Raw genomic sequence first — 72,089 nt, forward strand, 5'->3', positions numbered from 1 at the left:
TTCGTAGGTTATGAGTAAAATTATAGATAACAAGACAGGTAAATATTAAGTTTTCAAAATGAAACTTATAGTTGATGGCATTGACAATGTTGTTAAGAAAAAAAAAACAAATTCATAACTCGTTTTCTAACTTCATTAAAAATAGTTTCTTTTAAATGACTTTTTCTTTTATTTTTAATATAATTACTATTAATTTATGTTGAGTTTTACTAATGTTGTGAGCATTTGTGAGTCTCGAAATTTTTTTAGAAAGCACGGGATAGTCTCTAGTTTACGCTGCCCCCATCTGCCACCCGCTAAATTATTCCTCATATACAACACCTGTAAAATCGTCAAAATTCCGAAAATCGGGAGGTACGTTTATATGGGAGCTATACCTAAACATGGACCTATACTGAACATTTTTTGCAAGGAGGTATTTTGCTCACTCAGAACTCAAAATGCAAAATTACAGCCAAATCGGTTGGAAAATGTGGGTAAAATCGTCAAAATTTCGAAAATCGGGAGGTACGTTTATATGGGGGCTATACTTAAACGTAGACCGATATTGAACATTTTTTGCATGGGGGTATTTGCTTCACTCAGAACTCAAAATGCCAAATTAAAGCCAAATCAGTTGGAAATTTTCGCTAAAATTGTCAAAATACCGAAAATCTGACGGTACATTTGTATGGGGCTATACCTAACCGTGAACCTATATTGAATATTTTTGCATGGAGGTAGTTTATTCACTCAGAACTCAAAATGCAAAATATATCCAAATCGGTTGGTAGATTTGGCCAAAATTCGGGAGTTACCTTTCTATGTTAGCTATACCCAAATATGGACCTACATACATCCACTAAAAATGGTTTTCTATCTTTTTGGCTTGTTATAAAACTGCGTTTAAAATTTGGAGGCGGTTGCTCGATTAGAACTATTTTTGGCACTCTTTTCCATACAAGTGGGACCACTGTGCACCGGTTTTAGTCTGTAACCTAATATACACTTTGATACGGCAAACATATGCCTCATCGAAATATTGGTTTTACACCCCAAATATGTGTGGACAAAATCCGTTTCAGACAATTTGGAGTCGATTTAGCCATGTCCGTACGTCTGCCTGTATGGCTGGTGGATCGAACGATTGGGTCCAAACTTTGGTCTTCGTAAATTTTTTTCCAAACTTAGTTTAAAGTTAAAAAATGTTTGCTAAAATGGTGCGCACGATAACTCTCGAAGGCAATAACAAAATTGGTCATAACTTTCAATATGGTACGTCCGAGTACTCCTTCGTGTACCTTCCACACAAAATTTGAAAAAAATGGAGTTTAATAGCTCGTATCGTGTATGCGGCCCTAGTTACAACGGCACAATTTTTTCGGGGGCAAGTCCATACTTCCTGAGAAATTTGTCGAAAACTCACTTTACTTCTTTTCTTTAGGTCCGAGGCTGATGCTATATCTCTGTCGGCACAGCTGACAGGTACTTTCTTACTTGTTGGTTCATCACAACGTCTTGGCATGTAATGGAATTAAGTTTTCGAAGAGATAAAGTGGTATTCAGCATTCGTGTTAATATTTGTAGTTGATTTTCGCATGGCAGAGAACATAAATTACAGAGGTCAATCATATGTAGAAGACTTTCCATACAGGCCTTCTCTAGGGTATTTAACTTTCGTTACAACCGACCTTAACGCAATTTGTTCTTGTTTTTTTGCTGGCCCGGTGATATTTGGCTGACAGTTTGGTTTGGAGTTTAGTTTTTTAAGATGACGTTTTCTAGGCAACATACCAAACAACCAACGACCAAAGAGGGATTTAATATTGTTGGCAGCAACCGACACCAGTATTAGATGCAATTCGTTTTGGCAGCAAGCGACGGGTTGGCTGGCTGGTTGGTTGGCTCTGGCTGACTGTTACAAACTCAACTCCAATCGACGTTTATTACTGGAAATGGCATTTTGTTAACAATTTTTGCATATTGTTTGGTTTCTGCTGCCGGGGTGGCTGCTGATATTGCATTCACTTACCGGTTGAACCAAAAAAACGAAAAACAAATGACAACAAAACTAAAACCAACTAAAATATACAGAGCGTTTTTCTTTGTCGATCATCGTTTATTCTGTTACTACTGAAGGAAAAATGCAAATATATTTTGCAACTTGGTTGGTTGCATTTGTTTTTTGTTTTTCAATTTCATTTATATTTCCTTTTGCTCAAAAAGCGTAATGTATTTGTAATTTTCTCTCTTGTTGTTGTTTTTCTTGTTCCGATAAAAACATAACAATCCAGTTTATAGAATATTTGTACTTCGGTTGTTCAGTTTTTTTTTTGTTTTTTCCCTGCCGGCCGCATAGTTGAGGAAATTGTCGTTGCTGTTGTTCTGTTGTCATTCTCCCGCTAAATAGTTTTGCTCATATTGGATCACAAAATGTACAACGAACGTGCCGCATAGAAAAAACAGAAACGTATGTAAACTTGGTTCAAGTTTTTCCTGCTCTCCTTTTTTAGTTATTCGTTACAAGCGTCCATTATACCGCAGAGTTCGTTTTAATAAAATTCCATGTGATTAGTTGGGAAATGGAAGAGGAAAAATGGAGTGCTGAAAAAAACACAACAACAACACATCAGAAAAATGGAAAAAGAACAGCAAAACACAGCTCTGAGTGGTTGAAATTTCATTTAATGATTCAATTTCATTAAGAAGTGCAAAAAAACCCAACGATTGGAATATTTTTGTAGCAACATTTATAACCGTCTCAATGGACACATGTAATAGAGTGAGCTTAGCATACTAACCCAGCAAACATTTTTATACCTTCCATCCACCATACTATGTAGGGTATTATTAAATTTGTCATTCCGTTTGTACGTAATACATCAACATATTTGTATATACTCGTATGTATATTGCTGACCAGCATAACATTCTAAGTCGATATAAACATGTCCATCTGTCAGTCAAGATACTTACTTAGATGGCTTTTATACTAAACAGAACGTCTTGTTCCATAAGCCAAACTAACAATAGATTTCCAAATATTAGTCCATAATCTTTCAAAGAATTTTTCTCTCAAACACACCAAGTTCTGCATCATCTGTTTTCGAAAGTACCCATGCTTCAGATCATTCAGATAAGTACGCGTAGTATCACCGTCTGGTAGATGTAAGTTTGGTCTGACGAGAGGTGGTTTGGCTTTTGAACTGTTTACTTAGACCAAAATAGCACCTGTTGGGCAATATTATTCTTCTCTTGATTTCATAACAGATGTTGTTAGTTTTATTTATGGCAGTTAAGAGGTAGAAAAAGTCATTTACTACCTCACAATTGTAATTCTGAACATCAACAGTTGGTCCGAGTCTACTGGACATCTTGCGTGTTGATATCATAAATCTGAAAACACATCCAACGTTTGAGTAAAGTTTTGTGTTGGGCGTTGAGAAAAAAAAACAACAACAACAGGGCGACGCCGACACCAAAGTCCAGCGTTGATCTGTTTAACGGCATATATTTCAAATGAATTTGAATTTTTCGGCATCATGCCAAACAGTGTAAAAACGGCCAAAAACGACATTACATTACCCAAACGTTGGATGTGCTTTCATCTTCAATTTTGTATTATCGCCGTTGACTGCAAGACCCACTTTGGCAGACTCTTTTTCAATGTTCGCAGTGGCTGTTACGGATAGAGTTGATCGACATATTAATGCAATATCGTCTGCGTAGGCCAGTAACATTATATTCTAATTGTATATAGTCCTAATTTATGTCTATCGGTATATACATTCGCTTTTCGTATGACCTTTTCCAATAGAATGTTAAATAGGTCACACGATAGACTGTCACCTTGTCTAAAACATCGTTTTGTTTCAAAAGGTTCCGAGAGGTTCATTCCTATTTTAACAGCTGATCTTGTATTAGCCGATGTCATCTTTCACAATCGTATAAGTTTTGCAGGGATACCAAACTCAGACATGGCTTGGAACACGTTTGATCGAATTGAGCGGCCTTATAGTCAACGAAGGCGGCCTTATAGTCGACGAACTGGTGATATGTGTCGATCTGTCTTTCGTGGGTCTTCTCCAGTATTTGGCGCAGTGTGAAGATTTGGTCAATTGTCGATTTACCAGGTCTAAAACCGCATTGGTATGACCCGATTGAGTTATTGACCATGGGTTTTAAACGTTCACACAGTACGACCGACAGCACTTTGTATGCGATTGGTACCAGACTTATGCCTCTGTAGTTTGTACACACCGTCTTGTCTCCTTTCTTGTGTAAGGAACATAGGAAGCTGAGGTTCCAGTCGTAGGGTATGCTTTCTTCCTGGCAAATTTCGGCAATTAACTGATGCAAACTCTTTATCAGCATTTCGCCACCGATCTTGAACAGTTCTGCGGGCAGCCTATCAGCTCGTGCTGCTTTATTGGTTTTTAGCCGATTAATTCCTGTCATGACTTCGCTTTGCACCATACCCTTCAGTCTGGTGTTTTACAGTCTGGTAAAATTTTCGGACTTCATCCTGACTCCTGAACATATCGAGTTTCTTACGTTCAAGTTTTTCTTGCTCTCTCCTTTTTCTTCTGAAAATACGCTTCTCCTGTTCTCCCGATATTTTTCTTTCGCGTTTCGTGTAGCTACTGCATGCAGGGTTGCTCTGTATGCATCGTTCTTCTTTTAAGTAGCCTTACGTCACTCCTGATCGTACTATAGATTTTTAGGTGGTGGTTTTTGCTATCTGTTATGTTTGCAGCTTCTCGACATCCAGCTTCCGTCCTGCGTCAGATCGCACTTTTGCCGCAACAAGGAAATGGTCCGAATCGATGTTCCCATCTGGGGATATCCACGTGGCCTTGCGTATGTCGAGGTGTTGGAACCTGGTACTGCTCACTACCATGTTTTTGCCGCTGCAAAATCGATCAGCCTCATTCCGTTGCCGGATGTTACCTCATGAAGGCTGAACTTACCAACCGTGGGACCAACGATATTTTCCCTCCCAATTTTAGCATTAAAATCTTCCAGAACAATCTTAATCTCCTAGAACAATCTCAATGTCATGGCCAGGGCAGCGGTCATATGCTCTCTCAAGGCGCCCGTAGAATATATCCTTGGTCTGTTCATCTTTCTCTTCGGTCGGGGCATGGGCGCAGATGAGACTGATGTTAAAAAACTTTGCTTTTATACGGATTGTGGCAAATCTCTCATCAACTGGAGTGAAGCTGGAGTCGAGATTTTTAAGCCTCCGATTTACCATAAATCCAACACATGGCTCATACTTCGTTTCATGGCAGCTATAATAGAGTGCCTAATCGTTTATGATTTTTACGTCTGCCCGGTTCCATCGCACTTCCTGTTAGGCGATAATATCAGCTTTGTACTTACCAAGTACATCCGCCAGTGCGAAAACTGCACGTGCTCTGTACAGAGTCTTGACATTCTAGGTGCAGATTCGCAGATCACGGTCCTTAAAAAGTTTGCGGGGTTCGTCAACTTTAGAGGGGTTTGCTTTTCTTCTTTTTCTTTGTTTTTTTTTTTTTATAGTAGGCGGTGTTTGGACTGGGTGAGTTACTAGCCCAACGCCCAACCTAAGTTTTTAACGTTCCTTTGGTTGAACGCGCGGCACATGTTAGCTCACTACCATTAAAGGCAGCTACCCAGGTGACACCACGGGGAAGTCAGTGTCCACTTGAGATGAAAGAGGGACCAAGATAAATCCTGTGCTTTGCTATGTTAAAACCGGTCAAGACCGTTACTTGGTATCACTCATCCCCTATATCACCCTTAAATCAAGATACAGCTCCCAATTTTTAAGATAGGGTGATTGAAAAATGGCTAAATCCGTCCAGGTTTTGATATAGCCACCATATTTTGAAGATTTTAGGCTTATTATCACACCGAAATGGCTGCAATTTGGTATTAAGTTTTCGCTGAGGGGTATAAAATTTTCCTGCTTTAAATTGTCGGTATAGATCCAGATGGTCCTAAAAGAAGCGTACCTTCGATATTCGATATTTTGAGGTTGTGTCCTCAATAGCAATATAGCCTTCATATAGCCCGCATAGAACTGTCCCTCCCGATTTTTGGATTTTTGGTTGTGGGGTCAATATTCCGCCAAAATGACTGACATTTCGGTCCACGTCTTAATATGGCCCCCATAGAAGCATACCCCCGATATTCGATATTTTGCATGTTGTGGCATCGATATCCCACCGAAATCGCTAAAATTTGGTATTGGGTCTTCCTCAGGGGTATAAAACATCCCAGATGAGAATTGTCAGTATAGGTCTACGCCTTCATATAACCCCCATAGAAAGATGCTCTCTGATTTTCGGTATTTTGAAGGTTGTTGCCTCAATATCCCGCCGAAATAGATTAAATTTAGTATTTAGTCTTCGTTGGGGGTATAAAACATCCCAAAAGAGAATTGTCAGTATGGGTCCATGTCTTCGTATAGCCCTTATAAAACAGTACCTCCCGATCACACCGAAACGACTGAAATTAAGTATTTAGTTTTCGTAAGGGGTATAAAACATCCCAGAAGAGAATTATTGGTAAAGGTCAGCGTCTTCATATAGCTCCCATAGAAGCGTACCTTCCGAGGTTGTGGCCTCAATACCTCACCGAAATGTCTGAAAATTGGTATTTAGTCTTCTCTGGGGTATAAAATTTTCCACAAGAAGTTTTTCGGTAGATATTCTCGTCTTCATATAGCCCCAATAGAAGCGTACCACCCAATTTTCCGAATTTTGAAGGTTGTGGCCTCAATGTCCCTCTGAAATGGTTGAAATATGGTATTTAGTCTTCGTTGGGCTACAAAGCTTTCCACCTGAAATTTGTTGGTATAGTTCCATTACTTCATATAGCCTCCATAGAAGCATACCTTCCGATATTTGGTATTTTGATGGTGGTATCCTCAATATCCCTTCGAAATGGCTGAAATTTGGTATTTAGTCTTCGTTGTGTTTATAAAACTTTCTACCTGAAATTTATCGGTATAGGTCGAAGTCTTTAAATTGCCCTTAAATCTCACTGAAACTGCTGAAATTTTATATTTAGTCTTCGTTGGGAGTATAAAACTTTACACCAGAAATTTGTCGGCATAAGCCTACGTCTTCGTATAGCCCCCATGTTCCTATTTACCTCAATATAGAATGGAAACCCGGGACGGCGTTTGTAACACTTGCGTCTGCATATGTTTGCATTCACTCATTATCGTCAGAAAGGTATTACTTTCAAATGATCTGCGAGTAAAGTGAGGATACCATACCGTGTACCAGAGATCAGAAATCAGTTTCGAGGACCCAGTGACAAAATGTTAACACTTGCAATTTAAATATGAAAAAAAATTCTTAAAAGTGATAATATAGGAGGTCGGTGGAACAGCAGTATATGTGTCGTAATGCCCATGTGTCATTTACTCGGCTATGTCTAGAAGCCTCATAGGAAAATTCTATTTTATTTTCAGCCTCTCGTCCCAACCTATCACTTACCATCCTACCCAATTTCCCCAAAAATGTTCCTTGGGTTGTATTGGCAACAAATTTTATTTTGCATTTTGTTCTATGCTGTCGTTTTTTGTTTCACTTATTTTCTAGCATATGTTGCATGCTGGCAGGCGGATAACCATGGCTTGCCATCCCATCCACACCGCTACTTCACTCCTCAGTGGCTTTCAAACCTAACTAATTCAATACACATTTGGGTGTTTAGATGATTGTATGACTTGTCATATACATATAATACGTATGTATGCATACAAAAGCTAAGTTTTGCATGACTTTAGGACAGAACAAAGCCGCTGCTGACTGACAGAAGTAAGTAACACAGAAAAAATAGCATAGAGGAAAAATAAAGCAAACAATCCCCAAAGGCATTTTCATAACGGAAAAAACTGCAGTTGATGTAGTTTGAATCAGTTTTTTTGTTTTGCTGCAAAACTAATAGAAGTATTTATAACAGGCTTCAAAATGTAATGTACTTGAGGAAATCACTATGCCTCTATATGGGAATAACACTACCAACCATGTTATGGTGCTGTTGGGGAATGTCCTGGGCACAGTGATTTGTCATTTGAATATTAATAACATTTATTTTGCAGAAGTGACAAATGTTAGGAATTTGTTGTAAAATGCATACAAACTGCATTAATATAGGGTGTCAGAGTTTAGACAATAAGTCATTTTGCCAACATAATATGTAGGTTATGTTTTAATCCAAAATGCAAGACACCCATAGTTGAATTGGATATAACAACCTGATATAACTAATCCATTATATCTATTTTGGAGATATACAAAATTACATTCTGCAAATACTTTGTAACAAATACTTCCTCATTGACTATTTTGACTGCTAAAAGACAAATGCAAACTACAGAGCACAGAAATTATCCTATTTTTTAAAGGCTACTCTAAAAACGACGAAAATCAACAAATGCGTTCAACTTACTTACTTTTTTCAATATCAAGAAAGGGAAGAGTGTGCCCATCCTTCGCCCGAAGAGAAGGGCTAGCGGATCAAAGGCATATTCTGCGAGCGCCCAGAGAAAGCATATGATGGATGCGCTGGTCATAACATTATGATAAGATTTTAATTCTAAGCTTCTCCGCTATGCCAAGTCTTATTCCTAGGAGGAGTAGAATATCACTATGCAACATTTTTAAGGTGATCTTTTGCAAACAATTCGAACTGAGGATTTTTTGAAAGTACAGACCCAAACGACAAGAAACCCTAGTTGGGTTTTGTTGTGTCAGATCCAGCTCGGATTTTATGGCCCCATCTAAACATGGTTAAATATAGAGTTTTTAAAGAAATTCGGGGCTATATCTCCGAAATCAATGCGAATCTTCTTCTGACGTCCGAAGCAAATTTTTAGATAAGGACAAGAATAAAATATTTGGAGAAATAATGAACTCGAAAAATTACATTTATTGCCTCAAATTTCAAAATATATGCAAAAATTACACAATTTTTATACATTTACGGTGCGAAAACCGTTAATTTTTTCTGAATATTTTCTTTTTGAAAAATATTCCCCGGAATGTAATACACAACTCTTCAGATCATGTCATTGTTGTAAAATGCCTCTATGCCGTTGTTTTCAGTACATTTTTCAACGACGATTTAATAAAAATGCCAATAATGTAGTGAAATCCGAAATGCGAGAAAAAACTGTTGATGTGAACTGTGTTTGAAATACGTGTTGTAAAAGATATGATGCAAAATACCGCTTAAACAACATGAAGTAAGCATTTTAGAGTTTCAGAATGTTCTAAAGAATTGTTGAGAACTTTATTTGGAAGATTTTTCCAAAAGGTTACTTGGTTCAACTCCCAATATTTTAGCCGATACTGACCAGAATTTCAGCAATTATGTAAAATTTTTTATATTATATAGATTTTGATGCCCTAGATGGAGCTTTTCTTATGTAGAAAAAGATAAGTTCTACTAGTTTAGGGCTACAATATTGCTAAAGACAGCAAGACCAAATTCCTATTCGTTTCTGAGATAAAAGCCTGATAAATCCAAAAAAGTGTAGATTTAGCCCGGTTTAGATGAGGCCATAAAATCCGAACTGGATCTGACAGGACAAAACCCTACTAGGGTTTATGTTCTTTCAAAAAATGTATACTAGAAGTTGTTTGAATTTTCAGTGTTGCATAGTGTATGTAAACTGGGAAATAGGTTTAATACCCATGAGATCCTAATGTTTTAGACCAATTAAGAATATGAAACACCAAATTATGGAGAATTTGTAAAACCAAGTTACAGTAATTTCAGTAGGGAAATGTAGCAAAAGCTTTGAATATAACGTTAACGACATCTCAACGCAATGCATCATGTCGCTTAGATGACACCACCTACTCATAATCATATCCATTAATCGACCTCCCAATACTCGGTATTTTCAAGGTTTTAGCCGCATTACCCTACCGAGATGACTGACATTTGGTAGTTGGGGCTGCGAAACTTTCTTCCAGAAATATTTTAGTATAGGTACACGTTTTTATATAGACCCCTTAGAACGGTACTTCCTTATTTTTGTATTTTAAAGCTTTTGGCTCCATTATCTAAACGAAATGAGTGAAGGTATTTACTTCTTGAAAGGGGTATAAAATATTTCAGAAGAGAATTACACTGGTCAACACGACTTTTGTTTCAACAGAAGTTGTTGTTGTTTCTAAATGAAATCGGCGAGCTATTTTCAAATCTGGTCTCGGTTTTTCTCCATCAGCTCTTGTTCTTGTGATATAGCTCAAAATCGAGTTTTTACGAGTTTTACCCAGAATTTCGTTATTTCCGGATACAAACAAATATTTTTTGCGGGTTTTTCGACACTAATATATTAAGAAGATGTTATGCGCTCAATACAAAACATTTTTTGAAAAAATTATGGCGAATATATATCAAAAAATATAGAAAACATACGATAAATTTTGTAAAAATTGCATAATTTGAGTACTTTAAGCTGTAATTACGTCATCGGGGGAAGTCATAGGAGCTTCATATGGCATTCCGGATATGCTCAGGGTGTCTACTATATAGTCCTGTATTCAAATATTTAATATAAAGTTCATAGCTCCCACGATTCGCCCATAACCTAAAAATCGTCATGAAGACTGCCATTGAAAAGTAAATGGCATATTTGATAATGATATCACAGGTAAATGATTTCCCTTTAGCAGTCTTCATGACGATTTTTAGGTTATGGGCGAACCGTGGGCGCTATGAACTTTATATTATATATATTATATATTTGAAATGAGTGAAGGTATTTACACCTTAAAAGGGGTATAAAATATTTCAGAAGAGAATTACACTGGTCAACACGACTTTTGTTTCAACAGAAGTTGTTGTTGTTTCTAAATGAAATCGGCGAGCTATTTTCAAATCTGGTCTCGGTTTTTCTCCATCAGCTCTTGTTCTTGTGATATAGCTCAAAATCGAGTTTTACGAGTTTTACCCAGAATTTCGTTATTTCCGGATACAAACAAATATTTTTTGCGGGTTTTTCGACACTAATATATTAAGAATATGTTATACGCTCAATACAAAATATTTTTTGGAAAAATTATGGCGAATATATATCAAAAAATATAGAAAACATACGATAAATTTTGTAAAAATTGCATAATTTGAGTACTTTAAGCTGTAATTACGTCATCGGGGGAAGTCATAGGAGCTTCATATGGTATTCCGGATATGCTCAGGGTGTCTACTATATAGTCCTGTATTCAAATATTTAATATAAAGTTCATAGCACCCACGATTCGCCCATAACCTAAAAAATATTTGTTTTCTCCGAAAATAACGAAATTCTGGGTAAAACTCGTAAAAACCGATTTTGGGCTATATCTCAAGAACAAGAGCTGATGGAGAAAAACCGTGACCAAATTTGAAAATAGCTCGCCGATTTCATTTAGAAACAACAACAACTTCGGTTGAAACATTCAACTTTTTCAATTTTGTTGAGCAGTGTTATCAGTACCCCTGATTTTCCATATTTTCATGATTCTAGCTACATTATCACAATGAAATGGCGGATATTGGGTATTTAGTTCTGGTTGGGGCTACAACATTTTATTGACATCGGTTCACACTTGGTGAAGTCCCCAGATAATGGTATATCTCGATTTTTGCTATTTTGTGGATTTTAGCTAATTTTTACACAACAAAAGCTGTAATTCGACAATGAAGGTACCAAGAAGACAGAAAACTCCTATACCAAAAATTCGTGCAATATGTCCACATTTTGGTATACCCCCATATCACGCTTCCTCACGATTTTACCTACTTTGTGGACTCTAGATATGTATTTAAAAGTTGTACAAAAGACAAACAAAAAACATTTTTTTGACCTCCTACCCCAAAATGTTTTTCTTATATATGATATTTTATGGCGATCGGTTAAAGTTAACCCGTGCCACCTGAGCGATCTTTGTTTCCATTGTAATTTGTATGGGACCGAAGGTGAATTTTCACGCATTTATGGTCCAATCGATGAAAAAACTTTACCAGTTCATTGTTGTGGCTAAGAAACGAATCCAACAAAAATTTGTCAAAATCGGATCGGATAGCTCCAATATACATATTTGGTCGATTTTGGGTATTTTGGGACCGTGGTGCAATTGTATGCACGCCCGCTTTGCATGCTGAAGGTCGTGGGTTCGATTTCTAACATTTTAAACCCTGACAAAATACCCCTCAATAATTTTGGCGATATTTCTCAAGTATTTCGGCCATGTAAAACTTCTCTATAAGTGGTGTCTTAGGACACACCGTTCGGACTCGGCGATAAACAGTAGGTCCCATATCACTGATCTAAAATGAATCGGGGTGTATTCATTAATTTGAAAAAAAGTCTCCCTTGTCCCTTCTGGGATGTTTGTGGAACAATTATATATGGTAAATTTCAAATTTCCCTTACAATACCATTGAACAAAAAATTTAAAAAAAATTGTTGGCAAGCACACCCGCGATTTTTGGTACATGTGTTACGAAAAAATCGTGGTTTCAAATCTGTTCGCGTTCACAAAATTGGATGCTGCGCTCAAAAGTTATGAGGAGTTTTATTCTCTTATACAAAAAAAATATTTAAAAATTCCCTTTATGTTGTAATATGAAAATGTATATATAAATCGTTAACAGCATTTGATATCTATCCGTTAATACTAAAATATTTGCTAAATTTATTTTTATTTCGCGGAAAATCAACAAATAATGAAGAAATCTTGTAGTAAATTTTATTTATTCTAACTCAGAGTCCATAAAAATCTCTAAAAAGAAGTAATAAAGTGTCAGCCAATGTGAAGTGAAACTTTCACCTACGGACAGATCGAATGTTTTTAAGATCTCTTCAGAATTTTGTGACCATTTTTGGACATTTGAACTTGCCGACAAAAATGTGGATTAGGAATTAACTGCACTAAGACACAAATGTTGAACTTTTGTTGGGGAGGTACCGTTAGTGAGGACCGATATGGGCCATTTTAGAAGTTAAACTAAATTTTGACAAAATATTACGAGATCCAAAGTTTGGACCAAATTGGTTGCCCGATTCAAGTGATATCGTCTTAGCATTTTAGTGAAATTTATTATATTATTATATTATTATAATATTGAGGATAAGTACCGGAAGTTTTGGACCGGTATTGCCCCATGAAACTAAGTTTGCATATAATATGACGAAGACCAAATGTTGGACCAAATCGGTTGGACAGTTCCAGAGTTATCGTGCACTCCGTATCCACATATGGTGACATAGGTGTTTTTTACACCTTTCGGGCTGTTTTCTCATGGACTTGGCCCTGAAAAAAACTTTTACCGTCGTAATTGAAGCAGCGAATGCAAGTTGCTTCAACAAAAATCAAAGTGACTCGAGAGCAGGTCTTAAAGTGAATTTATCCAAAAATTTGTGTGGGAGGTACCCGAAGGAGTGGACAAATAAAGTCTATATTCGAACCTGAACTATATCTGGTAGATATATTAGGATACGTAAGGTATGGACCAAATCGGTGTCTCCCATCAAGACCCAGCAAAATAAAATGGAAGTAGTGCAATGTAGACTAGTTCTTTCACGGCATGTTTTTATGCAGTTCAAACGGAGTCGTGAAAAATGCACTCCATTCCTCAGATTTTAACCGCATTTGGATGCAATCCAAAGAATCACATCCATTTGTCACATTTTAACAACATCCGGAGGCAGTTCAACGGAGTCGTGAAAAAGGCACTCCAATTCCTCACAATTAAACAGCATCCGGATGCAGTGCAAATGGAGTCGTGAAAAAGGCACTCCGTTCACTACATTTTATTAGCAGTTGTTAGAGATCCCTACATGTACATAAATCAGTTTGTACATCTCTACAGGCAGCGGAATAGATTTCCAAAAAGAGATAATCGTGTTAACATTTCAAAACATTTGTTAATACAAACTAAATAATATTTAATTTGTGAACATTTTTCCGGTAACTCACGAGAAGAAAATTTCCCAATGGAGTGCTGTTGGAGTACATGTCGAAATCTTAACTGGTGATGGGAAGACAATATCAAACCCATTTAGCAGATGAAGCAAAAGCACTTAAGCTTGGATTAAATGAAGAGCGGAGGAAACACACGTGTTTGCGATTGAATTCAATAGAGAATTTTCATAATTTGTGTTAATTTAATAAAGTTATTAATATATTTGTTTTACACAAATAATAAATGCATTTTATTTTGTTATTCAAAACACGTGCTCTGGACTGCATCCTATTCTACCCCAAAGGGTCAGTTAAAATGCAGTGCCAAAGGTTCAGTTAAAATGCAATGCCAAAGGGTCAGTTAAAATGCGGTGCAATGGAGTGCCTCTTTCCGGGGTCACTCCCTTGTAAAAATCATGAGTGAAAATGCACAATTTGATGCACTTCCAAATCACTTGTACGTATCATTTAACTGCCTCTTTGGAGGCAAACTTTTCGCTGGGGAGTTATCGTGCACACAATATTTCCGAATATTTGTGAACTTTTGTGGGGGAGGTACCTGAAGGGGTGGACCGATATCTTCGAACTTAAACTAAGGTTGCACAAAATATTACGAAGGTCACATTTTGGACAGAATCGGCAGATCCGTTCGAGAGTTATCTTGCGCTCCAACCACATCACACGGTGTCATAAGGATTTTTTGCACCTTTCAGGCTATTTTCTCAGAAAGTATGGACTTGCCCCTGATGAAACTTGGTGCGTTGTAGGGGGGCAGTGAATACCAGTTGCAACAAAAAAAATCAAAGCGATTCGAGTGCAGGCCCTAAATTGAACTTTTCCGAAATTTTGTGTGGGAGTGGACCGATTGAGTCCATATTGAAACCTTTTCTAAGTCTGGTACACATTTCACGATGGGAAAAGTATGGACCAAATCGGTTGTTCCCTTCAAGAGTTATTGTGCGAACAAATTTTCGGAACATTTTTGAGCTTCTGTGGGGGAGGTACCGGAAGGAGTGGACCGATATAGCTCATCTTCGAACTTAAACTAAGTTTGGACAAAATATTACGAAAGCCAAAATTTGAACCGAATCGGTTTATCCGTTCGAGAGTTATCGTGCGCACCAGCCAGCCAGACAGACAGACAGACGGACGGACATGGCTAAATCAACTCCAAATTGTCTGAAACACATTTCGTCCAAACATACTTGGGGTCTAAAACCATTATTTCAATGAGGCACATTTTGCCCGTATGAAAGTGTATATGAGGAAAAGTCAAAATTTTTTAGTTTCCATGAAGCCAAGGTTTGCACTATTATAATACGCGAACTATTGTAGTTTACCAGTAACTATGACTATTGCTGGATTAATTTAGATGTTTTTGTACAAAGCTCAGGCAGTTACGACCGCGTAAAGGAAAAAACATAGGTAAAAACACGTTGAAGCTAAACAGGTTTTTTACATTGCTATTCGATTTCTGATTAAAACATTCAAATGACTGACATCTGTCCAAAGTAAAAGTAGAAGAATACAAAATGAAGATTAAACTTCTAATGTATCACTTTCCAAAATTTCCACTGCATCCACCTTTTATGGATGCTGACATTTTGAAGCCGGATTTCAGGTGTTTTTTGTATTCGGATATTTCGAAAAACCAATTATAGGATTAAAGAACTCGCGATTTCGCATAATCTGATATGTATATTGAGTATGTAGCCCACACAGCAGCAGAGTAATCTACTGCCAAAGGCCAAAATTTAGTGCGATATTTTTTCTAAACAACCTATTTTTTGGGTACAGTATTTACAATATCGTTTTGAGTGTGCTGGTACCCCGCGATATTTTAGTTTTTCGACGATCCGGATCATATGAATCACAGATCGTAAAAATCCATCTACTAGAACGGCGGAAATGGCTACTGCAAAAATTGAAAAATTTGCGAAAAATGTTTTTCAAAATATCGCTGACTAATTCGCGTTTTATGTGGATCGTTTCCATTTCAGTGAAGAAAGTGAATCATCACTCGCGTTTGTGCGGAAACAGCGGTTTGAAAAATTTAGTGGCATGGGAGCTGTATCCGATTTATCCAAAAAATACTGTGTGATGCTACATCCACGGTTCTTGATGGATTTTATTGAAATATGTTTAGATCGATGTATTTTTTCACGGTTGATAGTGAAATCGGATGCGCATAAAAAGTGTATGCACTTTGTGCAAATTATAAGCGTTATACAGATTGTTGCACACTAAACTGCAGACGACGCTACATCTTATCGGCCAAAGTAAATCCTGGCAAATGTGTACAAATTAAAAGAGAAGAATTCGCCGTATTGATAAACCGCATGCGCATCAAGCGATTTTGAGGATTTCGCGATTTACACGTATTTCAAATGATAAAGTTTTATTTGAAGATTATACCGCATTCAAAGGAACCCAACATTTATTTGAATGTTACCGATATCTTCCGCTGGATGTTAGCGTGTACTCGAGAAGTGATTAGAATAAAAAACGTGATTTTTTGCGTGAAATTTAACTGAAATAGAAGAATAACTCCGACCTAATTTTCTTACATTTTCTTCAACTAACTCACAAAAAAATTTGAAAAATATTTTCTCTTACGAAAATTTTATAACTTCCCTCAATATATTTTTTTTTGTTTTTGCTAAAATGTGCAAACCGCTAAACAGATTTCTATATTTTTGGTTCCATTTGAATCGTCGCGATGTTTAGATTACGTATATATTTATACCCTACACCACTATGTGGTAAGGGGTATTATGTGTTAGTGCATTTGTATGTAACATACAAAAGGAAGCGAGATAGACCCATAGTTCCTTCTAGGGATATACATAGAATCACTTTCTGAGTCGATTTATGCATGTCCGTCCGTCCGTCCGTCCGTCCGTCCGTTCGCAACATACAGGTCGCATTTGTTGACCGATTTCGCTGAAAATTGGGGAGTACCATTTTTTTAGCCGTCGGAAGATCAAGTTCGAAGATGGGATATATCGGTCCACGTTTTGGTATAGCCCCCATATAACGGTACCCCCCGATTTACGGTATTTTGACGTTTTCAGCTACATTTTCAGACCGATTTGGCTATAATTTGACATTTAGGGTTCTTAAGTGTCAATAAACATATATAACAAAACTTGTGGACATAGGTCCACATTTTGGTATAGCCCCCATATAACGGTACCCCCCGATTTGCGGTATTTTGACGTTTTTAGCTACATTTTCAGACCGATGTAGCTATAATTTGACATTTAGTGTTCTTAAATGTCAATAAACTTATACAACAAAAGTTGTGGACATAGGTCCACGTTTCGGTATAGCCCCCATATAACGGTACCCCCCGATTTACGGTATTTTGACAGTTTTAGCTACATTTTCAGACCGATTTGGCTATAATTTGACATTTAGGGTTCTTAAGTGTCAATAAACATATATAACAAAACTTGTGGACATAGGTCCACGTTTTGGTATAGCCCCCATATAACGGTACCCCCCGATTTGCGGTATTTTGACGTTTTTAGCTACATTTTCAGACCGATTTAGCTATAACTTGACATTTAGGGTTCTTAAGTATCAATAAACTTATATAACAAAAGTTGTGGACATAGGTCCACGTTTTGGTATAGCCCCCATATAACGGTACCCCCCAATTTACGGTATTTTGACATTTTTAGCTACATTTTCAGACCGATGTAGCTATAATTTAACATTTAGGGTTCTTAAGTTTCAGTAAACTTATATAACAAAAGTTGTGGACATAGGTCCCCGTTTTGGTATAGCCCCCATATAACGGTGCCCCCCGATTTACGGTGTTTTGATGTTTTTAGCTATATTTTCAGACCGATATAGCTATAATTTGACATTTAGGGTTCTTAAGTGTCAATAAACTTATATAACAAAAGTTGTGGACATAGGTCCACGTTTTGGTATAGCCCCCATATAACAGTACCCTCCGATTTGCGGTATTTTGACGTTTTTAGCTACATTTTCAGACCGATGTAGCTATAATTTGACATTTAGTGTTCTTAAATGTCAATAAACTTAAATAACAAAAGTTGTGGACATAGGTCCACGTTTCGGTATAGCCCCCATATAACGGTATCCCCCGATTTACGGTATTTTGACAGTTTTAGCTACATTTTCAGACCGATTTAGCTATATTTTGACACTTAGGGTTCTTAAGTGTCAATAAACTTATATAACCAAACTTGTGGACATAGGTCCACGTTTTGGTATAGCCCCCATATAACGGTACCCCCGATTTGCGGTGTTTTGACGTTTGTAGCTACATTTTCAGACCGATGTAGCTATAATTTGACATTTAAATTTATTAGGTCTATAAATAAATGTACCAAATTATATCGAAATCGGTTCAGATTTGGATATAGCTCCCATATATTTTTCCGCCGATTTGGCGTATTTGCTGCACCAAACACGCTATATACGTCCGATTTTGATGAAATTTTGAATGTGTAACTGAATTCGGTCTCAAAATAAATGTCCCAAACTACATCGAAATCGGTTCATATTTGGATATAGCTCCCAAATATATTTTCGGCCGATTTGACGTATTTGCTGAAAACACGCTATTTACGTGCAATTTTGATGAAATTTGGAATGTGTGACTGAATTTAGTCTAGAAATAAGTGTAACAACTTATATCGAAATCGGTTCAGATTTGGATATAGCTCCTATGTATATTTTCGCCCGTTCTGTCTAATTTTGATGAAATTTGGGATGTGTATATATATATGTATATAAATCAGTTCAAATTGATACATATCTCCTATATTTTACATATTCACAGTGGTGTAGGGTATCATATAGTCGGCCCCGCCCGACTATGATCCTTTCCTTACTGGTTTTTTAAATATTTTTATTTTTTTTAATATATTTTTCTCAATTTCCGCGAAAACTTAAAACTTTTTCACTAATGTTATGGGGCCTCAGTAATCATATATTACGTAGGGAGCCCCTAATTAAGAGAGTTTCTCAATATAATGATTAGAGTCTTTTAAAAATTTTTTCTTTATATCAGAATTGAAACCGCCATAACTTTTGCGCGCAGCAACCAAAATTAATATCTCGAACAGATTTAAGAATGGGATTTTTTTCCCAATCTATGTACCAAAAATCTTTCATGTAGCTTAAAAAAATTTTTATTTTTTTTTTATGGAAAACTAAAAAATTTTGTCTTTTCTTCATATACCCTTTCTAGCCTAAAGGCTGAGGGTATAAAAAATAAATTTAAAATACGTACAGAATCTTAACAATGCGTAGAAAAATGTGCGACCAAAATTATAAAGATTGGGTTTACAACTTGCATACTGCACCATTGGGGACACCAAATGCCAAGTTACAGCCAATTCGGCCTAAAAATGAAGATAAAATCCGTAGAACACTTGAAATCAGGCTGGACCGCAATATGGGGGCTATACCAAAACCTGTACCAATGTCTATCCTTTTTAGTGAGGAAGTTTCTGTACCAATGGGGGGTCCCAATGCCAAGTTACAGACAATTCGGCCTAAAAATGAAGATAAAATCCTCATAATACTTGAAATCGGTGGGTACCGATATAAGGGGGCTATACCAAAACCTGTACATTAGGGTTATAACTTTTTTCACTTTTTTGCAAATATCAAAAATACCACCACATAGCCGTGTAGAGCATGGAAAATATTAAGAAATGCGTTGTCAATTTTTCACTACGGTTAAGAAAGTTTCCGCACCAAATGCATTGAAGTTCAGTAATGCATTTTTTAATTTTATCTGTTATAACAACATATTTGCTTTTCGTTAAAATTTTTATTTTTTTGTAATCTAATTTAAAATCATTATTAAACCGTTCTGGACCAATTTGCTCTCAATGCGCGCCATTTCGGAGCATATTAGGAACTTTTGACACTATTGCAATTTTTGGTTTTTCTTTATAAACTCGTGAATTTTATGTTTATATTTATTGTACCTATCGGACAAGAGAATATGGTGCCATTTGCACCAGATTTCTTTAAATATTTATTCAAACAAACCAAATTTAAAATTTTAAGTAGAAAAAATATCAAAAGGGTTTTAGTAATCACGGTCGGTGCGGAAACTTTTTTCATGCGATAATGTCAAAAGTTCCTAATATGCTCCGAAATGGCGCGATTTGAGAGCAAATTGGTCCAGAACGGTTTGATAATGATTTTAAATTAGATTACAAAAAAATAAAAATTTTAATGAAAAGCAAATATGTTGTTATAACAGATAAAATTAAAAAATGCATTACTGAATTTCAATGCATTTGGTGCGGAAACTTTTTTCGCGGTAGAGAAAAATTGACACCGTATTTCATAATAGTTTTCCATGCTCTACACGGCTATGTGGTGGTATTTTTTGGTTATAGCCCACTGTACATATGTTCACAATTTTTGGTGGGGAAATGTCTGTATCATTGGAAACCCCAAATTCCAAATGACAGCTAATTCGGGTAAAAATGAAGATAAAATCCTCACAATACCTGAAATCTGGTGGTACCGCTATATGGGGGCTATAGAAAAAAATGGCCCCATATTGGATTTGTTTTTATTCATGGATTGTCATCCAAATCTGAAAAGTGTGCAAAGTTTTAGTTCGATTGGTCAACTGCAACTGTGTCAAAATAGAGTGACCAGAGTTGAAATGCAATTTAAATAAAACACCGTTAAAACACTATAAAAATGGATCAATATTGGTTTTGATTCCATATTCATGTATTGTCATCTAAATCTGAAAAGTGTGCAAAGTTTCAGTTCGATTGGTTCGATTGGAGTTGCCAGATTTGAACTAAACGGACACCAAGGCAAGTTAAATAAAACACTGTAAAAATAGGTTTTTAGGAAATTTTCGCACCAAATATTAGACTTTGGACTCCTATTACTAGGAAGCTGTACAGAGCATACTCGTGATATATACATCAAAGGACGTGGAATCACGTGTTCTACAATCATTCATATTGTTTGAATCATTATCAGGTTGCGCCCTCTAATTAAAAGAAAAATTCAAAAATCCCGGAAATCAAAAATTTAAAATGTCAGCATCGATTTCAGGGCTTTACATGTTGCCCGAGTGGTATATTTTAATTCTTTCTTTGGGTGAAGGTCAGAATGTTGCGTGGTTTGGTCAGAAATCAAGAAGGAACACAAAAAAACGTGTTTACTTCAACACATTTTTACCCATTTTTTTTTTGTATTACCACCAACACAGCTTGCTCGTAAATAATTTGTTATGGTCCATATTATGAGATCGTGGCTAAAACACTCCAATCAACAGAAATATATGCCTATTGTATAAAATATGTTAACAGTTAAATCGCGAATGGTAAATCTCAACTTCAACGATTGTAAAACTTTTTTGAATATTACCATATAAAATATTTTTGGTTGGAAGCTTATTGTATTAATCTTTAAAAGTGATAGTTATGTTAGCTTGTTTTAGAACAATCGAATCACAGTATGTATTTATTTATCGTATAAACCTTTAACAAGCCGCTGTTAACCGCCTTTTAACCCTTTTTATATTTAACAAGTCCTGGGTGTTTTATGTAAGTGAAGTCTCCCATTTTCGTTCCCGTTAATTCTCTAAGGATTATTTACACCAACATTTTACTAAATTCATTATTGCAACAATGTGTCCAGCTAGAGCTAACATTCGTGTCCTAAGGCAATGAGCAAAACCCTTGCCTTTTGTTCCATATTTAAATTTGTTAATAATTTATTGTGTAAATCATGTGTGTGTGTGTGCACTGGCCTTTTCTGATGCCTTCAGGTTGGTTTGCATGTTTTGACATGTACATACATACATATGTATGCAGATATGCAACATGTTTGTTTGTCATTATTTGTGCTGTTCATTCATATTACTTCACATATTAATAAATGTTTAGTTTTATTAAACAACAAAATTTAATTGCAACAGTTTTTCGCACAATATGTTAGCCTAAATCGTTTATCCTTTCGTTATTTCGTATGTCTGTCCGTCCTAGTCCATGAGCAAAGCTGGCTAGGTATAACAAAAAAAATTAATTGCATATATTAATTACTTTCTATGCACAAATGTTGCATTTTATCGTTGCTTATCGTAACGTTGTTGTGTTGTTGTCGTCATTGTTGTCGTTTTTGCTGTTGTTTATTCATGTTGTCGGTATTATTTTGCCCACTAACGCCACTAGGTAAAATGTCAACAACAGCCGGTGGAAGAATATTTTATATTCCATTGAGATATTTAATGTGAAATAATTTATTACAAGTCCTAATTAAAAATAAAACTATAAAACGGAAATTAGGGCATGAGATATGAATAAATAATAAATTAGGAAAGTAAAAAATGTGGATGCAACAGGGTTTTAAGAAAACGAGTGCATTATTGATCATTATGTCAGTTCTTCAATTCTTCGAAATAGCCCTTTTTAAATATATATTTCTTGTATTTGCTTTAAATTTACAATTTCATCCCTTCTACGGCTTCTATTGAATCAACAATGTTCGGATTTTGTAGTAAATTAACACTACAATGGAAAATTAAGCACTCCTTAAAGGTCATGTTACGTTAGCTTAAAATCAAAGAAAATGCTTTTAAGTCGGAGACCTTTTAAATGCAAAAAAATCACATACCACATCACACAAACCTACCTATTTGCATACCGAGTTGTCACCTCAATTTTCTATGCATTTCTTTTATAGAAGAATATTAGCATAGGTGGTACAATAAAGAAATGGAAGCATAAGCGAAGGGAATATGTGTCACTTTGACCATAAGAAAATGTAAAGAAACACAAAAAAGCTGAGGAACACCATGGAAAGAATATCAACTACCCTTGTAATTGTTTTGAATTTCAAATGTATTGATTTTTTTCGAAACCTTAAGTGGAAAATAAAATGCAAAATACTAGGAAAAAAGTGCATACAATTAAATAAGTTCACCTGACTGACTAACCACAGAGAGTTCCATAAAATTAAAAAAAAACCTTAAAACTTAAGAAGAAAAAAAAAGAAAAAACTTAAATACAAATTTCCAAACGTATGCAGAAATTTTAATTTAATTCCTAATCACAGCAGAGGTTTTATGTGTATCATTTAATTTGTCAGAATTTTTTAAATTTACATTTGACTGGCGCCTCCAGCAATTTCCGGCGCACCAATGGGCTTCTTTAAATCATCAGTTTTAAGCGATAATATTTATGTACAATTTCATTATTGCACATTACAGAATATGAAGGCTCATTGTAAATGTAGAACTGAGTCAATAAGACAATGAAAAAAAAAATATTCTTTATCAGCATTAAATTCAAAGCCATTGGGTTTAATCATCATGAGGCGCTAACCATAAAACTCCATATAAAAATAGCAACAACAATTTCTTTATTCATATTGAATTGAAAGGTTTGTGAAAGAGGGCGCCACATTATGGTGTAAAGATAATGATGAATATGGAATTACCCGAACATAAAACAAAATTGCGGATATATATTGAAAGTTGGAGATTTTTAACTTGACTTATTAACAAGTGTATTAGTGCCATTTAGAACATTTCGGATACATTTTCAAACCCACCTCCTTTTATCAACCCTACTTCTCAACTTTGGTTCTCGTTTCAAATTTAAATCATTTAGCTTCATTCATTTGAATAACAATAATTTCAGAATTGTAACTTCACCGGATCATTCAATAAAAATTGTATGTATTGAGTATTTGAACCATGAACGGAAAGGAAATAATATACAAATAAACTCAATGTCACTCAATTTCTCGGACGTTATTTTAAGAGGTTTGTCCAATATCGTTGCTTACTCTTATTCTATAATGTTATTTAAGTCTTACGATGCATACATATCATTTGCCTTTTTTGGCTTTTGTATCATATATGAATGTGACATAAATAAATAAACAATATTTAATATGAAAATGGTGGACACTGAAAATTTTGATGTACTAATACCTATTTTAATAGATATTTAATTTCATTTAAGTACTGTTCGTATACCTTTAGTTCGAATTTCCAAAAAAGACCTTCATCAATAGACATCAATAGCGACCCACATTTTAAATTTCAGTCCACGTTTTATTAGAACGGTACGGGAAAACCTTTATTCAAAAAATGTTACTTAACGCGCACGCCTTGACATGCCCCTATATAACAGTCAATTTTTTACACATTTTAATTTAGACCTTTTTGTTCTCAGGGGATAAAAACCTTCTTGTGAAACAATAGTCACATAGATATATGTTTTCAAATGTACTTTCTAAAACGTACAGAATAACAAAACAGTTTTGTTCAAAAGATACATTTGACTTTTTGATTTCAGTGCATTAGTTAGAAACCGCCTTCGCCTTAACATGAAAACAACAGTTTTAAAAATCCATGGTATTACATGTAGAAACATTCCATACATTTTAAAGGTGGATTTTTATAAACAATCAATACCAGTGCTTCAATATTTAGTACTATTTAATACTTCTAGTACACTTATTGTTCTACTACCTCTAACAGTGAATATGACAAATAAATAATAAATCAGAATTCCACTTCTATTCTTTAGCCCAATACCAAATTTATTGCACTTTCGTACTTTTCGCACATTAATTATATAATTCAAGCTTCACTAACACTAAATTTAGTACTATTTTGTATTTCCAATACCAACACAATAATTCCGTCCTTAGCGACCTTCATACCTAATTTCAGAGTTTGTATGCATTTCAAAAACTCTTTATCTGAACATCAACATAGACTCTAATACAAAAAATCAGAATTCGAGCTATATCCGTTTATGCAACATCAAAACGGTACCAAATTTAGTACTTATAATAGGTATACGTTTCAAAAATTACATCGCTATATCTAAAACTATATCCCAACCGCAATACTCATTTACAGCTTTATCTGAACTATTTGAACAAAATATTATGGCATTTAGTAATTTTCGTTCACTTATGATACGTGTACCCACAACCACATCAATATCTCAACCCTACACACCAACAGCTACTATAGTACCAAATTTCAGAAATCCACCTTTATTAATATAGCAAATTTGGTACAATTTAATACTTTTCCACTCCAACAATTAAGCATATATTTCAGGATTTTAGTTCAATGCGTTCACCCATATCCAAATTGTACCAAATTTGGTACCATTTAGTACTTTTTGTACACATAAGTACGAATTTCTGAAATCTGCCTCAATCCTCCACGAAACAGTAATCATAATTCCAAATTTCACGATTCAGGCTGTATCCATTCACCAAAACCCACATTTAATACCATTTAGGAGTTTTCGTACACATAAGACGGAATTTCCAAAACCAACACCATATCTCAATCCTACACTTCAACAGTAATCTTAATTCCAAATTTCAGGTTTCCTTTTCTATCCGTTCACCCAAATCCAAATTGTACCCAATTTAGTACCATTTAGTACTTTCCGTACTCATAAGTCCGATTTTCCAAAGCTGTCTCCATCGCTCAATCCTAAACTTTAACAGTAATATTAATTCTAAATTTCAGGATCCCAGCTCTATCCGTTCACCCAAAACCAAATTGTACCAAATTTAGTACCATTTAGTACTTTTCTTACGCAAAAAGTACGAATTTCCAAAACTACCCCAATGCTATACTCCAACAGTAATCTTATCACAATTCTACACTCCAGCAGTAACCATAATTCTAAATTTCAGGATCCCAGCTCTATCCGTTAACCCAAAACCAAATTAGTACCATTTAGTACTTTTCGTACACAATTAGTAAACTACCTCAATACTATACTCCAACTGTAATCATTATTCCTAATTTCAGGATTCCGCCTCTATCCATTTATCCAAATCCAAATTGTACCAAATTTAGTATACTGTAGTACTTTTGGTACACCTAAGTACGAATTTCTAACGCTACCTCAATATCTCAACCCTACACATCACCAGTAATCCTAATTCCATATTTTAGGTTTGTAGCTCTATCCGTTTACTCAACTCCAAATTGTATCAAATTTCGTATCATTTAGTACTTGTCGAAGACACAATTACGAATTTACAAAACTACCCCCATATCTCAATCTTACACTTCAACAATAATCTTAATTCCAAATTTCTGGTTTCTAGCCCTATCCGTTCATCCAAATCCAAATTGTGCTAAATTTAGTACCACTCAGAATTTTTCGTACACATGAGTACGAATTTAAAAAAAACCATTTCCTTTTATAAACACCACTTCCCAAACTTGATTTCCATACCAAATTCCAAAATTCTATCTATATCCGTTGAAAATATACAATTGGTACTAAATTTAGTAACTTTTCGTACACTTATAGGTCGAATTTCCAAAAACCCTGTGGTACATCTTTCTAACTCTCCATCAGTGACCCTCATTCCAAATTTTAGAATTCTAGCTCGTCCCGTTTGCCTAATACAAAGGGTACCATATTTAGTACCTTTTAGTACTTTTCGTACTCTGTTAGTTCGAATTTCCAAAAACCCAGCCTTATCTCACGCCTATACACCAACTGCAACCCACAGTCAAAATTCCAACTTTCTAGCTTCAGCGGTTTCGTCTGGACAATGATATGTCAGTCACTCACTCACTCAGTCATTACTAAGCTCTTTTATATATATAGATTAACTCTATTATCTACTCCATCAGAATCCAACCCTTTTTCAAATTTCAGAATTGTAACTCTACCGGATCATTCAATAAAAATTGCACCATATTTAGTAAATGTCAGCACTTTTCGCGACGTTCTAGTACGCATTTAAAAAAAGAAACATCCTTATCTGACACCTTCAGACTAAGAGTGACCTTCAACCAAATCGTTAAGATTATAGCTTCAGCCGTCTAGACTGGGTGTTGATTATCAAATGGTACAATTTTTAATACCCCTTAGTATTTGTTGCACCCTTCTAGTACGATTTTCGAAAAATCCTGCCTTATCACTCTCCTACTATTTTATAGTTGCGAATCATGCCTAACACCATCAGCCTTATACAAGAAATTGCAAAGCTTCACAAGTAGATGTTTACGATCTATTTTAAAAATCTGGTGGCCAAATGTTATAAGTAGACAGCGGAATCCTATGCAAATGCATATATGGTTAGGATGGTCGTAGAAAAATCTGATTAGACAGAAACTCGTTTTATCACAAAATAAAACGAATTAGGCCCAGAAATGTTTGCATATTTTGACATATTTTTACATATTTGTGGTCTAAAAATTCCACCGAAATGGCTGAAATATGGTATTAAGTCTTCGTTAGGGGAAGGAAACTTTGCACCTGAAATTGTACGCATGGGTCCACGTCTTCATATAGCCCCCATAGAAAGGTACCTCCCTATTTCCGATATTTTGAAGGCTGTGGCCTCAACATCACACTTAAATGGCTGGTATATTGTATAAAGTCTTCGTTGGGAGTATAAAACTTTCCACCTGAAGTTTGTAGGTATAGGTCCACGTCTTCATATAGCCCCCATAGCACGGTGCCTCCCGATTTTCGGTATTTTGAAAGTTGTAGCCTCAATATCCCACAGAATTGACTGAAATTTGGTATTTAGTCTTCGTTGGGGGTATAAAACTTTCCACCTGAAATTTCTCTGTATAGGTCCACGCCTTCATATAGCCCCCATAGAACGGTACCTCCCGATTTTCGGCATGTTCGGTTGTGGCCACAGTAATCCACCGAAATGGCTGAAATCTGGTATTTGGTCTTCATTTGGGGTATTAAACGTTCCATATAAAATTTGTCGGTACAGGTTCACTTCTTCATATAGCCCCCATAGAACAGTACCTCCCGATTTCCGGTATTCTGAAGGTTATGGCCTCAATATCCCGCCAAAATGGCTGAAATTTGGTATTAAGTCTTCCTTGTGGGTAAGCAACTTTCCACCTAAAATTTGTCGGTTTAGGTTCAGGCCTTCATATAGCCGCCATAGAACGATAACTTCCGATTACGCTGTGAACACAAATTTTGGGGAGCACGAAAACGCGACAAAATCGATTAGTTGTCAACGAGAGCCGTACCTAAAATTTTCTGAGCGACATTTTTGAAGAACATTTCGAAGCTAAAAAACATCATCTTGTTTTACTTTTATAGCGGCTCTTAAAATAAAGGACGAAAAGGACATTGAAGGAAGCGAGTTAGAAGGTCAACGTGATCTACGAAACAGAGGTCCGCAAAATGCCACTCGCTTTTAATGCATATTCGCGATTTCGTGCCTTCTTCATTGCTTGTTATTGCCATCTCTGTTTAGTGCTATTGCTTGCTTTGCCTTTACTTTCATCAGTGTGTGCCAATTGCACACACACAACACACTAAAAGAGCTCGTTGCCTTTTTGTTGCACGCTGCCTTCGAAAAAGCACGTTGCATTACAAAAAGCAGTAGATATTTCTGGTCAAATTTACATGTTAATAAACATAAAAAATGAATGTTGAGACAATAAAAACAATTACTAGTAATGGTGTTTATCCTATTATTAAAGAAACTCAAAGAAAAAGCGAAATTTGGCAAATGTATTCATTTATTCAAACAGAAGATGGTACGATACTGTGTGTTGGTATGCAGTATTGTGCATACTGCATTTGCGAATCGTGTGAATACAAATGTAAAAGCAAGCAAGCATGCACTAAAGCAGTGAATCATTTTTTGGGGTGAATCTGCTTTTTGCACATTCATATTTTTTATGTGCAAGGCACTGCACTATTCGCTTTTGGGAAAAGGCAATAGAGTGTGCCTTTTATATGCATTTTGCGGACCTCTGCTACGAAAATAATGTCAGACATGTCATCTCAAAAATAAGCTAAAACAACAGTGAACAAAGATATAACGCTAATTCCTTATGCCTTACAGGGTCTCTAGAAAAAACTTAACTAACAAAATTTTCAGCGTAATTATCAAACCGAAATAGATAAAATTTGGGACCTAGTCTTCGTTTGGGGTATACCCCTCGATTTTCGGTATTTTTAAACTTTTAGCCATATTATTCAACAGAAGTGACTAAAATTTGGTATTGAAAATGGTCCAGGTCCAGGTTTTGATACCATAGAACAATACCTCCCGATTTTCAGTACTTTGAGCTTTTTAACTTTTGTGAGTACAGTATAAAAAAGTCAACAAAATTATCATTACAGGGAGCTGGGCTCTATGGAACTGTACGGTCCGATTTCGGTATAAAATTCGGTATATAGTTTACGCTTTGATATACCTCCCTCCAGTACCGATTTTCGGTACTTTTAAGGTTCTAGCCGCATTATCTAACCATTGGTGGTACAAAACGTTCAAGCTGAGAATGGTCGGTACAAGTCCACTTTGTAATATACCCTCCATAGAAAGTACCTGCCGATTTTAGGCATTTTGATGGTTTGAGGGACATTAACCTAACCAAATGACAGACATTCTTTATTTAGTATTCGATATGGGTATACAACCTTCCTACAGAGAATTGTGGATATATGTACATAGGTGCATGTTTTAAAATAGCACCCACGGAAGAGGTACACCCAATTTTCGGCATTTGAAAGCTTTAAGCCACATTATCCATTGTTATACTTGCCACCATTAGATGTGGGTGTATCAAATTTGTTAGTCCATTCATTCATTCATTGCAACAACACCAAATATTTGTCTGAGAATCCATAAAGAACAATATACATATGTATGGTCATACGCTATGGTCATATGATAACCGGCTTTTTTGCCTGCTATTGAAGAATACGGCTTGAAGAATGTGTGGTTTCAACAAGACGGTGCCACATGTCACACAGCTTGAGCGAATATGGCTTTATTGCAAGAGACATTTCCTGGCCGCGTAATTTCTTGTCGTGGCGATATAAACTGGCCACTGGCCAAGATCATGCTATTTGACACCATTAGACTTTTTATGGGAATACGCGAAAGACCGTGATGATAAACCATCAACTTCAAAACCAACATTCGTCAAGTTATTGCTGAGATACTGCCCAATATGTGTCAAACTATGGTCGAAAATTACCTTAAAAGAATCAATGCTCGCAACAGTTAGCGTGGAGGTCATTTAAATAATGTAGTGTTTCATACATAATGTCAACGTTCAAACTGTATAATAAAAAAGAAATATCATGAAAAAATATTCCATTCTATATAAAATAAATAAATAATATTCTATATGTGTTTTACTTACGTTGACTTTTGAAACCACGAAATGGATAACCCTTTAGAACTGTAGAACTCGTGATTCCACATCGTTGTATATTTCACGAGTGTGCCCTGTGCAGTTTCCTAGTAATAGGAGTCCAAAGTCGAAATTTTGGTGCTTAAATTTACATTAAAAAAACAATTTTTTGTCTTTAAAGTTACAGCGTTAACGTTGAACCTCGTGTAATTATTTATTTTTGTTACTTTATACCCGATTATAGTATTTGCCAAAAAGGTGTGCCATAAATTACAGAGATTCGGGAGTAACATTTAAAGCAGAATAGAATGTGGTATCACATCCTGGGTTCTTGACGAAAATGTTTATAGGCGGTCATTGACGTAATGTTAATAGGCGGTCATTGATATGAGGTGTACCTTATAATAATATGCGCATCGCGAAATTTTTACCCACTTCAGAGATTTTTAATAGTCAGATGCAACTGACGGCAACAAATGTATTTTTGAAATAATATTCCAACAATAAGTTTTCATCTGTTGTTCTTGCTCTAATATGCAAGTTATAAAGCCAAGCTTTACAATTTTGGTCTCACATCTACGCGTTGTCTAGATTCTGTACTTATTTTTAATATATTTTTTAGAGATTTATATGGACTCTGAGTTAGAATAAGTTAAATCTATTCTACGATTTGTTAGTAATTTTTTGTATAAAAATAAATTTAAGAAGTATTTAAGCATCTGCGGATAGATATCAAATGTTGTTTACGATTTATAAATATACTTTCATATTACAACACAAAGGGTATTTCTTTACTATTTTTTATGAAGGAATAAAACCCCCATAACTGTTGGGCTCAACACCAATCTCCTGTTTCCTACTAGAAAAATTGGACCCACAATATTAAAATTGAATTTCAGGTATTATATTCTAGCAAAACCTTAAAAAAATGGAGGCACCTCTCGATGCCATCTCGATTTTTCTGACTATATTAGCTACATTTTTCCAGACAATTTTCCGAAACGAAATTGTTCAACTCATAACTTCGAGTTATAAAATTGTGATATTTCGTTATATGGTAAAAACCAAATTTCCTTTACAATTCCATTTGAAAAAAATTAAAACATTTTTTTTTTTGCGTGCACATTTTCGATTTTTGGTATAGAAATTAAGGGAGAAAAATCTGGTTTCAAATCTGGCCGATGCGCGCTAAAGTTATAGCGGTTTTTATTTTCTTATAAAGAAAAAAATATTATTCATCAGTAGATGCACCATAATTTCTAAAATTTGTTTTCATTTACGCGAAAAATCAAAAAAATTAAAAAAATCTGGGAGGCAAATCTAAATTATACTACCCCAGGGCCGGTAAAAACCTCTAAAAAAATAAATTAAAAATACATACAGAATCTAGACAACGCGTAAAAAATATGAAACCGAAATTATACACATTGGCTTTATAAATCGCATATTATAGCAACAACAAAAGAAAAGAACATATTGTTAAAATATTATTCCAAATATATTTTTTGGTTCGATTAGAAAAATTAGAAAAAAATATTTGAGAGTTCTCCAACTATTTCGCTAAAATCGCATACAATAATTAATGTATACTGCTAAAACTTCATCAAGAAACATGGTTTAACATCGCGAGAGCTTAACTGCTTACTGTGATAACTTATAAGGATAGGAAATTAAGAGTACTATCAAAATTACAATCCTTTAAAAAATATGAAAATTAAAAAGCATTTTATTCGCGTTGCATCTCACAATGCCAAAAACCTTAAAGTGGGTAAAAGTCGCGCAATGTGCATACGATTTTGATGCACATCCGGTTTCTTTATCGCTAATTAAAAATACGTCCATATAACCCTATTTCAAATAGATCCTTCTGGAACCGCGGATGTGCCTCCACATTATATTTTGCGTAAAAGACCCATATTACTGGCGTATCTCTGTAATTTATGACACGCGTTTTCGCAAATATTATAATCTCGTATAAAGGATACCATTTATCTAAAAATTTAAAAAAATTGCGGTTTAGTACGCGGATTTGTCAAAACCTATTTTTGCTGATTTTCCTATTTCCAAGGTATCTATATCCGCGGTCTAAGTGGATGGATTTGATCGCGGAAGGGCTTATTAGATCCGTCGTGTAAGAAAACTAAATTCACGCGGGGTTCAAAGGAGATTGAATGACACTTGTAAATTTTACACGCAAAAAATAGTTTTTTTTAAGAAAATTCACGCATCAAATTTTGGCCTTTAGACTCCATTTACTAGGATGCTGTAAGGAGCATCCTTCCGGATTATTAAAATGTCAGCATCAATTTTAGGTGGACGCAGTGGATATATCGGAAAATCATACACAAGTATCATGTTGCCCATGGAGTATTCCGTGATTCTCTCTTTGGGCATAGGTCTATAAAATATAAGGTTAAGCCAGAAATCGGAAGGGAACATAAAAAAACTTGTTGGCTTCAACCCATTTTTATATATTTTTCTACATTGATGCTATACCAGCTTCCACGAATATTAATTTTAATGGTCGGTATTATGGGATCCCTCCTAAAACACTTCATTTTAAAGGATTTCAGTCATACTATATAGAATATGTTAACGCGAATTCTGAATGGGTGAATCTCGGATTCATCGATTGTAAAACATTTTGGATTATTACCATATTTTCATAAAGTTTTAGAGTGAAGAAATACTATTATTTACCATACCATACCATTGCTCTTTACCATGGAAAGAATCGAACACTAAAACTACAGGTGAACGAAAGCACAGTTGAAGTAAATGGAACTACTGAGCTGAATGGTGTTTTTGAAGAAACAAAATATCGAGATTAAGGAGAAACGGTCCAAGAAGGACCGATCCAGTTGGTGAACTAGATTGCCCTACACTAACGCAGACACCATATTTGCTACGTTTGCCGATTGAATTTTTGATATGTCAGAGTTATATTGGTCAAAGAACTTCGGTAAATTCTGATTTCAATTATATGCTAAAATTCATGGCAGAATTGGATACAGTATGCAAAGTTCATATTCGTACACGCCTCAAATCTGAATAAAATCGTTATTTATTCAACACTTTATAAGCAAATATGAAACAATTGATGGGAATTATTAGGAAGAGGAAAGATTTAAAACGATCAAATCGAATTTTTAGTTTATTCCGTCAATTAGGTATAGATGGCGCCTATGTGGGTGGCAAAGTTCGTATTCGTACACCTAGAAGCACAATATATTTGTAGTATTTAAGGACTTTTTAAGCGAAATTCCACTATTTTTTGTTCTTTTCGTCTTTTACAATGCTTGTTCTGTAGAAAAATGTAAAAATAACAATATTTTTATTGCATAAATAAAATTCGGACAAACATTGGAAATACTTAAGAAAAATGTGATTGATGTGATTAACTATGGCAATTTATTCCCGAATTTTTGATGAAAATAGCTAATAGCAGTCCTTCTGCAACAATATTCGAGGTCTCATATGGAATTAAATGTTGCCAGCGCTTGGAAATGTAACGAAACGTAATCCCGGCTAAGGTAACGTAAAGACATTTTTTGTTTCTACGTCGTAAAAATTGCAAGTTTCGTTCTATAGTTGGTCTAAAATTTATTATAATTTAAGAAATAAGTTTTGAAAACCATGCTATGTCAAGACATATGGAAATAACGAGGAATAATATATTATTAAGGACGAAAATTTCCTCGAAAATAATGCATTTCTTCAATAGGTTAACCCACCTTCATTACTGGGCAACTTACTCCATTCCTTTGAAATTTATGTAATAATTTTGGACCATTCGGTAAAGAAATAATATTATCTAGAAGTAAAAACCATTATTTTGCAATTTTGTAAGCCATAACTCTCGTTCATGGTAAGCGTAGAATTTCAGTCGTACGCAGACAAAATGAAGACTGGTGTAGCTTAATTGTTACTCATAATTTCTCACAGATTTCGACATAAAGTGATTTTCGCATCCGTATTCTAAAGCTTTAATTCATTTTATGCCAAATATAAAACGGAACTTGTGTTTTTTAAGGCGTAGAAACAAAAAATAAATTTATATTTCCCTAGCCCAGATTACGTTTCGTTGCATTTCCACACGCTGGAAACATTTATGTGCATATGATGAACATTGTTGCAGAAGGACTGCTATTACCTATTTTCGTCAAAAATTCGGGAATAAATTGTCATAGTTAATCATACCGACCTCCTATTCATGCAATATTTTTAATAAAAAAATTGTTATTTTAACATGTTTCTACAGCATAAGCATTCCAATAGACGAAAAGAAAAAATTAGTGGTATTTAGCTTAAAAAACCCTTAAATACCACAAATAAATAGTGCTTCTAGGTGTACGAATACGAACTTTGCCAACCACATAGGCGCCATCTATACCTAAATGACGGAATAAATTAAAAATTAGTTTTAATATTGTTTCACATTTGCATATTAAATATGTAGTTAACAACGATTTTATTCAGTTTTTAGGGATGTACGAATATGAACTTTGCATACTGTATGTAATTTAAAATTTATTTTCGTTTTTAGCATATGTCTATTTCCAAATCGATTTCAATGTAATGTGGCAAAAGATGTACCATACATACCTATTTGATTAAAATTTGTTATATTCCAATATATTTTAAAGTGTTTGATAATTGTGCTAAAAAATACTGTTTCCGGTCACATGTACCCCTTTTCACTTTAAACAAATGTAGTGTAGAATCACCTGCACTTTTGAGTCACTGTACACTTGGCATCAAATTAAAGTTAAAAAGTCTTTCTCTTTAACAAATTTAAAAATTAAATTAATTTCTGTTCATTGAGTTTAAGTTTTTCCATAAAAGATGTATCAGTTATTGAGTATTTCCAAAAAAGCATTTTAGTTTGAATTCAATTCTTCTAAAAAAATTATTTAATATCTATAAAACGAAACAAAAAAAAACTTTCTCATTTTCAAATATTGTCACTTTTAGTAGGAATTTAATGGTGTTTTTTGTTGCAGAGAATGTGTGCATAGCGTTATACTCGTACATGTTGTTGTTATTATTTTAGTTTTCATAGTGTTTTAAGCAAACAATGTGACGAAGAGCAACAACAAAAACACTATTGCTGCCTTTTACTGGTCGTGGAGTAGTTCATAGTTGGTGTTGTTTGTTCTTTTTTCTGTTTCGTTGTTCTATGCTAGGGATTAAGGAGTGCTTAGTGTCAAGCGCTACTACTCCTCACATTATATTTGTCCCATATTTTAAAAAGGTTTTTTGTTTTTAGCTATTTTTTTCCCAGTTTTTGTTCTATAGTTTTTCAGTCATTATTTTTTGTTGTTGCTGTGCTTTGCCCTCTCCCTTTTGTGTGTACATTCCCCCATTGCCCATAATGTATGTAAATCCCCTTTGTAATAAATAAAAACTCCAGAAAAGATTTAATTTTTTGAAATATTTGAAATAATCATGTGAAACATGATTACCCACATTGCTGTGTTTGGTTGGTTTTATTTGTTTTTTTTTTATAATTTTTAATAGTTTTTTTTTGGATTTTTTGTGAATTTTGTTTTAATAGTTTTAGTTAACTTTTTGTGGTTTTGTTTTATAATATATACTTAGGAAATAGAAATTTACATTTGTAGTTTTGTTTTTCAAATAAACTATAAATAACATTACATTTTTCTCTCCTTACTAAATTTCATTACAATAACTATTACTAGGTAATAACTAATGCGCGATACAATATTTACAACAATTTGTTTTTAATGAACATACACAAGAACAAAACTAAACAGTGGTAGTCGTCTATTTACACATGTAATGGTGGTTATGGGATTTTTTCTCGTTTGCTTACTTTATGGATTTTTAGAACCTATTCGGAAAAATTATTAAAAAATAATAATTGTTTAAAAAATAATTATATTTATATGCTAATATTTAATTTAAGTGGCTTTGAATGTGTGTTCGTTTATAATTTAGATTAACTATTCATTTATAATACATTAGAGTTTTGTTTTAATAGTTATTAGTTTTTTAGTTAAATAATTATTTAATATCACATTGAATTTGAAAAAAGTGGTACTGCTTTTCTCTTCCTAACTTCCCTCGACGTTGTCGTCATCATCGTTCCCTGTTGAGTGTTTAACCTCAAACCTTGGCTCGTTGCTACATCGAAATCATCATCGTCGTCCATCCTCTTGGCTAAATGCATATTTTGTTTTTGTTTTACCTACTCTATATTCCTATGGAAAGTCTTTTGTATTTTTGTTTTCAGTTTTTTGTATGGGGCTGTTATCCGTTCTACTGCTCTACATGAGGAGGGTCGTCCACATAGCATAAAGCTTCCACGGTTATGATGATATCCACCATCTTGGAAACATGGCCTTTGTGTGTAGTCTCACCGTCCGTCCATCCATACAACCAACTTCGTCGTCGCTGGTGCTGGTGTATGTAGAAAGTTGAGTAGTAGAAATGGCTGCTTTGGTCGCTTTTGCACGACTGCTATTTATTACCCGGCCCTTCTTACCCTTGGTTTGCCTTTTGTTGTTGCTTTATTTCTTTACACTAAAAAGGCTTGATTGGTGGTGTTTTTATTCGCTGACGGCGCTGAACCCTCATTACTTGTGGCTGGAGTCACACCTGTGGCAGCTGCTGACTGCTGTTGTTGTTGTTGCTGTTGGGCAGCCGCGGAAGTGGAAGCTTGTGGCTGAGGCGTTTGTGCCAAAGCCGCTGTCGATTGTGTACTGGTACTGCATTGACTTAAATTGCTACCACTGCGCAAATGTACAGGGGCTGTGGCTGGTTGGAATTGTTGTTGTTGCTGCTGTTGTTGTTGTGGCTGGGCCATTAGCGTTGAGGGTCTCCATTGCTGTTGGCCAGCAGCAGCAACTTGTGGTGCATTCATTGACAAACGAGGGTTGTTACCTTGGCGAAACATAGCGTTTGAAGGAGGAGCCAAGTGCTGATGATGAGGATGATGACGGCTGGTGGACATGCCATTTGGTATCATTGACAAAGCTTCGTGTTGTTCATAACCATATTCCGATTCTATGCTGTGATAGATGTGTTCACTTGGTGGACGCATTGGCATGGCATCAACAATACGTTGGCCGTGTCTGGTGGGTCTTGGTGATGGAGTGGCAGTGGTGGCAGATGAATAATTTGCTTCCATATCTTCTTGATAATAGGCTGGTGGTGGGGGAGCTTGTCTGAAGAGAACTCCAGGGGAAACTGGTTGCTTGAAACGTTCATGATGGTCCAAGGTGTAGTTGTTGCCGCGTGGAGACAATTCAATTGGTATGGCATAGCGCAATTTCTCCCAGAAGTAGCGATCACAGGTTAGCAAACGATTTGAAGGAACCGATTTCAAATAGGGTGATAGTTCGGCGACATCTTCAGCTTCGGCCGAGACATTTGTTTCTTCAATAATTACCAATTTTTGGGCCAAACCACGCAAAGCTTCATGGAATGCATTACGGAATTCCAAACGATTCCATTCAGTGGCCAGTAGATTGCGGGTCAAAACTAAAATGATTTTCCTTGAGGCCCGGGCTGCTTCAACAATTTGCAATTGACTAGCCTGGGGTGGTAAATCACGTTGTTGAATGCATAGACGGAATGGTGGACGACCATGTTCCAATTCGGTGGCAATGTTACGGCACACAAATTCATAGTCTTTTTCGGAATGTAAAATAATGGCATCGTACAATTTACCGGCATCTTCGAATCTTGGCTCACACACCCTCACACCATAGTGGGCAAATAGCCACATTCTCACCGACTCTCTGAACACAAAGACAATGATCAAGACCACAATTAGGAAGATCAATACCAAAACAGCAGCCAAGAGGGGTACATAGCCACCGGATACATCTTGGGAGGCCATATTGCTGGCATTCTCCAACAATTCACTGCAGTCAACACCATGCTGGGTGAACAATTCCAGTTCACGCTTAACACCATTATCCACACAGTAGATATCCTGGGAATCACGGATGACCATGGCATTGTCGGCAACAAATTGAGCCAAGCTTTGCAAGAACTGACAACGGCAAGACCAGGAGTTGCGGCCCATTGTCAAGCCTTGTAGACTGTTGCGATACTGGAGACTGGCCAATTGAGCAATGGGCATTGAGGTCAAACGATTGTTGTCTAGACGCAAAACCTTCAATGAAACCAATGGACCGAAGGTATTGTTGGAGATGGACGTGAGCAGGTTATTGTGCAAATACAATTCTTTGAGCAGAGACAATTGATTGAATTCACTGCCATCGAGGGACTGCAATTTATTGTTTTCCAAATGAAGAGAACGCAACATGCTGAGCTCGGCGAAGCTGCCGTTTTGAATTGTCACCACATTTGAAGAGTTCAGGTAGAGAGCACGTAGATTACGTTTGCCCGCAAACACCTGAGCATCGATTACTGGTAGATTATTGCCATCCAAATACAAATCGGTGACATCCTGGGGAATGCGTTGTGGCAAGTTAATGCGATTTTGTTTCCCACAGTCGACAATGTTCGTAGACCAGGTAGCATCATGGAAACAGGTACAATTCTCTGGGCAAACCATTTCACAGTCGCATTGTTCGAAATCACAGCAGTGGCAAGTCGCCGGACAATGGGAGGTGTATTTGCAGACAAAATCGCTGCTAGACAATGATGACAAAGGACGAATGGGGGCGTTACGGCTATGAGGCATCAGACATTCGATATTAGCCAAATCGATGATGCGAGGATGTTGGCGGGTGGTCATGTTGTTAATGCGTTGCAACCATTCCATGCTGCAGTCACATTCGAAAGGATTACCGCCCAAATAGAATTCGGGGACGGGTTTGTCGGCAGCAACTGGAGCAACGCGTAGCGAGTTCAAAGCCAATTTGGACAACACATTAGCATACAAATCAACGCGTGACAATTTAGTTTTATCCACAAAGGTGTTGGGTTGAACTTGGCTGATGATGTTGTTGTTGATGAACAGCAATTCAATTGAGTTTGGCACAGCCATGGCACCAATTTCAGTAATGCGATTATGGCTGGCATCTAAGGTGGTTACGCGAATCTCCTCCTGGAGTTTGTAGTAGTTACCCAAGGCTTCGATGTAGTTGCCATGGATATCCAGCCATTTCAAATTCGATGGGATAAAGGCATAATCGAACCATACCAAATGATTTTCCGAGAGGTTTAGCCACAACAATGAAGCCAAAGTGGCAAAAATGCCATTGATGTCGGTGAGGAAGTTCTTGTCCAGGCGGATGGCTTCAATTTCGCTGTTCTTGTCGAAGGCGCCACGTTCAATGGATTGAATGCGATTCTTGGCCAAATTTAAAACACTTAAACGAGGCAAATCGCTGAACATGCCAACGGTAATGTTGCCAATACGATTGTCAATCAAACGCAAACCGGTCAATTGGTTCAAATTGCGGAAGGTACCATTTTTGAAGTCGGAAATTTGATTTTCACCCAAATCCAAGGTTTTCAGCATGCTCAAATCTTGTACAGCTTCTGGGACTTCAGCCAATTGATTCGAACTCAAATCCAATTCTTTGAGATCAGAACAATTACGGAAGGCTTGGGACTCAACAATGCTTATCAAATTGTTATTCAAAGTCAATTTGGTAAGGACATAGAGACCGTTGAAGATGCGATTGTCCAAGGTGTGTAGACGATTTTCGGCCAAATTCAGGGTGTGGAGATTGTACAATGGCAGGAAGGCGCCATCTTCAATGTGACCAATGGAGTTGTTGCGCATATCCAAAATTTGTAGGAAATACAATTCTTTGAAGGTTTTTGAGCCAATGCGTGTCAAAGCATTGTTGGCCAAGTTGAGGACAATAAGACGGATGAGACCAGCAAAAGTGTTATTGTCAACATGATGGGAGGTCAATTGATTGCCACTCAAGTCGAGGACGAGCAGTTGTTCCAAACGATGGAAAAGTCCCTTTGGTAGATCGTACAATTCATTGCCTTGCAAGTGGATTTCACGCAATTCCTTGTTGCCGGCAAATGAATCAGCTGGCAGTGTTTCCAAGTGGTTGTAGGATAGGTTTAGCACGCGCAATGAGGAGAGACCAGCCAATGAATTGGCAGCCAAGGAGGATATGTTGTTGTGTTGCAAATTCAATTGTTGTAGGCGTCTTAGGCGTGAGGCACCCCAAACATCGGGCAAGGAACGCAATTCATTGTAGGAAACATCCAAGACTTGTAACTCAGCAGCACCACTTGCACCATTCAAAGTGCACAATTTTTCGGAGAAACCCAATGATTCGGCGGCACGAATACGATTCGATGTCAAGTTGAGGACTTGGAGATTTTGCATGGTACACCAAACACCTTCGGGCAATTGGCGTATGTTGTTATCGGCCAAACTTAATTCCGACAATTCACGTAAACCGTAAAACGCTTGTGGTGAAATGTCCAATGTTTTACCGGGACCCCAGACGGCATTGTGGGTCTGTACCGTTAAACGTTTCAACGACATTAAACCTTCGAATGTATTTTCCGCTAGACGTTGCATTTTACACGAATCAATTTGTAATTCCGATAACTTTTGCAGGCGCATAAATGTCTTATTGCCCAAATCACTGGCATAGAGGACATCATTGGAACAGGCTATTTCTAGGCGTGTGGCGGTTTCGGCAACTTGTAAATCCAATTGTTGGGTTATATCAATGGCACGTATATTACACTTAATGTCCATGGTTGTGCGTACAAATTCCCATGAACATTGTGAACTAACACCGCTTACAGCCATAGTGGCGGTAAGTAGTAAAAACGAGGCGCAGGCGTAGAAAGACATTTTTGTTGATTTTTTGGAGATGATGCAAAAAACAAAATTAACAATGATGATGGACTTTAAGTCCTGCTGATGGCGGTGATGATGGATGTTCAATGGATTTTTTGTGGTTTAAACACTTGTGATTTGAACACTTTTGGTTTTTTTGTTTTCTTGCAATTTATTCTTTCATTGTTGCTAAATTGTTTTAGAATTTCTTCTAATTTTATTTTTGTTGCACAATATTATTTGTATTAATTTTTAGTGTTGATGCATTTTTTTGGTTTTGAATATTGTCACTTGAATTTATTTTGTGATCGCTTGTCTTGTTGTTAAACCGTAAACCCGTAATCCATGTGTGTAGGTCAGACGTAACGTAACAAGCGTTTATTTTAAATTATTTCACTAATTTATTTTGTTATTTCGTTTTCATAAATATTTTTTATTATTTTTCTTTGAGACGTTAAGTTTTCGTTTGTAATATTTTTTTCTTCTTGCTTCTCTTCGTCTTAATATTTTTTCTAAGTGATTTTATGTGTGTGTGTGTTGTTAAGTAAAAAATTGTATTTTAGTAACGGAAGAGCTATTTTTCTAAAACATGTTTACCGCTTAACGTTTCAACTCAAACTGATTATGATTCGGTTTAGTTGAGACTCCGTTGCCTAGTTGAAAATAAAATTCTGTGTGTTGTTTGCTCTTTGGGCGAGAGTATGTGGCCATAGTATTCGTATCTGTGTGTCCATGCTGTCATAAAACTAACATTACACCGATATAAACACAGAGGCTGAACGACACACACTTCACACACACACACATAGGAGGCATTCAAACTAACAAACAAGTCAAGCAACAACTATTCACACTCATCGTCATCGTTTAACTACAACAAACATGAAATGCATTACAACAAGCCATGGTGGCTGGTGTTGTTTTAACATTATGAGTGCACACACACGGTGGGCCACTCACACACACAACACGGATACGGATACTCGTAGCCATAGTGAGAGTCCGTTAAACCGGAGATGCATTCGTGCATGCATTCGTTTATGTTAAGGCAACACACATACGCTCCCTCGCTCACCAAACCTAATATGCAATTATAAAATTATACTCTTCTTGCCTAGTGAGGTAGGGAGTTTAGCGATTCATTTATGTTTGGCTCTCAGAGTGCATTTTCCGTTTGTTATGCTTGCCAAAGAAAATGTTCTCACAACGTGTTTTTGTTGTTGCCATACTATGGTCATAATGATGTTAATATAATTGTGAGTACTATAAGCATTGCTAGCCATCAACTTGTATTACAGAAAAAAATAATAATAAAGAATAACAACACATGGATTTATGTGCTCTCTCTCTGCATCTACAATATTTTGTTCTCTCCATTAACTTATGCTCTTTTGAAATGCATTCGGTGAGCATCAAAAGTAGGGGAAATTTACAAATTTGTTTAACAGAACATGCAACAAATGGCTGGTGCTGTACAAGCATTACAACAACAACACCAACAAAAGCAACAACAACCACATGCATTTTACAGGAAAGTCAAAACAACACACATGTATACACTGAAATTGAACATGTGTGTCACTATGTTAAAAGTGATTTAAAAAAATGTTTTAAAGAATAAAAACCCAATTTTTACTCTCTACTCCAAAGAGTAGAGTGGGGAGAGAGAGCGAGAGAGAGAGAGTAAAAACTTTGTTCTTTGTTGTGTGACATTATGCATTTAATGCACGTTTAATGGCCTGCATGTATGTATGAATGCATGGTTGGATGCTTGACTGGCTGCCTGGCAAACAAAGGAAATCCAAAAGTACAAGAAATAATCCGGCCGGTTATACTATGTTCAGAGAAACACACACACACACCGTCTCTTCTCAGAGGCATAATATTATCCAAAGAGCCACAAATTAAAGAAGAATTCTTATCTTTTTTGGGTTTTGGACAAATATGCATTAAAAACTGACAACACTTTGAAATTGAAACTGCAAGAGGAAACATCACAGAGAGCACGGATACCAGCTCTGGATAAATCATCAGATACCGGCAACAGGCGAAATAATATTAACGCAAAAAATTACGTTTTTGCTGAAAATATTATTTTTTAATTGTTGCATCTACAATGGAGCAAATGCAAAACACGCGAAATAAATTTTCTTTTTTTTCCTGTATTGAGCACTCAGATGGTTTAAAGTTGTTCCATGGATGTTGTTGCTTGCTGTTTTTTTACTATTTTTGGTGATAGAGTCATTCGTAATTACAGTCGTTGCAAAATCGTTAAGAAGAACATTATTCAGTGACAGTAAAAGCAAAGAACTCCTGTCTCTCTCTGCTGGTCTCTTCCTGCTGTTTCTATCAAGTCTTGTTAGGTGTTCTTGTTAAATGCATACCAGACCATTCGTTTTTTGTCCATCATTGGAGTTTTTTCTTCTTCTTTACTATGTAAATGAGTTGTAGTGTTAATTGTTGTTGTTGCTGTTGTTCCTGTTGTGTTGCTGAGAAAAGTTTAATGTTCTGTAATTTAGTGCTTTTTCCGCATTGTTTTCCTTTTTAAGTTAGTTTTACTTTGTTTTGCTGTTTTGTTTTCTCTCGACATCAACATATTCTACTCTTGCCATTCTTGTATACATTTTGACTTTGCTGCTTTCTTTTTGAACAAGAATTAGACCAAGTGTTTGAAGTTTGTAGCATGGAGTTGGAGTGGCTTTAATTTTAAAATAGTTAATTGTATGCTATTGCTTTTCATGGTACATCCTAATTGAATAGAGGATCAATGATTTGGATGGAAAGTCTGTTTTTTAAAGTCGATGAGGGAAGAATTGAAAATATTGAGAGTAAAACAATTGATTTAGAAGGTACATAAGCTAATATTTTCCCGTCGGACAGGCATGTACTATGTAGAAGAAAACCGATTTTAAGGGCAAACTTAAAAAAATCTTTATACTTCCAATGAACGAATGGCACAATATCTTCTTTAAATATTAAAGGCAAAAGAGTCCGAAGAACCGAGCTTCATATTTATGTAGCCAACGGGAATGTGATCAGTTAAAATAAACTAAATAATTCTGAGGTTTTATACCAAAAGTATGAGTGGTAGATTAAAATGCAAGGACGCAGAACGTTCTATTATTAAATATTAAAAAAACTAAAGGTAAAAATCAGCGGTAAATTGCAAGAATCATTGGTAATTCACAAAAATTTGTTTTCAACGCCTTAAAAAAACTTAATAATTTCTCGCAATATAGATTAGTAAAAACTACAGTAGTAAATGACAACCATATTAAATTATTGTCAACTCGAGAACCACTGCAATCTGCGGGACGATTTAAGACCAAACTCGAAAAACTACTGCAATAGCTGACAACTACATCAAATTAGTTTTAAAATTTTCGAAAAGGCCGGTTACACGGTGTTTAGAGGAAAATTATTGAACAAGTGGCATCGATAAACTTGAAAGGAATCGATATCCGTGAGGAAATGGCAAAGTATCTTATGGTCAGATGAATTGTTATTGTCAACACGGGACCCATTTCAATCTATTGGAAAAATTAGGATCAAGCTAGGGTTCGAAATTTGAAAGAAGACGGTTAGGCGACTTCTAGTAGAAACGCATTTGTTGGAAGATCCTCGTGGAAAGGCCATTATTCAATAAGCGAAAATGATACACAATCCGCAAAATCTGACATAAGTTGGCAAGGATCGATTTCAAGAAGAAATAACGAAATTTCTTATGGTCAGATGAATCGCTATTGTCAACTCGGGACCTACAGTAGTAGATGACAATTGCATCAACTTAGTTTTCAAAATTTCGAAGAGGACGGTTACACGGTGTATAGAGGAATATTATTCACCAAGCGGCATCGGCAAAATCGTATTGAATTCGCCAATTTAGAGCGGAAGGACGGTTAGTTGAAAAATATTTGTTGAAAAGGTCGAAGTGGAAAGTCCCATTATTTACCAAGGGACATCGGTAAAATCGTATTGAATTAGCAAAATCTAACAAAAGTTGGCAAGGACCGATATCCTGGAAGACATAGCGAAATATCTTAAGGTCAGATGAAACGTTATTTTCGATTCGGGACCCATTACAATTTGCGGGAAGAATTCGGAGCTAGCTAGTTTTTGAAATTTCAGAAGGACGGTTACCTAACATCTAGTTGAAAAAATATTTGTTGGGAAGACCAAATCGTATAATATAAATAAATCGTATTTAATTCGGTTAGTTGAAAAATATTTGTTGAAAAGGTCGAAGTGGAAAGTCCCATGATTTACCAAGGGACATCGGTAAAATCGTATTGAATTAGCAAAATCTAACAAAAGTTGGCAAGGACCGATATCCTGGAAGACATAGCGAAATATCTTAAGGTCAGATGAAACGTTATTTTCGATTCGGGACCCATTACAATTTGCGGGAAGAACTCGGAGCGAGCTAGTTTTCGAAATTTCAGAAGGACGGTTACCTAACATCTGGTTGAAAAATATTTGTTGGGAAGATCAAAATCGTATAATATAAATAAATCGTATTTAATTCGAAAAATCTTAAGTCATAAGATGGTTAGGGCAGATATCCGGGGGGAAATGGCGTAATAACTTATGGTCAGATGAATCGAAAATTAGTTCGATTGGATGTGACAGTGACGAATGGGCTAGACATCCAGAAACCCAGAATTATGTTAACGGGCTAACGTTAACCGATCGCCACAAAATTTCATATATAAGGTTAAATTTGGTTAAAATTTGGAACAGAATTTTCTATTACTCCTAGGATGTCAGGTTCGAAATAGAGCTATATGGGCCTACGTTTTGATATAGCCCTCATAGAACTGTACCGTCCGATTTTCGAAATTTTCAAGGGTTTATAATTAAGGGAAATTTATAATTTAGTTTTAGTTGAGAGCACTTACATATTCCCCAGAATTTTGTTGCTATAGGTGGACTTTTTTATATTGCGCCCTTAGAACGGTACTTTCCAATTGACGATATTTTGAAAGTTTTAGCATTATTATTACACCGATATGGCTCAAATTTGGTATTTGGTCTTCAATAACACTGTGCGACACGAAAATTATTAACCATATTCTGACACCACAGCGGGATAGCGGACCAAAAATAAGAAGACACGTGTCCCGGCGTTTTTCCCTATCACTACAACTTTCGCGGTTATGGGCCCCAAAAGACCTGAGGCCTTGATGTCAAAAGGGGTCATTTTGTCATGCACATATCTTCTAAACCGCCAAGAATTTGGGTTTACTCGTAGAAGAAAAGTTGTAGCTCTCGTGTTAAAGAATAATAACTGTGAACATATAAAATCCATTCAACCTCACCTTCAAGGTCAAAATCATCAAGGTCAAATTTCCCTTTTCATTTTTTCTCGGATTTTAGTCTATATATATCAAACCGATCAAAATTGAAGCTAACAACTAACTAGAAAAATGTTCCTTAGATCTCATAAACATCTTTCTAGAACATACGAACTCTGTAGAAACGGTTCTTAATGGTCAAAATAGCAAATCAAATGCGATTTTTATCCTCTTTTCTCGGTTCCTGCTCCATAGATACTAAACCGTTCAAAATTCAACGATGAACCACAGTAACGTAGCAATGATATCAGCAAGCAACTTTCTGGAACATACGAAATATCTATGACCTTTTCTTAAATGTGAAAATATCCAAAAACTTTTGAAAATATTCGATTTTTATACTTTTTTCTCGGATTCCGGTCCACAGATGCCGAACCGCCCAAATACTAAGGATACAGTCAACTACAAAAATGTACCTAAGATTTCAATAAACAACTTTCTAGAACATAAAAAGATTCTAGGAACGGTTCTTAATAAATCATGACTCAAAAAATTACACACAGTGTAAGTGTATAAAACAAAAATTTATGGTAAAATGTGGCTAAAGATACGAAAGTCCCTTTTTCTATTTCTTACAATTTAAATTTTTTTAATTTTATTCATTAGAAATTTCAAATTTAATTTTTTAGTTTTTTATAAAAACAATTTTAATTTTTTTAAAAACCACTGGACCCAATATTGATGCTTTTTTATTTAAGGTAGCCTTAAAATATTACCTGTCGAAGCAATAAAAGTCACCTAGAAGTCGGAAGGAGTAGCTCTACATATTCATAAGTCATAAGACGGTACTGTAATCTGGTAGTAAATACACGTCATACGCTAAGGTTATTGAAATAAAATTTCCCAATGATGTTGGTATGCATTAGTATACGAATTTTTAGAATGGGTTATGTGCCATTCTAGAAATAGCTACTGAACGTATTCCATCTGGCAACAATGAGAACATGAAAGTACCGCTACTTAGCAAAAGAAATTTTTGAAAACTGTAGTAATTAATGAGATGAAGTGAATGCCAGTGGTCCTTACCACAAGGAACGCCAAATTAATCCGGATGACTACTTATTCCATTCAAAATATATGTCCTTTAAAACTTTAAAATTCCCACTAACTTGCAGACTTTCCACTCACATTTTCAAAATTTTACCTTAAATCCTAAATTTATTGCATATTATTGCACATTCTGTCACATGTTCTCCAATACATTATTAACAAAAATCCAATAACAAATAATTTAATATTGCATACACATAGTTAGTTGTTTTTTGTTGTTGTCTTTGGTATTACTATTATTATTATTCACCGCTTGATGTACTTTTGCATTATTGTGGCATTTGAGGTTGTGCTTGAGGACAAGTGCTGCCAAAAGCTGACAACACAACACAGCAAAATGTGGTGGTGGTATTCTTTTGTGTGGCATGTCACCAAATCGTAGTAAAGGCGGCAGGCAGGCAGTGCCATCAATGCCTCTGTCATGAATTTTCACAAAACGAGTATTTTGCCACACCAGCAGCAGCCGCCACGCCACCACCACCACCTATAGTGGGGCATACATGGTTTTTAATATTGGGTGCCACGTTCGCAACCACGCATATTTTCCACGCTTTTTCACATATTCTAGACAATAATTGTAGAGAAGTTGAAAAATGCGTTGATACGATTTTCCATATCGTGACAACGAGCCGAGTCAGATAGCAGCAGCAATAGCCTAGCTAGCTGGCAAAGTAAGAGTAACATCATGCCGAGCGTTCAATATGGCATTGCACGCATTGCAATGCAATGCAACGCATCACTACATTGACTATTGAGAGGAGTAAAGTGCTGGAAACGGGAAAATTTGCTAGTGCTCTGTTGCTATTATGGCAAAAAATATGCGCCTTGATGCACTTATTGTCATTGCTGATGGTGCTGCTATTGCCTGAAATGGTCTTCTCTATGACGTTGATCGGTGGTATGTGGGGGCCTATGGTTTCACTTGCTGGCTGGTTAGTTGTGTGCATCGCCCATGGAGGGGTTTTCTACTTGTTGTTGTCTGCTTGTTTGTTTTCATTTTGCTATGATTTCTGTAGTATGATGGTACCTCACTCCATCTCCTGCTAACAGTCTCTTGCCTCTTATCAAACTTTTAAAATTGCAAATGCATTGCGTTGTATGCATCAATAAATCGTTCACAATTTTAGCAACGACGCAAAGCAACACAAATGAATGCATTTTTAATATAAAACGCATATGAAATAAACAGCAACGAGAAACACAACAACAACACCAACAGGGGACAAATAGTATTTGAATGACAAGAAACCCCTTGCCAGCAAATATTGTAACCAAACTGTCTAGTTTTTCAAGTGTATTCCAATGAATTTGAAATAAGTTCTGTTAGGAAGCAGTGATGTGACAATGCCAAGTGTATGTACATATATCGCAGGGAGAGAGGAGTTTTCCTTGCCTATTTTGTTAAGTTGTAGAATTTTTGCAAAAAAAAAAAGGAAATATAATTTTTAATACGACATGCGTCCTGTGTACTCCTCTTTCGAGGGAATGGAGAAAATCTTCCAAATCCTCTCTATGCTAGCCAACGGAATTAAAACGAAACCAGTAAGGAAAGGATCAAAGTCGGACGGGCCGAATAATGAAACCCTCACCACTGTAAATATGTAAGATATATGTATGTATGCATATGGGTGCTATATCCAAATTTGATGCAATTTCGATTATTTCTAGACCGAATTCAGTCACACATTCCAAATTTCGTTGAAATTTGACATATACAGCGTGTTTGGTTCAGCAAATACGTGAAATCGGCCGAAAATATATATGGGAGCTATATCCAAATCTGAAGCGATTTCGATATAATTTAGCACCATTACTTCTAGACCGAATTCAGTCACACATACCAAATTTCATCGAAATCGGACATATATAGGCTGCTTGCTGTAGCAAATACGTGAAATCGGCTGAAAATATATATGGGAGCTATATCCAAATCTAAACCGATTTCGATATAATTTAGCACATTTACTTTTAGACCGAATTCATTTACTTCTAGACCGAATTCAGTCGCACATTTCAAATTTCATCGAAATCGAACATGATATAGCGTGTTGGGGGCAGCAAATATCTGAAATCGGCCGATATATCCAAATCTGAACCCATTTTCACCAATCGCAATAGCGTTCGTCCTATGGCTTAAAAAATGATATTCCCCAATTTTCAGCTGAATAGGACAGTAAATGGGATCTGTACGTTGCGAACGGACGGGCGGACTTGCATAAATCGACTCAGAAAGTGATTTTATATATACCCACAGTGCGGTGTAGGGTATAAATACTGTGTTGTAAAAGGCGAAGTGAGGCGAAGCTTTAGGAGGGCTTATCGTCGCCTACACATTTTGAATGTATAATTATTTGATTCAGAATATTTTTTTCGTGATTTGTCACTCAAAGTTCTCAGTTCCTCATGTTTTGAAAGTTGTTGTTAGTATTTCAGATCTTTAGTGATTTGAAAACTTCCCTACAAAAAATTAATTATGGCCATAAGCATATACCCAGAATGCCTGACTCCGAGACCCTGGGGAGAGCATCACATTGTAAAGTTCACGTTCAACGGTAGGTTAACCCCTCAGCGTAATGTCACTTACATTCGCTGAGTATTTTAGCCTGGCAAAACATCTTAAAAAGTCGTTCCCTACCGCGATGGATACGTACACTTAGTGATATAAAAGTGGCGCTTGTCCAATCGGGAATGTTTGTAGCAAAAATTGATTACCTCCCATGTGTTGAGTATTAAATTCCATATTATACCTCCTTCCATTGGCCTTAATTCCTTTTAATATTGCCTAAATGTTTCTGGACAATTTTGTTCCTGGCAACTTTCTGTTTTAACCTCATTCCCATTATTAACCACACACAGTCTCCTTTTATAACCAAAAATCAAGAACGTGTCTTCTTCTAAACATTCTCATCACAATTTCAAAGAACAAAAAAAATAGAATCAAAATTCAAATCCAAATTTCTTGCCAAATAAAAAAATTCTCCTTTTCCCCACAAAAAAGAAGACTTTTCTTTCAAACCAAAAAATTATGATAATCTTAACCTCAAACTATCAGTTCTTGAAACGCCAACAGAACCATGACGATGCTACTACGGGAGTTGTAAAAATCCAATCGAACAAAAAAACAAATGCAAAAAATTATGATAAACTTGCCTTGCGGATTATTATCCAAAAAGAAACCAAAATTGGTAGACAACTTCTTCGACGGCCTAACAATTTATAATTGCCAAACTAGCCAAACCAAAAAAACAACAACAACAAAAACCTTACTAACAATTGCTAACAAACAAGCCTGGCGCAACGAAGAATGCCAAAACATTTTGTCTGTTTATTGGTAAATATGCGATTTTTTTGGTGAATTCAATTAAAACGCATTTGAATTCAAATGTGCAGTTGCAGTGGCAGTTGTTGTTTCTTTTTTGGTCACTGCCATTAACATTGAAATGAAAAAGACCTCAAAAGATGAAGATGAAGTAGTGCCTGCCAGGCTGACTGGCTCAGCTTATGGCTTGGAAACAAAATAACAACAACAAAATTGCCAAACTTCAATGCATAACTTAAAATCCATAAATGGCCAAGTCAATAATATGCATATGATCCACCAACAAAAAGAACAACTTAAAAATATGCAAAATAGAATTCATTCATTCATTCGTCCATGTAATCAAATGAATTGAGTAGGGGATATCCAGCCAGCTAGGTAGCATATCTAAGCCCATTATGGTCAGAGAAAGAAATTGTTACTTTTTCTAGTTCTCGATTTTTTTTCTGATTATGAAAAAACATTTTTGGGAACTCTACTTCAATTTTATTGAAAAAAATATTTGTGGAAGTTAGAATAGTGGTAGCTAAATTGAAATGTTGTGATCCGAATTTTTGTTATCAGACATTTTGGGAAGCAAATAAATCGTTAGAAAATTGTTATAGAAAATTTCTCCCATAAAAATAAAATATATTTTCTTTCGTATTAAAAAAGTAAGAATTTATTTTACTGCAAAAACAAACAAATAAATAAAAAACAACATTTTTATAAAAGTTATAAAATTAAAAAAAAAATTAATTTCTGATATTAAGTTATCATATAAAAAATAGAAAGTAAACGTTGTTTTAAATTAATTTTTTTTTTATAAAAACTAAAAATTGATAAATTATTATATAAAAAAATAACATTTATTTTATTAAAAAATAAAAAAAAATTATAAAATTAAAAGTAAGATGATAGCGAAGCCGCCCCACAATCGATGTGTCTGAGGAGCCTTCCTAAACCAAAGGCGAAGCATGTCATGTCATGTGTGGGTTCGTATCGTCGGCTTTCCTTTTTCAAAAAGCATCTTGGTCAGTAAGCTCGTCTCTAACGAGAAATTAATAAAAAATTACCTTCGCCTAATAGGCAAAATTTTATATTTAAATTAATTTAAATAACATAATTATATTTTTTTATAAAAATATTAAAATTATTAAAATAGATCTTAACATTTTTGATAAAAACACTAACAATTAAAAAATCATTTGTTTTTTTTTTTTTGCAAAAGTTCAGAATATTATCTATATATATAAAAAAGGATGATGTTAGTTACTACGCTTATAACTCAAGAACGACTGAACAGATTTTGACAATTCGCACCAATTCGGAATGGTCTCATGGCAGAAAAGGATAAAACCTAAAAAAATCGCGAAAATTTCCGAAAAATTTGCAAAAATATTTTTTTAATAAAGTAAATTTTTCCACAAATTTCTATCGAGCTTCGCGTTTGGAGTAAATCTTGACACTTATTTGGACAGTTTTTGGCGAAAATTGTATTTGCACCTACTGTGAGGGTCCATTGTACGCCTCTGTTTTGTAAATTTTTGAAAGTTGTATAGAATTTTTTATTCACAATCAAATTGATTTTCATTTATTTTCAAGCGTCTTTTTAGGAAATTAACAGCGAAAAATGGTTAAAAGGGCTTAGTTTAGAGTTTGTAAAGATTAGTGGTGGTTTCGGTCAGATACCGATTGAAAAGACTAAGATGATAATGCCAAAAGTGGTTTCCACAGTTTTGAGGAAAAAGGTACAAATCCAAAAAATTGGTGGGTTAATTTAAACATCAAGAGCTCCGAGGTAATTTCATTGGAAGTGAAGTTGTGGCATATATGTATACTTTTAAACCGTAGGTAAAAACATCTTCGAAAGATAAACTTCCGATGTATTCGGTATACTATTTAAGGTGTACCAGATATATTTTGATACTGTCTAGATGCCCCCACTGTAAAAGGAGTATGAATTCAATCATTTTAGTTCCCGCAGAGCTGGAAGGCAATTACAAACGGCCAAATACATACATACAAACATACATATGTACATTGGTATTGTTTGTACACTGTATGTATGTCATTCGAAAAAAGGATGATATTCAAAATTGGAAAAAAACAAGAAATCGGAGGTACTGGAGTTTTTTGGTCGAATTATCTGACAAATATTCTTTATCGGCGACATAAGTAGGTAAATACTTATTAATCGTTAATTAGTTTGTGATATTAATTTGACTATGTTATTTACGTCGAAATTAAATGACCAAGTAATCGACAACAGTCACGTGTTAGTGTGACAAGACTTAAAGAGAAAGAGAATTAATTAAAGACTTAAAGCATCCGAAACACACAAAGAACGGCAACTAATAGAATAGCTCTGTCCATGTTACCAGAGCCATTGCATCTAATACCGAATTTGCAGTGCAAGTAGAATTCGGGAGATCACATTAAATAGAAAAGTCAGAAAAAATAAGTAAAAAAAGCGTTAAGTTCTGACGAACTTTTTATACCCTCCACCATAAGATATTCTGAACTAAATCGGAATATTTATATTCTTTCCTGTCCACAATTTTAATTTTAGACGAAGATATTTTGTGACCTCTGATACCTAAATAAGGTAAAAAACATAAAAAATGTATTCAATCGGTAAGGAACCTTATATGGGGCTATATCAAAGTGAAAATCGGGAGGTACAGTTATATAGGGGGCTATACCTAAACATGGAACTATGTTGAGAGTTTTTGGTTGAGATATTTTGTGATTACTAGAAACCTCAACGGTCAAATTACAGGTAGTTCGATCAAAAATTTTAGCTAAAATACTCAAAATACCAAAAATCGGGAGGTACCGCTATATGGGGGCTATAACAAAACATGGAATTTGACTGTTTTTAGTGGATATACTTTGGGAACCACTGGGAACCCCAAACCTGAAATAACAGATAGTTCGGTCAAGAAATGTAATTAAAATCCACAAAATACAGACAATCCGGAGGTACCGTTATATAGGGGCTCTACCAAAACATGGACCTATGTTGACAGTTTTTGGTGGAGATGTTTTGTTATTACTAGGAACCTCAACTGTCAAATGACAGGTAGTTCGGACAGACAGACAGACGGTCATGGCTAGATCGTCTTAGAATTTTATCCTGATCAAGAATATATGTGCAAATGATTAGTTCGATGTGTTACAAACAGAAAAACAAACTAAATATACCCTCCATACTATGGTGGAGGGTATAAAGACAGACGAAGGTGGTTACCTGATAACGATCGGATCAAAATGGGTAAATAGGTTAAAATGCGTTAATTGATTAAAACGCAAATTTAAATAAGCACTATATTCAGCATTAAATTCAAATGCATATTCAATAGCTTTAGTGAAATATCGTGTTCAGTGGTGGAAACAAGAATTGCAGAAAACCATCGATTATGAAACGAGTAGGGCGTTATGATATTATTTTGCTTCAACTGCGCTACCAAATATTTTTATTTACATCGCAAAACGTGTTATTTGCTTAAAAAATATATCTTAGTCCCGATTTAGAGTTACCTAATTTTTTTCGCGGCTATTGTCAGTTTATAGAAGAGAGAGTCGAGAAAAATAGAAACACTTTGCCTGTCAGTACCTTCTCTCTTCGTCAAACTGACAATTGTCGAAAGTACAATTGTCTAATGTGCATCTGCTTCAAAGATCGTCCTAAACAGTTCAAAACAAAGAAATATTTGCCATTGAACAAGGTGATAGCAATAATAGCATTATAGGTTTGAACTAAAGCCATAAAGTTCAGTACCTAACAAACTGCGAGACGAAGTTCGCCGGGTCCCCTAGTAATAAATAAAATAAAGTACTAACAATTCTTCCAAAAGAAAAAAATAAAAATTTATTTTACAAAAAAAAAGCAGCCAATGAAATAAAAGTAAATAAAAATAAAAAAAGTTTTAAAAATAATAAAAAAATTAAACTACATATTTAAAATTGTATTTTATAAAAAAATTAAAACTTTAAACTTGTTGTTTTTAAATTTGAAAACAACAAATATGAGATTAAGCTCGACTTACATACAAATAGTAAGTAAAATACACATCTCAACAAAACTGGCAAAGTGAATCTAAAAAATGTTTGATAAAAATTATTATTTAAACATGTTTCATATGTTTTTTTTTTCGAATTAAAAATTTTCCAAGAAAATTATTGTTGTATAATATTTAACAACACGCTTCCGTGGTTACTGCCCTTCCATCTACTCCTTCACTTATCAGAAGTTGAATTCAACCTACTTTTCAATTTTTAATTATTTCACAAATATACGATAACTTCACCCTCCCCCATGGTCATTGCCCCTCCCCGTAGTCGTCCACTTATCTGATGTTGAATTCAAGGATTCCTCCTTCCCAATTTTTGCATTAAAATTGTTTAGAACAATTTGTTTTCATGGCCAGGACATCGATAATTTGGTCGCACATATCGTTAGGTGGTGATGATGAAGAGTTTAGATTTTATCCGAATTGCCACTAGTATTGAAACTTGGAAAAATATATTTTAACTTCCATCTAACTACGAAACCACAATCAAATTTTGGACTTGTTTGATGGCAGCTATAATACATTCTGTCATCTTTTAGTGTTGTTGTTCCGGTTCCATTGTAATTTCTACAGGGCAATACTATCACTTTGTAATTACCTCAGCCCTTCTATTTACTCCAGTAAATCTTCATGATATTTATTAGATGGTATCTTAAAGAAAGTTCTAAATTTAACAATACCAACCGATTTGTTTAAATTTCCTTGTACTTGAAAGACAATAATTTACTTGAACAAAAATAGATTATCAAAGAAGGACAATGATGAAGATGGACCCTTCATCATTTTCTCCTTCATCAATTCTCCTTCAATGAATACATAAATTTCTACAAAATATGATAAATTGTTTTATTATCTGCAGTTTTGAAAGAAACAAAAGATAACAATGGCTACTTGTAATGCATTCTTTCTCGGTCTCACAAGAAGTAGACAATACTGCCAAAGTAGACTACCAAAGATGTTTGTCTTGTAACTAGCGTAAACGTTACAATTAAAACAATAGCAACACGTCTTCCACTTCCGCCCCCCATTTCCCCCTTGTGGGCTAATATTCCGTTCTGTCTAGTAGTTGAGCATGACTACTCTCTAATATGTTTTTTATTAAGCGTTACATTATTCGTATTAATATGCAGCATAAACAGAAAATATCTAAAGCAAATGCAAGAGAAAAACAAAATCTAAACAGCTGACGAGTAGCACAGTCGTCAAAGCTTGCATAGCTTAAGAAAAAGGGAGAGAAAAGATGCAAAAGAACTTGGAATCTCAACCAAGGTTTGTAATAAGAAAATTCCATGGTTTACACTTGCGTTCGTTCACAAAAGCATAGTTGTGTATCTTTTCGCTATCCAAAACGTAACAACTTTCATGGACGCATCTCGACACTAATGCTCCAAGTACAAACCCCTTCATCATGGAATTTCCTTTTACAAAACAATGAATGACGTATAGAAAACAAAAAAACAATAACTACGAATAAAATGAACCAACTGTATGACAGCATAGGGACAAGTATTCGTTGAGACTCTTTTGTGAAATGTGGAGGAGGACACTTGGCAAGTGAGTGAACCCGCATAGAAATGCAGCCACCAGCCAGCAGCGTTAAGCAACCAAACTGTCAGCACTTGTTCCAAGTTTGTAGAGAAATTGCAAACAGAAGATGATGATGGTGATGTTGTCGCTGTTAGTAATTCTGTTTGCTGAATGATTTCATTTTAAAATAATTATTTCTAAAAATATTTTGTAATAAAACATATTTTGTAGAATTCACAAAAAAGGTTGTGGGAGGTAAGGGCATAAACTTGGGGAAGGTTGTCTTAACGTTTTGTTAGGAAACTTTTGCATAAGATAACACCAATTTGTATTAGAAATCTCAAGTACTATGAGAACTAAAAATAAATTACCAAAGGCTTCATAATAATGTGACCAATTTCAATCGTTGGTATCTATGCAATAGACTTTTAAAGATTTTCATCTAGGATCATGAGTGGAAGAATACGTAGCAGAACTAAATAAGTATAACAGATTTTAAGTCCAAACTTTTTATATTATTTTATATGTTTCGGGATTTCCAGTTATTTTGTGATTTTACCGGAACGTGGATCTAAGTTCACATTTTTACGTAGAAAGTAATCACAACGCTTTAAAGGTCCCTTTACAGCTAATTCGGTCAGAAAATATATTAAAAATCCTCCAAAAAATCGAAATCGGAGGAACCGGTACTTGGACTCATGTCATAATTTTTTGGTGGATAAGTTTTTTGTTCACTGTTTACCTTAAATCGGAGGTACCTGAAATTGGACTCGTGTCAACAATTTTTTTGTGTATATCTTTTTTGATCACTGTTTACCATTTTACGGCCATTTTGAAAAAAGCTACAAATTTAAAAATACATAAAATCGGAAATAATTATACATGAGACCCAAGCTAAACGTGGACCTATCATGACAGTTTTTCTTGGAGAGTTTTCTGACTTCAGTAGTCTTTTTGCATCAACAATTTCGATAACTTAGCTTAAATCTTCAAAATACCTAAAATCGAGAGGTACCTTTTGAATGCTAGAGTGATTATAACAGACGAACATATGAAAGACAATGCGTTTGGAACCGGTCTTCCATGTGCATGCCGAAGCAGAAGTCTGGGTTAACACTGTTCGCCCTACAGTTCCTCATTTATGAACAGCACGCCCCTGATTTGAGTATTTGTTATAGGCACAAAATTCCGGAACAGGGCTCTTTCAATGAAGAATGCATTCCATCTATAGCACACTCCTGAGGAAGTGCAATACACAGCCTAAACTCTCCATCCACCAGGTAAAACGGCTAGAGCCAATCACCCTCAGAAAGCTTTAAGCTACACTGATTAGCCCTACATTAGTCTTCAAGATCAAGCAGCACCTACATTACCTCTGTAGACACTGTACGACAAGTGTTTTCTAAGACCAGCCCACTTTACATGGCACACACAGAACGACTGCTCAAGAAGCCCTAATCAGTAGGCAAAGCCCTCATGATGCCACCAACTATTTTTTCAACTTTTTCCTTAGTCCGCTTTAAATGTGGGAGAAAACGCTGTCTCTCAGCCACAGTTGTTCACATGTAGTTGAATTATTTCAAGCAGCTGTAGTTGAATTTATTCACACACCTATATGGCACACACAGAACGTCAGTTCAAGCCCTAATCAGTCTGCAAAACCTGATATTATCTACTGTTGTCAACTTCCACATCGTCCTATCAAACTGTGGGATGAAATCCAATCTCTTGGCAGCAGTTAATCCCAACTACTTGGTTTGATTCACATATCGATATGCCATTCGACATCTTAACTACAACATGGTTACCCCAGGCACCGTTCGCTGCATGTTTCAACTTCAATCCTGATAAGCAGATCATCAGCAACTTGGAATCAACACCGAGATTTTAAACAACTGGAGAACATATAGACCCTGTTGGGCAGAATCGCTTAACAACTGCCCAGAACGTCTGACTAGCACCAAAAACACAAACTTGATTTTCCCAAAATATTGACAACCAAGCTCAGACAACTCCAACATCAACAGTCCATACTTATTCCAATGATAAATTTCACCCGCTTAAAGCAAGATGCTCATGCGAGACTTTCCTTCATGAGATTCCCAAAAATTTACCACATATAGACACCTAATTTGATACCTGGCAACCGTATTTGACATATGTAGTCGCTGGAGAGCACTATAACTCTCGAACTGATCAACCGATTTGATCCAAAATTTGGCCTTCGTCATATTTTGTCCAAACTTAGTTTCGTTCGAAGATGGGCAACAACTTCCGGTAATTCCCCCCAATATTTAAAAAATGTCTAAAATGGTATGCACGGTATCTCTTGAACGGGGCAACCAATTTGGATCTCTTAGTAAAGGGAATCCCAACTAGAACGCAATTTTTTAATTTGGCGCCATTCGAAGTGTCATTGTTTGACATTTGAACAATTGTTATTGTTTGCTTTGGTATTGGAGAGACAACATGAAAATGCTGATTTTGCGGATAAAATCATCTTCAGTGTCGAGGCCGATTTCCATCTTGATGGCTTTGTCAGTAGGCAGAATTGTCGCATTTGGGGCGAGGAAAATCCTTGAGTGATTCACGAGAAGCAAATGCATCCTCAACGTGTCACTGTGTGGTGTGGTTTTTGGGCTGGAGGAATCATTGGACCTTTTTTTATGAAAATGAGGCAGGTCCAGCGCAAACATTCAATTGTGTTCTGTATCGTGATATGATAACCAGTTTTTTCTTGCCTAGAATTGAGACAATTAATGTGGAGGGCATGTGGTTCCAACAAGATGGCGCCACATGTCATACAGCCAGAGAAACAATTCAAATGCTGCATCAGTCATTTCCCGGTCGTGTTATTTCGCGTTTTGGAGACCAGAATTGGCCGCCTAGATCGTGCGCTTTAATTGGACGCTGCATTGATGAAATACCGCAGCATTTACGCAAAACGTCATTGAAAATTTCATTAAAAGATCGCGTGTGTGCCAGCAAAGCCGCTGCGGCCATCTGCAGGATATCTAGTTCCATACATAACCTCATTCTGTCTACTTTACGATATAATAAAGTTTCACATTTTTATACCCTACACCACTATGTGGTAAGGGGTATTATGTGTTAGTGCATTTGTATGTAACATACAAAAGGAAGCGAGATAAACCCATAGTTCCTTCTAGGGATATACATAGAATCACTTTCTGAGTCGATTTATGCATGTCCGTCCGTCCGTCCGTTCGCAACATACAGGTCGCATTTGCTGACCGATTTCGCTGAAAATTGGGGAATACCATTTTTTTTAGCCGTCGGAAGATCAGGTTCGAAGATGGGCTATATCGGTCCAAGTTTTGGTATAGCCCCTATATAACGGTACCTCCCGATTTAAGGTATTTTAAGGATCTTAACCGCATTTGTTGCCCTAACCAGCTGAAATTTTACATTTGAGGTTCCCAATGGCCGCGAAATTGCTCCACTAAAAATTGTTAAGATAGGTCCACGGTTCGGTATAGTCCCCATATAACGATACCTCCCGATTTAAGGTATTTTAGGGATCTTAGCCACATTTTTTGCTTGAACTAGCTGAAATTTTACATATGTGGTTCCCAGTGGCCACGAAATTTCGCCACTTAAAATTGTTAAGATAGGTCCATGTTTTTTTGTAGCCCCCATATAAAGGTACCTCCCGATTTTAGATATTTTAACGATTTTCCCCAAATATGGCTCCAATTTGCCATTTGGAGTTTAATGAGTTCAAAAAATTTACTTTAATGTTTGTTTTGGGTTATCAAAAAACTTCTCCACCAAGAATTATGGACATACATATGTCCACGTTTTCATATAGCCCCAAATTTTGGTATAGCTTCCATATTAAAGTACTGCTAGATTTTAGGCACTCTGCAGTTTTTATATACTTTTTATACCCTACACCACTATGTGATAAGGCGTATTATGTGTTAGTGCATTTGTATGTAACATACAAAAGGAAGCGAGATAGACCCATAGTTCCTTCTAGGGATATACATAAAATCACTTTCTGAGTCGACTTATGCATGTCCGTCCGTCCGTTCGCAACGTACAGGTCGCATTTGTTGTCCGATTTTGCTGAAAATTGGGGAATATCGTTTTTTTAGCCGTCGGAAGAACGCTATTTATTTTGGTGAGAATCGGTTCAGATTTGAATATAGCTCCCATATATATTTTCGGCCGATTTCGCGTATTTGCTGCACCAAACACGCTATATATGTCCGATTTTGATGAAATTTTGAATGTTTAACTCAATTCGGTCTAGAAATAAGTGTGCTAAATTATGCCGAAATCGGTTCAGATTTGGATATAGCTCCCATATATACACTGCCGCTCACTTGAATAGAACCCCCCTGCAAAAATTTATTCAACCTCCATTTTTTCTGAATTATACAAGATATGAAGTTTTTAAGTTTTATTATATTTTGCTTTATGTGTTTGGAGTAAACTTAGTCATTCATTTGCATTCAAATCCAATTTATATAAGAATTATGCAAGAAAAACAAAATAAAGTCAAAAATTGGAGTAAAAAATTTGGCTCATTTGAATAGAACCCCCATTTCAAACTTCCGAATACAGAAAGATTGTATTAGAATATCGATGCATATTCACTCTATATTGAAAACGAAGTACTTTCAGTACTATTCAGTAAAAGTATATCCCTCCGGATTAAAGATACACTCGTATATCCTGCTTTGGCAAGGATTCTTTAAAGAATCAGGTGTAATGCCTAGCAAAGCTTGCTTTTTTCTGTAAACAAGTTTATTTTTGGAAGCGTCGTATATTTTACGCATAAGTCATTGACATACATTTTAGAGAATATTTACCACCGAATAATATGGCGGCCCCTTCAGGATATCCGCATTTCTTCTGAAAAATATAAGTTTTGACGACTCGAAGTGTACAAAAGTTTATGAAACCATGATGAAATTTCCACTCCGAACATCCAAAAATGTTACTCACTACTGGGTATGTCTGTTTCAGAACTCCTTTATAAGTTGTCGTGCGCATTTAGGGTGAGCTAAATTGACGCCCAAGTCCTTCATAATTAGTAATGCCTTCCAGCACAATTAAAACAGACTCATCGCTACAGAAACAATTTAGAAGATGGTCTTCCATACAATAGACGCAAAAATAATAGTTATATAGTTATGCAACTGTTTACTTAATGAGGAGAGTCCTTAATAACTATGAAGGACTTGGGCGTTAATTTCTTTTACCCTAAATGCGCACGACAACTTATAAAGGAGTTCTAAAACAGACATTTCCAGTATTGAGAAACATTTCGGATATCCCGAGTGGCAATTTCATCACGAATTTATAAACTTGTGTACACATTGAGTCATCAAAACTTAAAGATTTGAATAGAAATGCGGATATCCTGGAGGGTCCACCATATTCTACAGTGGTAAATATTCTCTAAACTATATGGGAATGACTTATGCGTAAAATATACGATTCTAGGAGACAGTACGCTTCCAAAAATAAACTTGTTAACAGAAAAAAGCAGGCTTTGTTAGGCATTACACCTGATTATTTAAAGAATCCTTGCCAAAACAGGATATACGGGTGTATCCTTAATCAGGAGGAATATACTTTTACTGAATATTACTGAAAGTACTTCGTTTTCAATATAGAGTGAATATGCATCGATATTCTAATACAACCTTTCTGTATTCGAAAGTTTTAAATGGGGGTTCTATTCAAATGAGCCAAATTTTTTACTCCAATTTTTGACTTTATTTTGTTTTTCTTGTATAATTCTTATATAAATTGGATTTGAATGCAAATGAATGACTAAGTTTACTCCAAACACATGAAGCAAAATATAATAAAAGTTAAAAACTTCATATCTTGTATAATTCGGAAAAAATGGAGGTTGAATAAAATTTTGCAGGGGGGTTCTATTCAAATGAGCGGCAGTGTATTTTCGGACGATTTCGTGTATTTTATGCTCCAAACACGATATATAAGTCCGATTTCAATGATATTTGGAGTGTGTGACTGAATTCGGTCTGGAAATAAATGTGCCAAATTATATCGAAATCGGTTAAGATCTGGATATAGATCCGATTTATATTTTACATATTCACAGTGGTGTAGGGTATCATATAGTCGGCGCCGCCCGACTTTGATCCGTTCCTTACTGTTTTTTTTTTTAAATATCTGCGTTTGATTTAAAAATTAAAAGTTCAACATTTGTGTCTAAGTGCAGTTTAGGGTCTGTTCGAAGATGCTTTGAAAATGGTCCGTGGACAAGTCCATGCTTCCTGGCATACTGGTCCAAAAGCTTTACAATGACCCACTGAAATGACTGGTGCGTGCGATATCTATCAAAAAGATATGACTCAAAAATAAGATCCATCTCCATAATGGACTATGTCGGTCCATTCCTTTAAGTTTCAATTCAATTCAATTCAATAGCTTTATTTTTTCAAAAACGTTATAATATAAAACAAATATTTTAAAAATATCTACATACATCAGATACATAAGTATTTTGAAAAATAAAGGTTTACGGCATGGTTAATTATAAACCGTCTGCCGGAATGTTGAGTTTTATATAAAAGTTAATAATTAAATTCATTGATTAGTATTTGTCTGTATCTAAGTGCTTGTTTAATATAACTAACTAGATCAGACCAGCAATTATTTTCACCACCGTTTAAAATGTAAATTACTTCCGATTCAGATAAAACTACTGTATTAAAATATCTATTTCTGATATTCATAAATATTGGACACTTTCCAATAAAATGTTGAATTGTTTCTTGTTCACCAAGGTTGCATATTGAACATAAGTTATGAGGATAGGGTCTGTGGCAATTCAATCGAAGCATTCCTGACCTCGCCTTCATAATGTACGATATTTGGCTTTGGGAATATTTATTATTGCAATAAGTTTCACCTACTTCAGGATTCAAATATTTGTATATACGATATTCACTTTCTTGTGATTTTTGAGTGTGCTGTGTATAGTTGGCGCTCCGAATCTCTTGTAATAATACTTGACAAGCTCTGTGCCATTGTTCTCTACTCATATTAACTTCGTTGCACTCAACGTTATACAAGTCTAAGCGATCTTTAAAATCTTTATACCAAGAAATATTTTTTTGTACTATTTTATTAGCAAGGATATGTGGTAATCTGTCTTGTTTATATTCAAACAGTGCTTTTGCTATATATCTTAGGTGCAATCCATAAGTGTATAAATACCCAGGTTCATATCCCGTTTCTAGGGCTAGAACGTAATTTGGTGTATTCACTGGCAATTTAAGAAAGCGCTTAATGAAAAACCTGTATAGTCTCTCGATCTCTTCGAAATATTCGTTCCCCCATATTTGGGAACCGTAGCCTTGGATTGAACGGCATACCGATAGAAACATTTTCCATTTCGCGTTAAGTGAGATGTTCGGTTTTCCTATAAAACTTTTCCATGTAGCGTTAAGGCAGCATTTGGAAGCATCGTTTTTCATTTCAATATGCTTTTTAAAGGATAATTTTGGAGTTAGTAGTATTCCAAGATACCTATATTCATTGACTACTCTAAGGGCTTCGCCATTATAGATCCATTTTTCGTTTGCCGCCATTCTTCCTCCCTTACGAAAAATCATAACTTCAGACTTGTTACTGTTAACTTCCATACCCCATTTTTTGCAGTATAAAGCTAGATTATCAATCATTTGCTGTAATATTTGAGGCTTGTCTGCAAGAATCACAATGTCGTCAGCATACATTAGTAATCGGATGTTCATTCCATCTATTTGTAGCCCACCATCCAGCACTCCATGTAAATCGTTTAAGTACAACGCGAATAGAATTGGGGACAGTAAACATCCCTGTTTTACTCCCGACTTCGTTTCGAATGATGTAGAGAGATGGTCTCCTGAGCAAACAGCTGATTTTGTTTCTCTATAAACCTTTTCTATAAAATTAAGGATTTTGTTCGAAAGACCAGACTCATATAATTTATATAGTAACAAGTTTCTAGGTACCCTATCAAAAGCTGCCTTGAAGTCTACAAAGAATGCATATACTTTTTTGTTTTCCGAGAACTTCAAGTTGACGATAGTAACTAGGTTGAACACATTATCCACTGTTGAGTATCCTTTCCGAAATCCTGCCTGATATTCATTGAGAATTTGGTTTCTAGTTACCCATTGAGTTATTCGGTTATTGATCATACCCATCATAAGCTTTGATATGCAGTTCATAAACGTGATACCTCTGTAATTACTAGGAACATTTGGGTCTCCTTTTTTGTGTATAGGGAATATTATACTTGACCGAAATATGTCGAAGTCATCAAAGCCATTTAATATTTGTGTGAACGAGTTGCATAATGCCTCTAAGAAATCGTCTGTGGCGTTTATGAAAAATTCATAGGGAATCCTATCTTCTCCTGGTGCTTTATTTGCCTTAACAGTTTTAAGTTGTTGTTTCAACTCAAGAAGTGAAAAACGTTTATCTAACATTTCATCTTTGACTTCATTCTGAACATAAAGTATATCTGCAGCATGTACCAACGGGTTGAGTAGAGCATCAAAATATGTCTTTAGTGTTTCTGCAGATAATTTACATCCTATCCCGTTTTTCTTTTGTCCGATTTCCCTGGCCATCGACCACCACTCTTTGCTATCAACGATTGTATCCAATCTATGCTCGATTCCACGATAGTAATCTCTTTTCTTTTGAACGCATAATTTTTGATATATTTTCTTCTGCTCTGTGTAAGATTCTCTATCGGTAGGTTCTCCAGATAATCTGAACTTGTTTAGCTTATCCATTGTTCTACTTCTTACTTTCAGACATTCGTTATCATACCATTTATTCTTAAAATTTGGTTTTCGTATGCAAGTGTTTGTTGGGTATGATTTTTTTATAATAGATGTGAAGTTAATCAGGTTCAATGTTTGATGTAAACTGGCCATATTCAGGTTCAGTTGTTGTTGATAATATTGTTTATTTTTGTCGTTCCATAGTAGTTTCGGTATTAATTTTTGATTATCAGGTTCTTTTTGATGAACATTCGAATATTTCAAGGATAGAGTTATTGGAAGGTGGTCTGACCATATCTGATTTTGAACGGTGAAAGATTTAACTTGTTTTAAGAGATCCAAAGAGACAGCACACAGATCAATTACTGAACTACCATTTTTGTTGACAAAAGTGAAGCATCCATCTTTATCTCCTTCAGTTCTTCCGTTGAGGATCACAAGCCCGTTGTCATTACAGAATTCAATATACTTCTTCCCACTGGTGTTGACTACTTTGTCTTTCGATTTTCTTGTCTCAAATATGCTCTCATATCCCTGTACAATTTCCTGTGGAAGCAACTGTTCCTCTCCAATGCGTATATTGTGATCTCCAATAACTATTTTTTGCGTTTCGTTTTGTTCTGCCGCTTCTTTTATTCTTTGAAAGTCTTCCATCCAGCATGTTCCACGAAGATATATCGGAAAAATTTCAAATTTTAGCTCCTTCATTTCACAACGTATTATATCGCAGTTCTCTCTTTGTATGTACTGATATTTGAAACCTTTTTCAGCTAAACATTTCTTAACGCCGCACACCATACCACCGATACCCCTCCCATGATTACTAATCCTAGTTGCCGATTTCCAATACGTTGTAAAATTTAAGAATCTGTTGTTATAATTATTTTGGTTTTTTTCTTCAACATGCGTTTCTAGTAAAATAAATATATCAAAAAGTTCAAGAAATTCGTAAAATTGATGGTGAAAATATTTGCTTGCTAACCCATGTATGTTGTATGCTAATATTTTTAGCTCGAAATCGTGTTTATTTCCGCTCTTATTTATCAAATTAATTTCCGAGCTTTTTAGGTTTATATTTTGGTTACTTTTTAATAGTTTTTTGATTTGATTTGATCTAATAAAATATTGTAATCTAAATTTACTTTATTTATTGCTTCTCCGTAAAACAACCTTAAAACTTCTATGGCTTCCTTTCGTTCACACATCAGCTCCTTTTTACCATTCCAGTAAAGCAGTTTCCCTTCAATTACCATTTGATCTCCTCGAACTCCAATTTTCTTCTGACTATTCAACTTTTGAAGTACTTTTTTGATTTGCAGCATCACTTTCTTCTTTTCGAGTCGTTGCCCGCATAGATCTCTTTCGATAAAAATATTTGTACCAGCCAGAAATTTGGTGTTCCTCATCACTTCTGTTACCACTCTTTCAGAGTTCAGTTCAACTAATACAGTCATCTTGTCGTCCTTTTGGTGAAGTTTCTTTATATGCCCAATCTCCAGTTCATCTTTAATTTTAAGATTAGTTTTAAAAAGTTTCGTTACTGCTCCATATAATGAACTTTGATTTTGCAGACCCCGTACAATGATTTTCTTTCTGCCGAGCTCTTCTTCCAGCCACTGTATTCGTCGATTATCCACCTCCTTGTCTTCTCTTAACTTTTTTAATTCAGCTCTCATTTCTACATTTTCTTCTGTTAGGCGGTTAACTTCACTTTTAACCCCTTCTACAGAATTTTTGACCTCAAGGACGTCGGCTTTAGTTGGGAGATTTTCCATTTTATTGTCTAGTAACTTTGACATAGACTCACACATTAATTGCATAAGGTCACTTATGGACATGTTTCCTACTGAATTTTCACCTTCTGGAGATGTCTCCGCCAGTCTGCGTTTGGCTTTTTGAACATCCTTTTCCATATTACCGCTTGGAGTATTTTCAGAACTGTTCGGTTTGTTAGACATATTCCTTTTTTTTAAGATTGCCGTACGTCGCTTTGCAAGGTGGAAGTCGCCGTTTAAACTTGGATTTTATTCGGTAGGACACTCAGTTTTATTTTTGCAATGTGGCAACACCACTAAAACCCAATATTTTGCCTGAATGAAATAAACACAGCTGTTGTTTACAAAATAGTCAGTGCTCCTTTAGCTTTTGAGTGAACAAATTATTAATTTTTCCAATGGAAATATATATTTTTTGATTTTTAATAATTGAAATAAAATGTTTAAATTCAGTGAAGTTTTGTTGACAACACGCACTTTGGATACAGTAGCAGTATCAGTATCGGTGATAAATGAATTGGAACGTTTTGGTAGCCGTATAATACTTTGCCGTTTAAAAAAGTTGGTGCCCGAAAAAAGTACGTCTGCTCCCGTTGTAAGTTTCACTCAACACCCTTCCTTTAAGTACCTCCTCCGCAACACTTTAGAACTTAAATCCTCATTTTTGTCTGCAAGTTCAAATGTCCAAAAAGGGCCACAAAATTCTGAAAAGACCCTAAATACATTCAATCTGTCCGCAGATGATAGTTTCAATTCACATTGGCAGAAGGTATATATCTGTTGGCAAAGACGACTGATACTTTTTTACCTGTTTTTTGCTTGGCCTTCAAAATTTGTAATTCCCAATTTTTATGCAGAGATACCATCTTTGAACAGGCTTTCTGTTGGAGTCTTGATCTTTCGCTATTTTGTGAACCGTTATTTGGCTGGCTTTTGTATGTATTATTTTTAGATGTAGTGTTATCAGTATAAATGAGTTCATAATTATATGCAAAAATATTTTATTGTTAAAAAATCTTCACGTTCTAGATCTTTTATTGTAATTTTAAAAGAAACAATTATCTTTGAAGTTTCTAGACGTCAAAACCAAATTTCAGTAGCAATTTTGTGTAACCCAGAAGTTTAGCAGCCATGAACAATGGAACTTTATTATTAACATATTTTGTAGGCAAAACTTAAGTTTGCAATTAAAATTATGGATAAATTGAAAACTACAAATTATAGGCCTTTATTCTTTTCTAGAAAAAAAAAGCACAAAAAAGGTGATTTAACAAAATATTTCAGATTCTAGGCTAAATCAAAATTGCTTGTTATGCTAAAATCTCTTGATAACTGTTGTTGAAGCTGTTGATGATGATGATGGTGGAGATTTTAATATAAAATGCCAACAACAAAAACCACCAAATATTTAACGCTTTGTCATGTTTATAAATTGGCAATGCTGCTGACGATGATGATGATGGGTTGGACCCAAGCCTTTTGTATTTAAGCAGTCATTATTATTACAGCTTCTGTTTAATAAGACATAGCCAAAGAAATATTAATAATGAAGTGTTTTCCAAAATTTTGCATTTACAAAATGTGTTACTGTTTCTTCAAGATTTTTTTAAAGCATTTTAAATTCCCTGGCCTAATGGCCATGGTTATAAAAATAATGCGGGGGATCATTATGTTTATTTTGAAGGTATTTCAATGCTACTGCTCGCAGAAACCTGTAAAAACACATTAATGCCAAAAATATGGTCATCAGCCAGCCTGGGGCATTGTGGGCTAGACATTAATTGCTAAAAATCTGTATTTAGTTTTCAATATACTGTTTTGGTTTATTTTCTTTTTTTCGGGGGTTATTTTTTTAACACTTTTTCGAAACAATCCCCAAACAAAACAATAACATCCATAATAACATTTAATCCACAATTTGTCTGAGGTTCCTCTACGATGGCTGGATGGATGATGGGTAACATTATTGTTCACTTTTTTGGGTTTGTGTTTTTTCAAGTGATCTTGCAGCAGCAAATCGAGCGAAACGACAAAGGGAAAAACCTCGCTGACGTTGTATTTTGCCGTTATTGTTGTCACCACCATTAGTGGTGTAGGTCTGACGATGGAATGAGTTTAAAATAATATTTTTCTTAAATGCTAAATGCCTAAGCCCCTTTTGCACACAAAGATCTTCCAAAAAAAAAAGACAAAATCTGTTATTGTTTGGCCTCATCAACCAGGTAGCAAATTGTTGTCTCCTCATCAAGCCCTAGTATTAAATCCTCAGTTAAAACCAATTTCAGTATGGGCAGAAAAAAGAACAACGAACTCAAGCAACGGTTGTAAATGATCCCAAAAAATAACATTGAACGATTACAATTAACTCTCATTTAAAGGAATTCTCATTCATTGCTCTCTTTTACTCTCATTACCGGGAAAAATGAGGGGAAATTTACCCATACCATTGCAATTACCAACACAAGGACAAAATTACTCTCCCTCTCACTCACACACTCGTAGCCAAGAGATCGTTGTGCTCTCCATTTTCTCTCTTACTCTCATTTCCTCTTGTTGTTGTAAAAATCATAAACAATTTGTTATGCTTCACCATTGAATTTGTTGCTGTAAAAAACATAAAAATTTATGTTGCCGCACTCTCATGATCAATTTTTTCCCATCTCTCCCTCTCCAATGAGAAAACTTTCATTAGTATGTGTTAATCTCTTCGGGGGTGTTTGTGAGTGTATGCGTGCATTCGTTGGTTCATTTGAAAATTTCAAATATCTTGTAGCTGCCAGTTTTCAACAGCATTACTCAAACATGTTTGCATCGAATGTTTGTCATTTTAAAATATCACTTGCATTGTTATTGTGGCTAGTGTTGTAGCCGTTGTTGTAGTAGTTATTGTTGTTGTTCAATACCTTAACTCACAGAATTTGTCTCTACCACACAGCAAAGAATGGTTTATGATTTTCAAGCCACTAGGTGGCGTTATGTGTATTGAAATGTGGAAAAAAAATATTCAAGCTGAGGTTCCATTTGGTTGGATAGGTTGGCAGAAGCCTACGAGAGATGGGAAATTATGAATGCTTGTTTTCTGCGTTTTGAAATAAACTTTTCGCTTCACAAACATCTTATATTGCAAGAATACCACTTGTGTGGGGTTTTTGGAAATTTTTGGCCATTATCGAGAGAAGTATGGGGAATAAAAAATTATAGCGTTATAACAAATGTTGGCAAGTAGTGGCTTCCTCTAGACATGATCACAAATGCTATCCTACTCTACCCGCTATTAAAATTTCACCCACGATCGGAGAAGTGGACTATTGAGGAAAAGGATTGTTTTGTTGTTCAATTCCATAACCCACAAATACCGAAGAAGGGTTTATGATTTTCAAGCCTCTAGATGGCGTTAGGTGTATTAAAAATGTATTCAAAATATGCAATCTAAGGTTCTATGTGGTTGGATAGGTTGACAGAAGCCTACTGGAATTAGGAAATTGTGAATGCTTATTTTTTGAGTCGTTAGATAAACCTTTTTTTGGGGTTTCATGTGATTTGGAGTAAAATGTTTATTAAAATCAAATCTGAAAGTTCATAATAATAAAAAACTTCAATGCCTTAAATTTGTATACCCTACACCACTATGTATGAAACAACACGAAATATTCGTCGTAGACCCCCCATGGGATATACCGCAATTCATATCTCGACGAGATAAAGCGATTTTGAGATGTGTGTTCGTCCGTCCGTCCATTAATAATTTTAATCAAAGTAGAAGCCGCAATCATTGTATCAATCGTATCAAAATGTTTTGTGGATGTCCGCTTCAGACCAGAGTAGACACCCTTATTTATTGACGATCTCATTTTGTAGCATCTCTGTAGGCCACAATGATAGTCGGAAATATTCGGGTATGTTCTGAGACACACTTCACCTCTCACTTCACACCTCAAGCATTATGTTCACCCCATTTACTCCTATTTTTGCGAATTTCTTGGGGCTGAGATTCATTGGGACATTGAAAAAAAGAGTACACCCCAGTCCGTCCATAAAATACTCGAAAAATAAGCGTTAATGGGGGGAAGAAAATGCTTGAGGCGTGAAGTGAGAGGTGAAGTGTGTCTCAGAACATACCCGATTAGGTAAGGTTGGGGTTTGCGACAAAGAAGAAGCTTGCACTTTAACGTTGCGATCGAATAGTATTAAGCGGGTTAAATGGACCAACACTTTTGTGTGAAAATTAGTAAAATTTTTCGTATACTGACCATATATTTATTCCTGGAAAATATTTTCCACCCACGCAAGATTTATTTAGAACAAGAACTCTTTGTCTTATATTGATGTAGGAAGTCAGATAATAGAGTTACAGCATTGTATATACAGGGGTCTCACAGCTTTTATTGCATGTAACCATAATCAAGCTAGAAGTCACTGTGACTATAGTTCAATACTGTAAAATTCTTGCACGATGTAAGAGTTATGGTCAAGGAAGATGTCATTAATTTTGGATAATGATCAGATAATATTTAGCAGTTGAAATTTACCATAACATTTGTGGAAGAAATAGCCAAATTTAATTTTTGGTCCATATTTTAAATTCTTAAGGGCATAATTACGAAAACGAAACTTTCGACCACATTACAAATAATATCAATTTAGCAGTTAGATAACCGAACTACGGTCTAACATATACATATGTAAGTGTGTTCCCACGGTGCGCCTAAGGCAAATTTAAATGCAAGGAGCTTATACCTAAGAAGTTTTTGCTGATTCTGAAACTGCAATGTTCATAGATGAGAAAAATCGAAATACTAAAAAAATCGCCGAAGGGCTTTTTAAATAAATCGCTGTGAAAGTTCACACTTTTACCGCAAGTCCTATTGAAAAGGGAAAGAATAAAAAGAATGTTGTAGCAGTGAAAATTCTGTACAAGATTGTTCTTTATGATATTTTCGTAGGTTTTACTGTTTTTTAGATATAGAAGTTCAAATTGGGACAATGCATTGACTGTATCGCCTCTTTATAAGACAATGCCAGGACTTCAATTTCCAAACTTAAACTTATATATCTCAAAAACGGTACAACCTAGGAAAAAACAAATAAGAAAAGTCTATAGTCGGATGGAGCCGACCATGGGATACCCTATACCACTATCCCTGGACAATCGCTCTCCACGGAACTTCTTTTCAATGATTGTGAACATTTAATTATCAAATATCAGAGATCTAATGTATAATACTTATGACCAAAACCAAAAAGTTATCTAGCATGACAAAGACATTTTTGTAGCAGGAAGGGAAAATTTAGTTCACACAAACTAAAATGTAATGAAACCCACTTATGTAGTACTACTACTTCCGTTGTTTAA

The 72,089-nt window shown here is 35.5% G+C and overlaps 1 protein-coding gene across 1 annotated transcript; it reads right to left on the minus strand.

The window, feature by feature from the left end:
* Window positions 1–36,296: 36,296 nt before the first annotated feature.
* 18w (18 wheeler) lies at window positions 36,297–41,478 on the minus strand. The gene has a single exon (XM_073988506.1). The coding sequence runs from the start codon at window positions 40,877–40,879 to the stop codon at window positions 36,644–36,646; it is 4,236 nt and encodes a 1,411-aa protein (XP_073844607.1). The 5' UTR covers window positions 40,880–41,478; the 3' UTR covers window positions 36,297–36,643.
* Between the last annotated feature and the right edge of the window lie 30,611 nt (window positions 41,479–72,089).

The sequence above is a fragment of the Musca autumnalis genome, unplaced genomic scaffold (assembly GCF_047663935.1).
Source record: "Musca autumnalis isolate F117 unplaced genomic scaffold, ASM4766393v1 scaffold_5, whole genome shotgun sequence".
Classification (NCBI taxonomy): Eukaryota; Metazoa; Arthropoda; class Insecta; order Diptera; family Muscidae; genus Musca; species Musca autumnalis.

Bases quoted from the DNA above. Each gene is read 5' to 3' on its own strand.
- 18w (XM_073988506.1), bottom strand. From the start codon at position 40,879: ATGTCTTTCTACGCCTGCGCCTCGTTTTTACTACTTACCGCCACTATG.